Consider the following 72089-nt stretch of genomic DNA (forward strand, 5'->3'; position numbering starts at 1 on the left):
GTCATAACATTCATAGCAACATCCTTAACCAAAACATATCATTCAGTGGTGTATGGGTGTGCATACATATGAACACACACACACACACACACACACACACATATATCATAACACTCAGTATATCATAAGAAACATGGTATATATCATTGCATTCAGTAGCATTCTCCAAAATATTTGCACAAGCAGGGAGTCCCAGGCCAGGGGTCTTCCCTAGCACAACATATCCTTAAGGGGTAGCAGAAAATACAAACACCATCCACTCCTAGGTCATAGCAAAATACAATCCTCTCAGTCAATACAGAGTGTCCAAGTAAAGTCCTCTTTTATCTTGACTCAAGGCTGACTTCCAAACTCCATGTCTTATCCTCTGTGGGCCGATTACTCCAAGATTTTGTCTGTGTTCACACACAGGCAACTCTCTGCTCCTGCTCCTTTTCTCAGCTTACAGGGACTGCTCCACTCCAAGTTCTTCCTGCTCCTGCCTGATAGCAGGCTCCAGGGGCTCCTGCCCATAGCTTGTCTTTCTAGGAAAACGAAGCTTAACAGGGCTAGAACAATATTTACACACATTACCAGTACCTTCATTAACACAGATCAACACATTAACACATTAGCACAGATCAACAGACAGGGCTTCTGTCTGAGAAATTAAACACAGATCAACAGACAGGGTGCCGACATCACAAACAGTCTTTTTCTTAGGCCTCCTCACAAGCAAGTTGCCCTAGCCCGCTCACACTCATTTCTCTCAGATCAGCTTCTCTCTCTACCTACCCTCTCCCTCCAAACAGTATACTGTTTCCAATCAAAGACTCTTGATTCAGTCAAAGACTGTTGATTCAATCAAAGACTTTTGATTCAATTGAAGATAAGACTGAATCAAAGCCATTTGATTAGCTGGTTTAGTGCTGAGAAGAAAGAAAAAACAAACAAACAAAAAAAAAAACAACAAAAAAGAAAAAAAAACAGCAAAAAATCCCACTTTGCTTGCTTTTACAGTTATATATGTGTAGTTATACAAAACTCTTCCATAACAGACATGTTGTGAAAGACTCAACTATATTTCCCTCCATCATATTCTGCCCCCTAATTTATTCTATTTTTTCCTTTGACCCTGTCCCTTTTCAAAAGGGACTGACTAACCCTTTCTGACTATCCCTTCCCCCAATCTGCCTTCCCTTCTATCATCCCCCCTTTTCTTATCCCCTTCCCCCTATTTCCTGGAGGGCAAGATAGATATCTATACCGAATTGAGTGTGTATATTATTCCCACCTTAAGGCAAATCCAATGAGAGTAAGATTCACTCATTCACTCTCACTGCCCCCACCCCTTCCCTCCAATGTAAAAGCTTTTTCTTGCCTTGTTTATGTGAGATAATTTATCTCACTCTACCTCTCCCTTTCTCCTTCTCCCAGTACATTCTTCTCTCACCCATTAATTTTTTTTAGATATCATCATTTCATATTCAACTCACTCTGTGCTGTCTGTCTAAACATATATGCATATATACGTATACATATACGTATATATGCATATATGTATATATAGAGATACTGACACATGTATAGATATCTATATATATACATATTTATGCATATATATACATATTACACACACATATACACACACATATCATATATAGTGTGTGTACATATATACATATATATATATGTATGTGTGTGTGTGTATATATATATGTATGTATATATATATATATGTATATACATATATATGTATATATTCTCTCCAACTACCAGAATACTGAGAAAGGTCTCATGAGTTACAAATGTCATCTTCCCATGTAGGAATGTAAACAGTTCAGATTTAATAATTTCCTTATGATTTCTCTTTCCTATTTACCTTTTCATGCTTCTCTTGATTCTTGTATTTGAAAATCAAATTTTCTATTCAGCTCTGGTCTTTTCATCAAGAATGTTTGAAAGTCCTTTCTTTCATTGAATTTCCATTTTTCCCCCGAAGTATTATATTCACTTTTGCTGGGTAGGTGATTCGTGGTTTTAATCCTAGCTCCTTTGACCTCTGGAATATCATATTCCAAGCCCTTCGATCCCTTAATGTAGAAGCTGCTAGATCTTGTGTTATTTGGATTGTGTTTCTGTGATGCTTTAATTGTTTCTTTCTGGCTGGTTGCAATATATACTCCTTGTCCTTTTTAACTCTTTGTTAAGGTAGGACTCTGCTTCCAGCATGTAGGGTGTCCTGTCCCAAACTTCAGGGTTTCTTTGCATCTGTTTTCAGAGATACTTCTAGGGGCCTGCAAATTTTCAGTTCTTTCAAGTTGGTATGATCAAAGAAGAGGTGTGTACTCTTTTCCTGGCCTGTGTTCTGGTTTGTGAGTAACTACGAGCACTTTTTTTTTCTGCTTTGGAACTGTGAGGAGGATTCGCTTTCCACAGCAGCCACAAGTTCTGCCGCACCAGCGCTCCTCCTCTCCCCAGGACCACCACCCCAGACTGCAACCCAGATCCAAGCAGAGCAAAGCAACAGAATCCTGTCTCAGCTCCAGCAAATAGATTCCTGCAATCCCCCTCTGATCAGCCACTTGATTTCCCCCCCCCCCATCTGTGGGCTAGAAGCTCGGGAAACAGCCACTGCCGCTGCTGTGCCACCTCCTCCACCTTGGAGCTGGGGCCAACCATGTTCCTCTCTCATCCAGGTCCAATAGACCTTTCCCACTGACCTTCTACTTTGTCTTTGGCGTTTGTGGGTTGGGAAGTCAGGAAACCACCATAGCTGCCAGTGATTCAGTCCCCTGAGACTTGTTACAGGTTTGCTAGGGCCCACTCTGTGCCAGTGTGGCCCATGCTGGACTGTGCTCTTCTCTCAGCCTGGTGCAGCAGACCTTTTCTGTCGACCTTCCAGGTTGTCTTAGGCTGGAAATTTGTTTTGCTCTGTCATTTTGTGGGTTCTGCTGCTCTAGGATTTGTTTAGAGTCATTTTTATGGGTATTCAGAAGGGTTGGGGGGAGAGGTCAAAGAAATCCCTGCATTTACTCTGCCATCTTGGCTCTGCCCTGCCTTGATGATTTAAAAAAAATAATGGCACTGTATTAAATAAGTGATTGGAGATATAAAATGATGCAGTTCCTTCCCAGAAAGAGGTCACAGTTTAATGAGCAGACAGCATGTCAAAATTCTGCAAACACAAGATCTATGCTGGGTATATTGATAGTAATCTCAGAGACTAAGCTCTAGGACTTAGAAGGTCTGGAAAACATTTCTTGCAAAAGGTGAGATTTTAATTGGGACTTGAAGGAATTAAAAAAAAAGATATAGAAAACAAAAAAAAATAGAAAAAAAGATGGGAAAGACAAGAGATCTTTTCAGTAAAATTAGATATCAGAGGAATGCTTCATATAAAAATGGGCATGATAAGAGACAAAAATGGTAGGATCTTAACAGAAGAAGAAGAGATTAAGAAGAGATGGTAAAATTCAAACTATTGTGAAAATCAATGCTGAAAACTAAATATGTTAAATAAATAAATTTAAATTAGAAAAAAAAAGAAGAGATGGTAAGAATATACAGAGGAACTATACAAGAAAGTTCTTAACATCACTGATAACCAAGATAGTGTGGTTATTGATCTAGAGCCAGACGTCCTGGAAAATGAAGTCAAGTGGGCATTTGGAAGCATTGCTAACAGTAAGACTAGGGGAAGTGACAGAACTCCCGCTGAGCTATTTAATACCCTCTAAGAGTATGCTGTTAAATTGCTGCAATTAATATGCCAGCAAATTTGGAAAACTCAAAAGTGGCCACTGGATTGGAAAAAATCAGATAGGAAATAGCAGAGTTTGGATTTGCAGTCACATTCTTTCGTCCCAATTAAAAGAAAACACCAAAACTGCTTGAGATTATGATTCCTGAATGAGGAGTTAAAACAAACTCAATGTGAAGTCCATGCTACAACCTAAGAGCTACCAGAGGAAGTGACTCCTTTGCATTTGATTAGCAGATACTTCAGTTGCCATGGATGCTCCCTTTGTAAATAAGGGCACAGACTGAACTTGTTAAACAATAAGCAATGTCAGAGGGCAGTGCTTCCTTACTCAGGCCTCCTGCTATGATGAGGGGAAAGTTAACGTAAGAACTTTGAATATTTTTGTGGCTGCACAACCAAGCTCTCCCAACTCTGTAACTGTTCAGTGCCAGGCTTGCTGAATTGGAATCCCCTACCATCGTGGTCATACCTCTCCCTGGACACTAGTTTCAATGGAAATTTTCTTTCCTGGCAAGGACCTCATGCAGCCCTTTATCTCTGTGTTGCCATAGACTGCTCACACTCATCCCCAACAAGGACTCCATCCCTGCTATGGTGGTCAGGCCACTTGTTATACACAAGGACCCCTGAAGAGCTAATACATTGACTTAAACAGTGTATGTAGGGATAGCACTCAAAAGGGGTATTTGAGAAACTGGGGTCTATAGAACTGTCAAAATTCTGCTGTTGTGGATGAGGTAGAATGCATTAAGAGCTTTGTAGCTCATATCATATTCGTGTCATAACCTTTATAACCAGTGAAACACATAAGGCCATCGATGCTAAGGTAAAAAATCTTTACTGCCTGGCAGAGATGATTTTGGACTATGACACTGCCCTTCAAGGGTTGGGAACCTGTGACCTTCAGGCCACATGTGGCTCTCTAGGTCTTCAAGTGCAGCTCTTTGATTGAATCCAAACTTCACGGGATTCAATCAAAGGACCTCACTAGAGCACCTAGAGGACCAAATGTAGCCCCAATGCCACAAGCTCTCCACCTCTATGGAGAAAATTAGGGAACAGCTTAACTGGTTCTTCATGTTCAAGCAAAAAGAGCCAAGGGATTTGTTCTCCTGGTCCAGGTGAGACTCTTAGGGAGAGGGACTAAGGCCTTCCTCAACCAGGTTCCCAAATCCTCATCTTATTTGTCAGAGTATTAATGTAAGTCCAATGGTCCTGAGATATATCCACTGGAAAGATCTATCCTCAGTTGTTTTATATCCTGTTCGTTGAGGTGAATCTCCTCTGAAGGTAAAACTGATTCTGAGGCAATCTGGGACAGAAGGATCAGGGGGTGTATTGAGTAGCCAGAGCTGCTTATGGCCTAACTCTTCCACACATGGCACTTATTAAGGTCAACCCACACTCAATTCTCTTTCGAACTAGCAAATGAAAAGTGAATTACTGTGTCAAGTTTTGCCCCTGTCCAGTCCGTCATCCACTCAGCACCTAGAGGAATATTCCAAAGGCACTACTCAAAAAACATATGCAATTAACTCCAATGGCCCCTAGCATATCTTGGATCAAATGCAGACTTCTTTGAGGGGCTTCCTGGCTCTATCCTCTTTTTGAAGCCTATTTCTTTTTCTTTCTTTTTTTTGCACTACAGTTTTAAGTTTAATCTGCATTACTAACACTTTCCATCAATTTTTTAAAAATCTAAACATAAAACAATAAATCTCATCCTTATTCATAGGATATGCCTAATTCTAAGTTTTAAATACTTGCACTGATGATTTTAAAATCAGTTTTCTTGAGCTGGTATGAGCTAGCCTTAGCATAGCCCTGCAGAAGTCAAAAATGGACATATGTGAGATAGGATGGAGGGTCAACATGCTAGCTAAGCAAGGCTTAAGAGGCAAGTAATTTTTCCTAGGGTCTGTGACACCAGCTATGTTTTGGATAGCCTATACATTCTAATTTTAAATGGGATCTCTGAAGCAATTTCTCACATGGGTTCTAAAAAATTGGTTTGATTTCTTGGTCAGAGAAAAAACAGAATATAATAACAATAAAAACAGTAGTAGCTAATAGTTATATTTTTTCTTTTTTATTGTTAATAATTTTATTATTACTAATAAAATGATCACAACTCAAATAATTCTATTTAAAACAAAGAACTGTCATTTCCAAGCCAACTAATAAATTGTCCAGCACAAGAAAGAGTCCTGCTTTTTAAGCAAGGGAGTCATGGGACTCTACAGCTGTGACAAAATTATACATCTCCATAGTTTTATTAAATTTTGTGGCTGTGTATAACTAAGCTTTTTAAAAGACTAATTTGTTTAGTTTTAGTTTTCAACATTCATTTCCACAAGATTTTAAGTTATAAATTTTGTCCCCATCTCTCTCCTCCCCGCACCCCAAGATGGTATGTATTCTGATTGCCCCTTTCCCCAGGCTGACCTCCCTTCTATCCCCCCACTCCCCCCCTTATCCCCTTCCGCCTTACTTTCTGGTAGGGCAAGATAGATTTCTATACCCCATTGCCTGTATATCTTATTTCCTAGTTGCATGTGAAAATAATTTTTAACATTTGTTTTTAGAACTTTGAGTTCCAAATTCTCTCCCTTCTTCCCTCCCCACCCATCCTCCTTGAGTTTTTCAGTGGGTTATGACTGCTTGTAGACTAAAGAGTTCTATGTTCCACACTTGGGGGGATGCGCCAGCTCTGCCACACCAGCACTCTTCCTTCCCCAAGAACCCCCAACCTGGACTGGACTTAGATCTTCAGCAGGCTCTGGGGGAAAGTGGGCTCAAGTGTGGAGAACAAATGTGACATACTCACAGGTCCTCATAGTCCTCTTGCTGTAATCCTCCAGAGGCTGCCCTTAGGAAAGATGTTAGTTCCCATGGGTCTAATTGCCATCTTAATGTAGAACATTCTCAATCTGTTTTTCCAGCCCTGTCTTCCTCTCTCACATCGCCAAGTGACTGGACTTCATCAAATGGAGGGGTCCTAGACTTCTCTCCACCATGTCCAAAAGAGCACTCACTAACCCCAAAAACAAAACAAAAACTAAATCTCTGCATGACATGAAATTTTTACAAAATTGTGCCATGTATCAAGGCTGAGAGATAATGAAAACAAATCTAAAAAGGCAAAAATAGTAAACAGTTTTTTACAGACCATAACGATAAAACTAATAATCAGTTCAGGGATTACAAGCAAGAGACAGAGACGCGAATGAAGACAATGGTGAAATCCTAAATAATGAGCATGTCAAAGAACACATCAGAGAAACCATAATGATGTGAGAGAAAATGACAATGATGAAACAACATACCAATATTTCTGGGATGCAGATAGAATAGTCCTCAGGGGAAAAAAATCACATGCCTACCAATATACGTTAACAGGATAAAAAAAGAGAGGATTAATGAACTGAATATCTGTTGGAAAGAAATATGAAACTAACAAATAAACCTAAAAATTTCAAAAAAGACAAGATATTAAAAATACAGTAGAAATGGATAAACTGGAAACCAAAAAGTCCTATAGAAATGACAAATAAAACTAAAAGGTACATCTTGGAAAAGACCGATAGCGGGGCGTAGCCAAGATGGCAACTGGAGAGCAGGTACTTGCTTAAGCTCTCCCCCAAATCCATCCAAACACCTGTAAAAATGGCTCTGAACAAATTCTAGTGCTGTGGAACCCACGAAATAGTGGAGGGAAACAAGTCTCCAGCCCAGGAGAGCCTGGATGGTTGCCGGGAAGGGTCTATCTCACGGTGCTGAGAACGGAGGGCAGCCCAGCATGAGCTGCACTGGGACAGACCAGACCCAGAATCAGCCAGCTGGAACAGGCTTTGGGGCCATGAAATAGTGAGCTGTGGCAGATACCAGACTTCTCAACCCACAAACACCAAAGAGCAGGTTAGGGGGAAACTGCGGGATTGAGTTCAGAGTGGTCCAGTCGCCAGCTCTGGGGGTGGAGGAGGTAGTAGAGCGGTGGCACTAACAGGAGCAAGAAGCTCCTGAGGCTGCTTCCAGAACTCCAGCGTCAGCTGCTTCCTGAGTCCCTGGCTCACACGGTGGGAGGAATCTAGGAGCAGATCAGAGCAAGAGTGCAAGGAGCACTTTGTGGGCACAAAGGCAGATTATCTTGCTGTGCTCTACTAGGAAATGTGCCTCTTTTACAAAGCTCTTAATTTTTTTTTGCATAACTTTGTTGCTTTGATCTCATTTCTTTTTCCAATTTTTCCTCTACCACTCCTATTTGATTTTTTGAAACAGTTGTTGCTCTTTTCTCTCTTCATCTCTTCCAGGAAATATAGTTGAATTTGTAGTTTTTCTTATTTGTAATGTGTTTTCCTTTGAGGCTTTGCTTTTAGCAGTTTTGTGGTCATTTCCTCCTGCAAGGGTGGTTTTAGATGAGCTAGCACCAGGGAGGTGGGGTATACTGTCCTCGGTGAAGCCACCCCCTGCCTTCTAGTGGTCAAAAGGCTAAAAGTTGATAGATTTCTGGGAGTGAAGATGGTGGAGTAAGCAGTAAATTGCTATGGCTCTCCCATATTTATCTCAAAACAACCAAACAATCATAAAATAGGAGCCCAGAACAAATCCTGGAACAACAGAGCCAGTGGAAAGGTGGGGTGGAGAGGTCTTTTAGCCCAGGAGACTTTGAGGATAGGCAAGAAAGGTCCATCTCACTCAAGTAAAAGTGAAGTACATTCCAGGACAGGAAGCATCCCAGCAAGCCAGCAGCAAACCCTACCTCAGCCAAACAATATGAGAGCCTAAGCCCCAGTGTGGTAGAATAGGAAAATGCTGACACCAGGATGTCCCTACCCCCACTTCCCCTCTCCCAGCCTCTGATCCGGCAGGCGTCCTCCAGCGGCTGGCCCTTCATGTGCTTTAGTGTAGCCCCGGGGAAATGCAAAAAACAAAAGCCACCTGGCCTCAGCACAGACCAGACACCACCACTAGGACCCCAGCTCAGCATCTGGTAAACTGGCAGATCCCTATAGCCTCCAGCAGCACCAGCCAACCCCCACTACACCCCCTCAATACATCACCAGACATGAGGGTCCCCTGTGAGCCTCAGAGTAACATTAGGGCATGTAATGGTAATCAGGGCCGGATGTTTTGCTGCTCTTCTCTTAAGTGCCTTTAATGAGTCTGGCCTTTGTTTGAATGGGGCAGGTAAAGTGAGATCTTTTTTGCCTTGGAGTATTTCTCAGCACAGAGACAATCAAGAGTCATTGATTGGAAACAATGTAACTATGTAACCATGGTTGCTGTGGATAGGCTGGTTTGTGTTGTTTGCTCTGCTTAGCATGCTTGTAATGTCTGTTTGTATTTGTCCTGAAGTTCAGGGATCTCATCTTTTCCCCCTGAACTAAGTGAAAGATATATGTATGTTTAATCAAACTGAGATTGTTAACCCATTAAAGTTGCTTTCCTTAGGAAAACAGATCAAGTATCCTGTGTTGGCAGCCTTTCTGTGTACTCTTGTTGTTGGTCTTACACAGTCAGAGTAGCTTCTAGCCACATTGTTGCTACAGTGCAGCACCAGGTAAACAGTCAGGGCTTACAACCCCTGGCACAAGAAGCCTGACACAGAGCCCCTTCCACCTTTGTAATAGAGATCAAATTTAAAGGAAAGGAAAAAGGCCCCCCCAAAAGATGAGCAAAAAACAACAACAAAAGAATCTGACCACATAAACTAATCATGGTGACAGGGAAGAGCAGGACACAAACTCAGAAGAGGACAACAGTGTCAAAACACCTATGGGCAAAACCACGAAGAAAAATAGGAACTCATCTCAAACCCAGAAAAACCCACAGAAGAGCTCCAAAAGGAGCTTAAAAGTCACATAAAAGAAGCAGAAGAAAAATGGGACAAAGAAATGAGAGGGATGCAAGAGAATTATGGATAAAAGACTCAATGGCTTGGAAAATTGCTTAAAAAAGTAGAATTGGCCAAACAGAAAATTTTGGAGATGCAAAAATCCACCGAAGGAAACAACTCCTTAAAGAGTACAGTTGACCAAATGGAAAAGGAAGTACAAAAGTTAAATGAGGAAAACCACTCCTTAAAATTTAGAATGGGGCAAGTGGAAACTAATGATTCTATGAGACATCATGATCAGTGATGGGTTGCATAATCATGGATGTGGTGAGGGCAGGGACCTAGCATGAGGCAGTGTTGTATATGACACCTGTAGGAACTGGCGTTTTTCTGGGACATTGCCTGCCAGATCCTCCTTCCCTGCCAGTTGCACAGAGTGACCCAATTTCCCAGCCGTACCCACTCCCATGTGCACCAGATCCTCCTTCTCACCTGGCCTTGCAGCTGAATCCAGCTCCCCAAAAGCCCACACCCCCAGCCCCTCCCTCAGAAGAAATGCCGCTTCCTGTCTCCCTTCCTCCCAAGCCCCTGATTCCACTACATCTTCAGGGCTTTTCCTCTAAGGGAAGTAGGGGCCTTACCCAGTGGGAAAAAACAGTGGGAGTGATGTCCTATTCTCCATTTCAGACCTCCCTCAGGTTAAAGAGAAACTGGGTAGATACTCTGAAGATCCCACCAAGTTTACTGAAGGCTTTAAGGATGTCTCCCAAATTTCTGGAGAAGCTAGAGTAAAAAGACATTGAGGCTTTTCAATGACTGAAAAACAGAATGGATTGTACACTTGAATAACTCGAGAAACACCAGACTTTTAGAGAGTCAGAGGGTCGCCAAATTTTTATAAGAAAGTGCAGGAAGACTAGAGATTTAATGGTGCCCAGAGGAATTTTAAACATAAAACGTTAACCTTTGAGGAAGAAGCAACGTAGCTACAGAGGCTACATAAGACTCCTCCCCTCATGCTTTCCCAGGAATGACAAATGAGGCTTCTCCATTGGGTGAAGTACTTGGTCCAAGCATCACTTTTACCACAATTTTACATAAACTGGCACCAAACTATGACATTCCAGCTGATGTAAGAAACCCATCTTTGGACCCATTCACTCACACCAACATACAGGATGGCCTGAAGTATAGGAATAGTACAGGTTCTGGACCACAGTTGAGAGAAATCCTCTCTATAAAGAGGCTCAAGAAATGAAAATGTAGAAAGTAATGAACAGAAAGAGAGGAAAGGGAACCCTACTTGACTGGGAAAGGAAAAAAAGAGGGAAGAATTACATAACCAGATAATTGCAGGAAAGAGAAAGGGACTATTAAGCAAAATGCTGAAAAAATAGGGGTAAGAGACAAGGGGGTGGGGAGAGGGATTCGACATAAGGGAAAAAGAAGATGGATTAAGGGAGAAATAGTCTAATGACTATTTGTTAAGACTACATGATTATAACTGTGTCCTAAAGGAGTGGCAGTACGTGTGACATGTTAATCTAAAAGAAGCACGAGAAGCAGCTTCCCTCCAACTGGAGATCCACTTCTCCGTGTATCCTTTTGGAACTTATTGTCAAATACGGCGTAAGCTGTTGGTCTAAGCCTTACTTCTATCTGACTTCTTTCTAGTTAACCCAACAGTTTGTATCCAGAAGAGAGCTGATTCCTAAGGAACTGATATTTTCAAGTTTATCAAGTACAGGGTTATGGAATTTCATCGTTTCTAATTCTCACTTGTCTAGTCTGTTCTGTTCATCTATTTCTCTATTTTAACCAATACTAATTGTTTTTGATGACCACTGTCTTATAATAGAGTTTGAAGTTTGAACATTCAATTCCCTCTTCATTCCAAACATTCGATTTTCCTCGATATTCTATACATCTTCTGTTTTTCCGAAGGAGTTTTCTTAATTATTTTAATGACTTCTGTAAAATATTCCTTTCTGTTATTGCTATAGCATTCAGTCAGCTAATTAGCCCTGGGATTAATGCTATTGTTATTAAATTAGTATGGTCCAGTCGCTGAATAATCCTCCAGGTATTAAAGTTGTTTTTCTGTTTGTTTCTTTAAGGGTAACTTTTTAATTGAATCTAATCAGATATTTTGTGGGTTGTAGCAGACAGATCTCCATATATTTCATGTACCTTTTCATTATTCTGAATGGGATAAGGGCTACAAGCTCTAAACCATGACCTTCTCCACCCCTTCCAGGTCCCATTTACATGCTCTCTTCCCCTATAGATTGTACACTCACTGTGGATGGGGAATGTCTTGCTTGCTTCTATTTTTAGGCTCAGTCTTAAGCTCAGGACCTGGCACTTAGTAAGTGCTTAATGAATGGTCTATTATTTCTCGGTGTCTCTGTCTCTGTCTCTCTCTTCCAGTCTTCTTACTCCTTATATGATGCCCCTCTCCCACAGACTCTTAGATACAATGAAACTGGCCACCCTTATCTTCCTTAGACTAGACACTTCATTTCTAGACCCTGGGCATTTTCACTTCCTGTCCCCATACCTCGAATATTCTCCCTCCTCATCTCTACCTCCTAGTTTTCCTGACTTCCTTCAAGTTGCAGCTAAAATCCTATTTTCTACATGAAGTTTTTGCTGATCTTCCTCAATGCTAGTGCCTTTTCTTTGTTAATTATCTATAATTTTCTTTTATATATCTTGTTTGTAGAGAATTTATACCGTATTTCCCCATGTATGACACACCTTAATTTTGGGGCCTGAAATTTGAAAAAAAATGCATTACGTAGAGTTATTGAACTCAAGTTTTATTTATCTGCTCATAGCTTTCAGGCATCTTTTGGGCAAGTCTGATGTGTGTACGCATGCTTAGTCCATTCTGTTTCATGAACCTGAAACACTAATTGTGTCCTCCTTTTCATCAGCAATTCTTCTTGCCTCATGCTGAGCCATCTTTGTTGACACAGGAATTCCAATTGCCCTTTGCTCTTCAATCCATATCTTCAATTCCCACTCTAAATCAAGCCATTTTGCTGACTTGCCTCTCATGGAATTCTTCTGCCGTGGCGTTTTTAGTAGGGTTTCTTCTTCCCATAGCCAGTCTCAGATTGTTTTCTCCGTTGGAGAAGGACCAAATTTACATTCAGCAGCACAATTTCCATTCACTTTTGCAAAGTGGATCACTTTTAACTTGAATTCAGCACAGTATGAAAATATTTTCTGAGCCATTTCTGGGCAGAATGTGGCAAAACATAACCTAATATACCAGTAACAATGTGAAAAAATGAGTGCAAAGACAACAAGCATGAAAAAGTGGGAAATGCAAGTAAAAAAAAATCTACAACCACTTTATAAGACACACACAGTTTTAAGACCCAAAATTTTTCCCAAAAAAGTGTGCATCTTATACATGGGGAAATACGGTATGTTGTCTCAGATATTAGAGTGCAAGCTTCTTAAATCCCTCCAAATACCTGTAAAAATGACTCTAAACAAATTCCAGAGCACCAGAACCTACAAAATGACAGAGAGGAACAAATTTCCAGACCAATACAACCTGGAAGGTCTACAGAAAAGATCTGTTACACCAGTCTGAGAGAGGAGGGCAGTCTAACATGGGCCATGCTGGCACAGACCTGGCCCCCAGCAAACCTGGAGTATGTCTCAGGGGACTGAATCACTGGCAGTTGTGGCACTTTTGAGACTTTTCAACCCACAAATGCCAAAGACAACTCAGAAGGTCAGTAGGAAAAGTCTGTCAGACCTCGGTGAGAAAGGAGTGTGGGTCCAACCGCAGGTGGCTTTGGCAGCAGTGCAGTACCTGTTTCTGGAGCTCTCAACTCACAGACAGTGGGGGGATCAGGTGGCTGATCACAGGGGGATTGCAGGGATCTCTTTTCTGGCACTGAGGCAGGATTCTCTTGCCTTCCCTGGCTTGGACCTGGGTCGCAGTACTGGGTGGTGGGCCTGGGGTGAGGAGGAGCACTGGTGTGGCAGAGCTTCTGGCTGCAGTGGATAGGGGATCCTTCTTATAGTTCCAAGGCAGAAAAGAGTGCTTGTGGTCACTCACAGACCAGAGCTCAGACAAGGAGAGGAGTAAACATCTCTCCTTTGAACATACCACCTTGGAAGAATTGAAAATTTACAGGTCCCTAAAAATATCTCTGAAAACAGCTACACAAAACTCCTAAAGCTTGGGACAATGCGCTCTCCACTCTGGAAGCAGAGTCTTACCCTAACAAAGAGTTAAAAGTCAAGTAATTGGCCGGGAAAATAAGCAAACAGCATAAAAATCCTCAGATGAAATAATCTTATTTTGGTGACAAGGAAGATCAAAACATACAACCAGAAGAAGGCAACAACATCAAAGATCCTACATCCAAAGTCTCCAAGAAAAATATGAATTGGTTTCAGACCCTGGAAGAGCTCAAAAGGAATTTTGAAAGCCAAGTAAGATATGTAGAGGAAACACTGGGAAGAGAAATGAGAGTGATGCAAGAAAATTAAGAAAAACAGCTTGCTAAAGGAGACCCAAAAACGGCTGAAGAAAATAACCCCTTAAAAACAGACTAACCCAAATGGCAAAAGAGGTTCAAAAAGCCAATGAGGAGAAGAATGCCTTAAAAAGCAGAATTGCGGGGGGCGGAGCCAAGATGGCAGTGGGTAAGCAGGGACTAGAGTGAGCTCTGTACCGAGTCCCTCCAAAAACCTATAAAAAATGGCTCTGAACCAATTCTAGAATGGCAGAACCCACAGAACAGCAGAGGGAAGCAGGGCTCCAGCCCAGGACAGCCTGGATGGTCTCTGGGTGAGGTCTATTCCACACGGAGCTGGGAGCTGGGAGCTGGGAGCTGGGAACGGAGTGGAGCAGAGCCCAGCCTGAGCAGCGTGGAACAACCAAACTTGGAGTCGGGCGGATGGGGCCCCTAGCGCCCTGAATATGTGAGCAGCGGCAATTACCAGACCCCTCGACCCACAAACGCCAAAATCTTTGGAGAAGGTTAGTGGGAAAAGCTGCGGGAGTGGAAGGAGTTCGAGGTTCGGCTTCCAGCCCCGGGGGCAGCGGAGGTGGGGCAGCTACAGTTGCTGCTGCTTCTGGCCCCAGGCCCACCTGGTGGGAGGAATTAAGTGGCGGATCAGAGCAGGGGTGCATAGCCTGCCGAAGATCTAAGCCCAGTTGGGCTAGGGGTTCTTGGGGAAGGAGTAGTGCTGGTGTGACAGAGCTGGCACCTCCCCCCCCAAACGTGGAACATAGAACTCGTTAGTCTGCAAGCAGTCATACCCCACTGAAAAACTCAAGGGTCAAGTTAGTTGGTTGGGAGTATGGCCAGGCAGCGAAAGCACACCCAGATTCAGTCTCAGACTTTGGATTCTTTCTTTGGTGACAAAGAAGACCAAAACATACAGCCTAAAGAAGACAACAAAGTCATAAAGCCTACAACAAAAGCCTCCAAGAAAAACATGAACTGGTCCCAGGCCATGGAAGAGCTCAAAAAGGATTTGGAAAAGGAAGTTAGAGAAGTAGAGGAAAAATTGGGAAGAGAAATGAGAAGGATGCGAGAAAACCATGAAAAACAAGTCAATGACTTGCTAAAGGAGACCCAAAAAAATACTGAAAAATACACTGAAGAAAACAACACCTTAAAAAATAGATTAACTCAAATGGCAAAAGAGCTCCAAAAAGCCAATGAGGAGAAGAATGCCTTGAAAGGCAGAATTAGCCAAATGGAAAAGGAGGTCCAAAAGACCACTGAAGAAAATCCTACTTTAAAAATTAGATTGGAGCAAGTGGAAGCTAGTGACTTTATGAGAAATCAAGATATTATAAAACAGAACCAAAGGAATGAAAAAAATGGAAGGCAATGTGAAATATCTCATTGGAAAACCACTGACCTGGAAAATAGATCCAGGAGAGATAATTTAAATATTATTGGACTACCTGAAAGCCATGATCAAAAAAAGAGCCTAGATATCATCTTTCGAGAAATTATCAAGGAGAACTGCCCTGATATTCTAGAGCCATAGGGCAAAATAGAAATTGAAAGAATCCACCAATTAGGAAGGAACAAAATATAGTTAGTCTTTCACAACATGAGTATTGTGGAAGGTTTATACATAATGATACACATGTGGCCTATTTTGAATTGCTTGCTTTCTTAGGGAGGGTGGGTGGGAAGGCAAGAGGAGAGAGAATTTGGAACTCAAAGTTTTAAAAAAAAGATGTTCAAAAACAACAAAAAAAAAGTTAAAGAAAAGGAAAAGATAGGGTTGGGAGCCAGCTTGGAAGGAGTTAAGAAAAGAGTGAGAAGAGAGAATGTGGAGGAATATATGGTAGATTGCCTTTTCAAGGGGTTTAACGAAAAGAGCAGAAGAGATGTGGAACAATAATTATCAAGAGTAAATTGATAAAGCAAGGATTTTTGAGGATAGGGGAGATATTCGCACAGCCTATAATTTGCAGTTCTAGCAGTAAATGGCCTTTGGGAAAATTGAGATTATATTTGATACCATTTGTAAATATCGATCCCCACATGAGAGAATTTCTTCTAGACTCAGTTTAAGTGAGGTGGGTTCTCCTGTCAGGATAACTGTGATATTTGACCCTTTCTGAGTAAATCAGGCCTTAATGTAAAAATACATTGAATAGTTGACATTAAGGCAAGAACTGTAAAAAGTTAAATTTGATCAAAATTACACTATATTGGTCTTGAATCAATCAGTATAGAATGCCAAAACTAAGAAGATGAATGAAGTGATTTTCTGGGTAAGATAATTTGGAGATTCATTCAGCCTGATAAGTGTCATTTGACTGGTAATACATTTTGTTTCATGTTTTAAATCCATAATTTTGTATATGTTATGATGTTTCTAAATTTTCTAGTACTGGGAATTTTGGGAAACCATTGTGTAAGAAATCTGTTCAGAAAATAATGCAATTGTGTCACTGGGAAATCAAAAGTTTTTGATATGGATGCCATGAAATGATTAATTAAGTTATTAAATCTGTTGTCACAATGTTAACACCTATCAAGGGTTTAATTGGGAATATTTTTAAAAGGAATAATTATAATTAATTACCCTGTAGGGAAAGTTGAAGGGGGTTTTGTTTTATTTTGTTTGTTTGTTTGCTTTACAAAGGACCATGAAAACGGTCTGATTTGTAAACTTGCCATGTTCCTTGGGACCTTCTACTTGGGCAAGGTCATAAAATATCATTAGCCCTGTGAAAGAGAACTTGCTAAATGTGAAATTCTAACATAATGAATTGGCTTGCTGAGAAACTGGGATCCTCTCTTCCATCCATCTGTTTCCACAATCCGGCTAGCAGCTTCTGTGTGCGTGTAAGATCCACCCACAGCCAGCACTTTGGGCCTGGGGCTTAGCACTTAGTAAGACTCAATGAAATACACTGAATTACTCAAAGCAAACAAAAGCCACACTCTTCAAGGGCACTTGTTGAACTAAGTGCTAAGGAGCCCATTTTGCTTACCAACACACAATCACAAACTCCATACCCAAAATGGAATGCTTCCCACCTGGTTGATTCTGAGCCTAACTAGGGTACACTAAGAATAATATGTAACTTTGCTGCAAGACTGGATGTTCCAAAAAGTGAACGACGATTCTTTCTTGCTCAGTTGTGTCCGACTCTTCAGGACCCCACGGACCATAGCAGACCAGACCCTCTTATCCTCTCTTATTTCCCCAAATCTGTCCAAGCTCATGCTTGTTGCTTCCATGATACCATTGATCCACCTCAGCTTCTGCTGCCCCTTTCTCCTTTTGCCTTCAGTCTTTGCCAGCACCAGTGTCTTTTTCCAGTGGGTCTTACCTTCTTGTTATGTGGCCAAAGTATTTAAACTTCAGCTTCAGTATTTGTCCTTCCGATGAATAGTCTGAATGAATGTCATTAAATATTCACTGATTAAATGTCCTCACTGTCCAAAGGACTCTCAAAAGTCTTCTCCAGCACCAAATCTACAAGTGACCTGGAACTTGGAGATGGTCAAAGAAATGCCTCCACAAACCTGCTTTGATCCATCCACAGACATGTAAGACACCATTTAGTTTTTAGCCAGTCCTGTCCATTGGCTGTCCCTGAACAAACCCAGCAGTATGCCATTTACTTAGTGAATCCTCCCCAAGATGTGAACCACACTCATTTGGAAATGACCTGCCTGGCCATAAAGGTGTGTCATCGCTACACATTCTAAGGGCATCTGGATAAGCAAGACCTGACTTCACAGCCCTACTGGACTTGTGCACCTACCCCCAGTTTCTTTCTGCCTAGTCTATAGCCACATCCTGATTCCCTTCTTTGGAAACTCACCTATACCCTCTTCAACATAGGCATTGACCTCACCTTTTATGAATTCATCAAGGCCCTGCAACTTGCCCCTTGATACCCCTGGCACAAAAAGGAAATGGAGGCATCCTGATTAGAGTTGGAGCCCTTGTGGGGACAGTCACCTGGGGAATGGCTGAAGAAGACATGTGTAAGTGCTTGAGAGATGTACGGGAGTACTTGCCAGATACCTGAAGGAGCAGATTACTGTTGCTGCCAAAGGAATTGACACCCTTGATGAAGGATAAAGAACGCTTGCCTGTTGCATGTGGATAAAGTTCTTCCATAATATCCACAAACTAATGATTGAGGACCTAGGGCATCGAGGCTAGTGACCTTGTAACAGATTTATTGCATCTCCCCAGGCCCTTTGAACAACCTGTTCTCCTGGGTTCTCCCTGATAATTGTGCCCACAGGCCTGTTGAGACTCTGATTCATTTTATCTTCTGTGTGATAGGAATTAAGGTAGTGTGGTATATTTGCACCATAGGACATGTCAGGATCTCCATGCCAAGAACACCCCTCTCTTTTTACTATTAGGAGACATCGTTTTCCAGAGCTAAGGCCCAGAGAGGAGGCTGTGTCCTGAGCTCGGTATAACAACAGTCCTTTGTGACCACCCTCTGGATGATCTCAGCCATAGCATAATCCCAGAATTGTTTCATACCATCACCAGGTGGTCTCTGAGCTTGGACAAGCACCTGTAGTACTCAAGTTCCAGTCAGGAAGTCTTACTATGAATCCAACTTTACTGTCTTCTTGTTGTGGGCGCTGCAGCTCCCTGCATATTGAGATTTGTCTCTTATGGGGGGGGGGCGCTGGAATATGTGTCGTTTCCCTCGTCTGAAATAAGAAAGTGTTTTTCCTTTAACCACATTTAGCTTTTTGGTCTTATTTTATTTTGAAAGTTAACTGTGATTTTGATAAGCTGTGTGTGCTCTCTGTTTTGTTTTGTTTTTTTTGGTAGAGTTGACGGCAGTTGGAGAGTTGCTGTGGCTCTTTGGTCATTTCTTATCAGGGGTGACAGAACTTTCAAGGCACAGGACTGGTTGTTAAGTTAGGAAAAGTTAGATTAAGATGCTCCCCTTTCCCGACCCAGATGCTGCTCCCTCTGTAAGGCCTACTTGCTCCTGATTAATTTTGTCATGGGGGGGGCGGTGTGTCTCAAAGACCGTGGGGTGAAATGTTATAAGCTCAGGCCTGGTGGTATTGAGACCATCATGACAGTTTTTCATCAAGGAAGGCTATAGTTTATAGACTCTATGTGTGGAAACCCTTATTATCAGATTAGGCCATATGGTTTTGAGATCATCATGATAGTTTCCCCTTAAGGAAGACTGTAAGCTTATAGAACCTACTCATGGAAAAATCCTAACAATAACATTTTTTGAAGGTCAGTATTGCTGTGTCCCCCAAATGATATTTTGTCTACCGCCAGCTTAGGGTTTTTTTTTTTTATCCCTGATAATAAACACACCCAAAATAATATTTTGTCCTGACCCTTGCTAGGCAACTGGGCCAGCTTGAGGGAGACTATCCAAAATCATAGTAGAAGAACCTCACTCTTAGAAGAGCCCTTTAGGGGCAGAGCCAAGATGGCAGAGTAAAATTGACTACTTGCTTGAGCTCTCCCCCCAAACCCTTCAAATACCTGTAAAAACACAGCTCTAAACAAATTCTAGAGCAGCAGAAACCACAAAAAGTGTGAAATGAATTTCAAGCCCAAGAAAACCTGGAAAGTCAACAGGAAAAGTCTATTGCACCATGCTGGGAGGGGAGCACAGTCCAGTGTTGGCCGTGCCAGCACAGATGGGCTTGTACCAAGCTTCAGGGAACTGAATCACTGGAAGCTATGATGCTTTCTTGATTTCTCAACCCACAAATGCCAAGGACAACATACAAGGTCAGTGGGAAAGGTCTGTCGAACCTGAGTGAGAGAGGGTGGTCCAGCCCCAGCCCCTGGGCGGTGGAGGTGGCAGTGGCAGCAGTAGCAGCAGTGGCTGCTTCCAGAGCTCCTGCACTGCTGATGGTGAAGGTATCAAGGGCCTGATCAGAGGGGGATTGCAGGGCTCTCTTTGCTGGCTCTGAGGAAGGATTCTCTTGCTTTTCCCTGGTTGGATCTGGGTTGCAGTCCGGGGTGGTGGTCCTGGGGAGAAGAAGAGCGCTGGTGTGGCAGAGCATATGGCTGCGCTGGAGAGGGAATCCTCCTCACAGTTCTGAGGCAGAAAAGAGTGCTTGTGGTCACTCAGACCAGAACACAGGCCAGGCCTTTGATAATACCACCTTGGAAGAACTGAAAAGAAGCTGAACAAAACCCCTGAAGTTTGGGACAGGACACCCTACAGAGTGGAAGCTGAGTATTACCTTAAGAAAGAGTTACAAAGTCAAGCAATTGGCTGGGAAATGAGCAAATAGTATAAAAATAAACACACACTATAGAACCTTACTTTGGCGACAAAGAAGATCAAAACATACAACCAGAAGACAACAAAGTCAAAGCTCCTACATCAAAAGCCTCCAAGAAAATATGAATTGTTCACAGGCCATGAAAGAGCTCAAAAAGGATTCTGAAAATCAAGTAAGAAAAGTAAAGGAAAAATTGGGAAGAGAAATGAGAGTGATGTACAAAAATCATGAAAAATGAGTCAACAGCTTACTAAAGGAAACTCAGAAAAATATTGAAGAAAATAATTCCTTAAAACATAGACTGACCCAAATGACAAAAGAGGTCCAAAAAGCTAATGAGGAGAAGAATGCTTTAAAAAGCAGAATTGGCCAAATGGAAAAGGAGGCCCAAAAGCTCATTGAAGAAAATAATTCCTTAAAAATTAGAATGAAGCAAATGGAACCTAAGGACTTTATGAGAAATCAAAAAATTATAAAACAGAACCAAAAGAATGAAAAAATAGAAGACAATGTGAAGTATCTCATTGGAAAAACTACTGACCTAGAAAAGAGATCCAGGAGAGATAATTTAAAAATTATTGGACTACCTGAAAGCCATGATCAAAAAAAGAGCCTAGACATCATCTTTCAAGAAATTATCAAGGAAAACTGCTCTGGTATTCTAGAATCAGAGGGTAAAATAGAAATTGAAAGAACCCACTGATCACCTCCTGAAAGAGATCCCAGAAGGAAAACTCCTAGGAATATTGTAGCTAAATTCCATAGTTCCCGGGGTCAAGGAGAACATATTGCAAGCAGCCAGAAAGAAACAATTTGAGTGTTGTGGAAACACAATCAGGATAACACAAGATCTAGAAGTTTCTACATTAAGGGATCGAAGGGCTCAGAACATGTTATTTCAGAGGCCAAAGGAGCTAGGATTAAAACAAAGAATCACTTACACAGCAAAACTGAGTATAGCACTTCAGGGGAAAAAATGGACATTCAGTGAAATAGAGCACAGAAGCATTCTTGATGAAAAGACCAGAGCTGAATAGAAATTTTGATTTTCAAATACAGGAATCAAGAGAAGCATGAAATGGTAAACAGGAAGGAGAAGTTATAAAGGACTTCTGAAAGTTGATCTGTTTACATTCCTACGTGGAAAGATGACATTTCTAACTCATGAGACCTTCCTCAGTATTATGCATATATGTGTGTGTGCATGTAGATAGAGATATAGGAATAGATATAGATATATAGATTTGGATTTAGATATAGATTTAGATAGATATGTGTACACAGAGGGCACAGAGCGAGTTGAATATGAAGGGATGAGATCTAAGAAATAAAATTAAGGGGTGAGAGAGGAATACATTGGGAGAAGGAGAAAGGGAGAGATAGATTGAGGTAAATTATCTCACACAAAAGAGTCAAGAAAAAGCTTTTATAGTAGAGGGGAAGAGGGGGGAGGTGAGAGGGAATGAGTAAACCTTGTTCTCATTGCATTTGGTTTAAGGAGGGAATAGCATACATACTCCATTGGGTATCTTACCCTACAGGAAAGAGGTGGGAAGAGGATAAGAGAAGGGGTGACGGGGTGATAGAAGGGAGGGCAGATTGACAGAGGGGGATAGTAAGAAAGAAACACTTTTGAAAAGGGGCAGGGTCAAAGAAGAGAACAGAATAAATGTGGGATATGATAGGATGGAGGGAAGTATAGTCAGCCTTTCATACTGTGACTCTTCAGGAAGTGTTTTGCATAACTACACATGTATAATCTATATTGAATGGCTTGCATTCTCAATAAGAATGTGTGGGTAGGGAAGAAGGGAGAGAATGTGAAACTCAAAGTGTTAAAAACAAATGTTAAAAATTGTTTTTACATGAAACTGGGAAATAAGATATACAGGCAATGGGGTATAGAAATCTATCTTGCCATATAAGAAAGTAAGGAGGAAAGGGATGGCAGAGGCGATAGAAAAGAGGGCAGACTGAGGGAAGGGCTAATCAGAATGTACGCTATCTTGGGGTGGGTGGGGAGGGGAGAGATGGGGAGAAAATTTAGAACTCAAAATCTTGTGGAAATGAATGTGGAAAACTAAAAATAAATGGATTAATTTAAAAAAAGAAAAAAAAAGAATAGCCCCTTGGAGCACATATCCCCCTATAGTGGGAGCACCCCCTCTCCTATACTTTGAGTGCCCCCTCCCCTCCCCTCCAGGGGGGTCCAGACAGAACCATTTGTATTTTCTCTCAGAGGCAAGTGTGGCCAGTAAAGTTGCTTGGGCAGTAAAGTGAGGAGCTCAGAGCTGTGCTTAAGAAAGAAGTAACCATTTGGAAGGTGTAAGAGTCACAGGTTGTTATTTTTGTCCTTCATTTTCGAGGAGGACCATGACATCAGGGAAATGATAACATGGTTTGCGGTTGACTTTGATTTGAGTGAGGGAGGGCTGTGCAAGGTCACCAGCCTCACTTTCTCCTCCAGCGCCATCTGGATCCAGTGACCAGATATTCACCAGGATGACTGGAGATGGCCCGGGATGCAGTGGGAGACCCTGGCCCTTTTAGGCAAAGGCTTTTTCATGTACTCAGTTAGAGGGAGGTAATGGCCATTCACTGAATAAGCCTCTGTAAGAAGTGAGTGCAAGGGTGGCCCATTTAATTAGAAAAAAATTAATGGTTGGGACTGGGGGCTCAGGGCCATTCCTTCTGCAGCTTTGGGTTGACTGATACAAGAAATGTTATAATAAACTTCCCTGACCAAAGCCTGTCCGTGGTAAGTGAAAATGTGCTTCAGGCCTCAGCCAGAGGAAGCATCTCAACTATCCCTGGCTCCTTGGTTGAAGGGATGATGGGGGAAGCCATGGGAGTTGAAGTCACTGGGGACACACGAGGGACACAGAGAACATCTGGGGCACAGGACAGGCGGATGGAAAGAGAGAGGAGGGACGTGCCATGTGCTCCTCGCCCGCTGCAAAACTTGGCGGGTGAAAAAAAAAAAAACTTGGCGGGTGGAGGGGGGAGCAAGGTACGGGACTCAGCACGGGCTGCAGTGGTGCAGCCCCACCCCCACTCCCCGAGCTGCAGGCTCCTGCGCGCAGGCGCCGTAGCAATCTCTGCCATTGCGGCTGCCCGAGACCTGTGGGAGCCTGTGTACCACAGACTTGGGGTCTGGGGCTGGTCGCCTCGGGGCAGTCTCTGGCTGAAGGGTGAGGAAGACCAGACCGCGGAGATCTTTAGGAAGCAGTTCGTGGACTCCCGTATTGGTGAGGAGGGGCTCCGGCATCCGGCCGGGGAACGAGCATCGGGCCTTGGCGGCCGGGCCTCTGCTGGAGGCACCGAGGAGGTCCCGCCTTGTCTGTCTATCTGCTGTGCTGGAGCAGGAAGGTAGGCCTGGGCAGCGGGCTGAGGGTCTAAAAGGAGACCCCCAGGGCTGCAGAGTCCCCTGGGACTGAGCCTCCTTGGGGAGGAAGGGGAGGGGGAGGGGGAGGAAGGGGAAGGGGAGGGGGAGGAGGAGGAGGAGGAGGAGGGGGAGGAGGAGGAAGGTTAAGGGAGGAGAAGGAGGAGGAGGAAGGGAGGAGAGGGAGGAGGAAGGGAGGAGAGGGAGGAGGAGGAAGGGAGGAGAGGGAGGAGGAGGAAGGGAGGAGAGGGAGGGGGAGGCAGAGGAAGGGAGGAGGGGGAAGGGAGAAGAGGGAGGAGGAGGAAGGGAGGAGGGGGAAAGGAGGAGAGGGAGGAGGGGGAAGGGAGGAGAAGAGGGAGGACGGGGGAGGAACAGGTAGAAGGCTCTTCTCATCCAGCAGGCCAATGGCTCAGAGAGAAGGGGGCGCCATCCCCGTGGTTGCGGAGGAGCCGCAAAGGGCCAGGCCAGGGCCAGAGGGTGATTCCAATGAGGACAAGGAGGCGGTCCTCCTCCAGAGTGTTTCTCATGGAGGGGCTGCTTCTCCTTTGGCCTCAGGGTCAGCTGGCATCATTGAGAGTGTCCAGCTGGAGAATTTCATGTGCCATGCCAAGCTCGGACCAGTGAAATTTGGGTCCAATGTCAACTTTGTGGTGGGACGCAGGGGCAAGAGTGCGTTGCTGACGGCTCTAGCCATTGGTCTTGGTGGAGAATCGCTAGGATCATCTTTGAGCGAGTTTGTGAAGGATGGAGAGCTTTCAGCCAACATCTCCATCACCTTGCGCAACACAGGGGAAGATGCTTTCAAATCTGACCTGTATGGGGATTCGATTACCGTACAGCAATGCATCAGTGTGAACGGTACTACAAGTTACAAACTAAAGGACCAAGCAGGAAACCTGGTTTGTTCGCAGAAAGCAGAGCTTATGGCCATTCTCGATCATTTTAAAATACAGGTGGATAACCCAGCGTCTATTTTACCACAAGAAATGGGCAGGCAGTTGTTGCGGACCCAACATGATAGTGACAGATACAAATTCTTTCTCAAAGTGACTGGACTTCAACAGAGGCGAGAAGAGTACTCAGAAGCTTTGGAGAGAAAAGCCAGAAGCCAGCTTGAGATAGACCAAAAAAAAGAAGAGCTTGAGAATCTCAAATGTCAGGGCATAGCTGTAGAGGAGCATGTTCAGAAGATGGTTGCCTTGAGGGAGAAATTAGAAGACTTAAAACATGAAATGGCTTGGGCACTGGTGACTGAAACTGAAAGAGAAGTTGATGGTATGGTTCATAATATAAACCTTGGAGACCATCACACTACGTTATTAAATCAGAAACTAGAGGCCTCAAAGGCTAAACTAAATGCATCAGAAAAGAAGTATACAACCATTCTTGAGAACCTGCAAATGTTAAATAAAGAAGCCGCTGAATTAGAGCCCAAATGCATTGAGGCAAAAGAAGATGCCAAGAGAACAGACAAGGCCTATTATCAAGCGGAGGCTTTCCATACTGCTTCTCAAAACGAACTGAATCAATTAGATAAATTTGCAGAACATTTTTATAACAAAATGGAAGTCCTGAAAAAGAGTCTAGAGCTAGCAGAGTTGGAAAAACAGGAAAACATTTCCACGTTGAAGGAAACATTAAAGAATTTTAAGGACCAACAAGATTCACTTGTTCAAGACATAAAACATCTCCATCAAGCTATAGAAAAAGATGGTGAAGAATGTTCTGAAATTAGAAAAGAAGAGTCTTATGTGCAACAGATACTGCATGAAGAACAACAACAGCTAAACCAATGGAAAGAGTGTAAAACCGAGCCACTGAAGCGATTTGGATCCCAGATTCCCACCCTTCTTGAAGCAGTAGATGATGCCCATAGACGAGGGCACTTTATTTTTAAACCGATAGGCCCACTAGGCGCTTGTATTCGTTTCCAAGACCCTGAATTTGCTTTGGCCATTGAGTCCTGCTTAAATGGCCTTCTTCTTGCCTTTTTTTGTGACAACCACAAAGATGAGCAAATCCTTCAAGAGCTGATGAAAAGGTTTTATCCGTTAGGCTCTCCACAACCACAGATAATTGTGTCAGCCTTTGAGTGTCAGTTATATGATGTCACAGACAGAATGGCCTATCACCCAGAATTTCCAACGGTTCTCACAGCTTTAGAAATAGACCATCCAGTGGTGGTCAATACTCTGATTGACATGAGGGGCATAGAGTCAGTGCTGCTTGTTAAAAGTAACCCTTTGGCCCGCAGAGTGATGCAAGCTCAGGAACCCCCCAAGAACTGTAGCAAAGTTTTAACTGCCTGTGGTGATGAAGTATTTGAGAACCGCTATTACTCATGTGAAGAATCACGACCTACTTACTTGGGTGATCTGGAAATAGAAATAGGCAATTTGGAGAAAGAAATAGAAAATAAAACTGCACAGCTGTTAACATTTCAGCAACATGAGTCTTCACTTGAAAAGGCTGTCAGGAAGAATCAAGAAACTATTAATAGTCATTATCAGGATTTAAAAGAAATAAAGACCAGAATAATAAATATCACTTCAGAAATAAAAGACCTTGAGGATGAAGATAAAAGTCAGTCAATAGGTCTCTCAGTTCTCCAAGAGGAGGTCCAAGCTATTAAAGAAGAGATGAAGGATATTGAGGAAGGGATGAAGGCTCAAAAAGAAGAAATGGAGAATTTAAAGCAATTGAAAATAGATGCTGAAGGGAGACATGAAGAGCTTAAGTTGAGATGTAATGAGGTTTTAGAATTCATAGAATCCTTTATGGAAGAACAAAACCAGGCTGCGTTAGAAGTGAACGTCCAACACCAGTCTGTGCTGTATTATGAAAATAAGCTCAAGCAACACTTGAATTCTCTCCAAGTGGAAAAGGAAGAGCTGGCCATGAAAGAAAGAGTACTTGAGAGAGAGACTGCTCTGGCCAAAAGCACCTGCGCTGAGCGTAAAGAAGTTACTACAACTGCCTCTGCTCTTGATGAAAAAATTACTGTGTTAAGAAAGACTATACAATCAGAAAACTACATTTATGGAAGCCAAGATGAAACAAGAAGGTATTACCAAGAAATAAAAGAAAGTTGTCTTGATCTAGCTGATAAAGTGAAGAGTCTGAAAAAGTTTATTGAAGCACTGGACGTAGTAACAAACCAGAGCTATTCAATATACCAGAATCACAGAAAGAGTCTTTCTTTACGATGCAAATTGTACTTCCACAGCTTACTATCTCAGTGGTCCTTCTCTGGGGAGATGCACTTGGATCATGAGAATGAGACCCTTTCTATAACAGTCCAGCCTGGAGAAGGGAACACTACTGCTTTCAGTGACACGCAAGCTTTCTCAGGAGGTAGACATTCTTTTTCCAACTTTTTACTCATTTTGACTTTATGGTCCGTCACAGAATCACCTTTCAGATGTCTAGATGCATTGGATGGCTACATGGACGTGAACCATCGAAAAACTGCCATGGACATGATCCTCAGCATAGCACATTTGCAGCAACACTGCCAGTTCATCCTGCTCACTCCACAGTACATGAGCTCTCTTCCTCCAAGTTCATTAATTGAAATACTCAAAATGCCAGACCCTGATGAAACAATCCTGCCTTTTCAAGCAGTCGATTCAGAAGAAGGAGGAGGAGGAGAAGAAGAAGAAGATGCAGATGATGAAGATGGAGTAGAGGAAGACAGAGAAGAGGAAGAAGAAGAAGGAGAAGTGGATGAAGACAAAGAGGATGAAGGAGGAGGAGGAGGAGGGGGAGAAGAAGAAGAAGATGCAGATGATGAAGATGGAGTAGAGGAAGACAGAGAAGAGGAAGAAGAAGAAGGAGAAGTGGATGAAGACAAAGAGGATGAAGAAGGAGGAGGAGAAGGAGAAGAAGGGTAAAAGAAGAAGAAAAAAAGGAGAAATAGGAGAAAAACAAGGAGATGGAGAAGGAGGAGGAGAAGGAGAATTAGAAGAGGGTGGACAAAAAAAAGCACAGCAGGGGCAGCTAGGTGGCGCAGTGAGTAGAGTACTGGCCCTGGAGTCAGGAGGAACTGAGTTCAAATCCATCCTCAGACACTTGACACATACCAGCTGTGTGACCTTGGGCAAGTCACTTAACCCCAATTGCCCTGCCAAAAAGCAAAAAAAAAAAAAGAAGAAGAAGGAGGAGGAGGAGAAGAAGAAAAAGAAGATTGAATTTTTACATAATTGTGATCAAACTGGCTGCTTGTTGTGGTGTTTTTGTTTTGTTTTTTTCTCTTTTTATTAGGCCACTGTTTTGTATTAAAGTATTTCAATGTTTGTTTTTCATAACTTAGTTTTTCAATAGTAAGAGAAGACTACTTGTAATATAGGTTGGTAAACAACAGATAGAGATACAAGATGCCCATGAATGAGACAGCCCACCAGTGGGAAAATTTATTAAGAAACTTCCCCATTAGCCTATGTGAGAAATAATTCATTTGGACCCCTACTCTATCCCAAATAGTATTAATCAGTTTGATATTTTATATGAATTGTATAGGGATAGATAGGTTCCTATAGTGGGCCTCAACCTTTAAAGTAATGTAAATGTAATGTAAAGTAATGTAATGTTGACTACTTGTTTACAAAGTGATGTGTGGACCTCAACCTCTTTTGGGCAGTCCCTGCAAAGGACCCAAAAAGGATGTGCACACCAGATGAATTTTCAATGATGGCTTCTGCAGGGACACTGGCCCTAGGAGGTTGGACTCGCCTAGCTGTCTGTACCCAAATTCTCTGAGCCTGAGGTAAATCTCTTTAAGCTGGAGATTGGTGAGTCTGCCTTGATTTACCCTAAATTAATTTTTAAGAAGGATCCCCAATTGGGCTAAGAGGGACTGTTTAAATTTGTGACTAATCTGTCTAAATACATAAGCAATGGAGCACTCAGATTCTATTTTTGTAAGTTATATGGCCATTATTTAAACTTTTCAAACATAGGCTACTTTTTTTTCCCTTTTTCCTTCATTTTCATTACTTTGCTTTTGTCAGTGATTCAGCAGTAGAATTGCTAGTTCCTCATTTTAAGCCAGCTAGCTGCCTAACTAATTTTAAAGCTTCCTGTTAGCAGGGTTAAAATAGATATTTTTGCTTTTAATTTTTTTTTTTGTCGAGAAGTAATTAAATCATTTTTGTTATCAGTAGAGAAATCTCTCCAACTAATTGAGGCAGAGCTCATTTCAGTGGCTCACAGAGGGGTGAGGAACCCAGGTAGAGGACCCTATGACCAGCTTCTTGATGTATAGGGCTTAGGGCAGTGAGTGATTCACTCAACGGTGCAATGATTCAGGCCAGACCCGATAGCCTTAGGAGAGAGATTCCCACCTCAGTAGTAGCTGTCAAGGCATGTGACCACCCTAGAAACAATCCTAACTTCTTCTGACTTGAGAAGGAGGCTCATTGTAAGTTGACAGAGGATCAGGAAAAGAGAAGGCTCCCTTTCATTTAGTGAGTATGGTTATTATCGCATATTCTTAGGATTAAGTCAGTCACGGACAATCAGCTAAAGTTTTAGGAAGTTTTAAAGGAAAGCTGGTATAAATGTTGCTGAATATTCACTTATAGAGGACCTTTTGGCCCTAATTGACCAGACTTAGGACCCTAGAGGTTAAGCCCAGAAATTAAGAACTGGAAGTTTTGGAGAATTTGTCAAAGTGAATCCCTGAATATTACAGTGCCTTCCCCCCTCCAAAAAAAGAGAGAATACAAAGAGTTTAGGGGATTGTTTTGGCCAAAGCGTGGAACTTTTGATCACTTAGAAAGGGAATTTTATTGAACAATCTTCAAAATCGGCTTAGAATAAAGAAACTATTGATATTACTAAAATTCTTCATCATTCTTAGTTTTTCTTCCTGTGATTATACTTTGGCAAAAAGTCTAGAAGAATGGAACTTTAACCAGCTCTTTTATCTATTAGGGACTTATTCTCAACAAAAAGTGCACTTTAAATGGGTGAACCCATTTGGCAAATTACGCCAAAACAATTTGGTATTCTCACTAAAATACATTTTCTGGTGAGATTCTAAAAGCATTAACATAATTAAGAAGCAGAAGAATTGTCTTTGCCTGACAGCAGGACCCCAGCTACAAGATGGTCATAAGTTCCGTGTTTAATAGAGGAGACAGGTAAGATCTTGACTTCAAAATCTCTTAGAGAAAAACAGAAGTTCCAGCCTGATTGAATGTTGTGTCTTGTTATATGTTCTCTGTGTGTGTGTTCATTTTGTAAATGATGACACTAACTTAGGAATAGTGGGTTCTTTACTTCACATAGAAAGGAGCCTTCTACAACTAGGAAAATCCTTCAGAGAATGGGAAATCAGTGTCTGTTTGGTCTGTGCTGTACCGTTTGTGCTTTGTGCTAACCTATGTGTTTTACGTATACCTTTTCTTTTGACATGATCAACCAAAAGAAACAGGCTGTAAAAAAAAAAAAAAAAACTTTCCCAAAAAAATCTTGAAAAGAGGACAGATCTCTTTTTCCTCTCTTTCCACCCTGGCCACGTTAGAGATTGCTGAGATGAAAGACAAATGCAGAAATTAATTGAAAACTAAGGTACAAAAACTGATTGGAAACCAAATTTGTGAAAAGAAAATGATTAATTTCTTTCATTTCTAAATTATAATTTGGATTTCTTTATAAACTATTTTGATGAACTTATGGGATACTAACAAATTCTGTAGAGTTTACTGAAATAAAAATTTCATGCATCAATTATTCATTAATGGGACCTTTAAAATAACTAGGGATTGATTTAAAGCTGTAGTTTGGATTTTAAAAACGGGCTTATTAGTCATGAGATAAGTTCAGGAGGGATTCAGTGAAATAGGAATTCAGGGAAGTGTTAAAATAAGGAAAGCTTTGGAAATAGTATGGGAATAGAAGTTAGATTAAAACTCTTGTATGCTTAAATAATTTCACAGTTTTGGAATGTAAAAAGAAACATATTTGCTAATAAGCCAGAAGAAGTTTCAGTGAGCCGAGCTCTAAGTCTGAAGTTTTGGGGAATCAGTCTGTGAAATACGTTTTAATTTTAGTGTAGAATAAAGGTCTACTTAAAAGCTGTACTTAAAGCTGGGTTAGTTTATTGCAAGAAGGGATTTTTATCATTAGAAGGCAGAATAAGGAAATTTTAGACCATCTTCAGAAAGAATAAAAGTGAGTAGGAGTGGAGATCATTTATCCTTCTGTTGTTCACTGCTTTTAAACAACCAACCTGATGGCACCAAGCAAGTCCTGATTAGGGCCCCCAGATTGAAGGGGAATCCCAGAGTCCCTCACCTCTCCACCACCACCCCCCAAAAAAAAACTGAAAGTAAGTGAAATCTAATGATACTACTGCAGTTTAAATTAGTTGTTTAGGTACATTATAACATGGAAAAAACTCATGTTGAAATCAGTTGTTTAGTTCCAAATTGTCTAAATAAGGCTATAGTCAGTTAAGGAAAGAATTGTTGAAGATAGAATTAAATTCAGGGTTTGAAAGCAAAAGGTTTGGGAGTTTTGAAAAGGAAATTCCAGAGAGGGTCTTAATCCCACTGAAATAGAAAAGGTTTAGGAATTTTTAAAGCAATGTCCCTTTTACAATTGCTACATGTCTCCTTTCCACAATCAATATAACATCGCAAAACAAGTCGAAATTTAACAAAAACTTTTAAAAATATTAACTTATTGATAGGGAAAGGATTGTTTCCTGCTCTGGTTTCAATAGCTATGCTAAAGGATTGGTAATTTAGAAAACTAAAAAGAATTGGCTCTTTGGGTAATTCAAAGAAAGAAAAAAAAACAGTAATGGGAAGTTGGGAGTGTCACCATGAATTTTGAAGGGCTAACTAAAAACAATGGATGCTTGTAAAAAACTGAGATTTAAGTGTTGTCAATAGTCACTATAAATCAGTAATTGATTGAGTTGAAAATTTCAAAGTAGGAAATTAGAAGAATTTAATCAGTCTTAGTATGTACAAGGGGATAATAAATATTTATACTTATCTCCCAGGGTTGTTGGGAGAAACACATAGTTGTGAAGTACTTAACACAATGCCTGGTTTGTGTAAAGGATGAGCACTGTAGTGTTCAGACCTTGTAGGAATACAGTCGAACACAATGCTATCCCATTTGTAGGTACTTTTTCTAATCGGCATGGAATGTTAACAAAATGGAGAAACTGTAAACTAAACATTTTAAGTATTTCTAAAAACAGACTTAAGCAACTTTCAAGACATAGAAAAAACCTGGCATGTGTTAAGCACTACATAAACTACTATGACTAGCATGAAAATGCCAGATAAAATACTTTTTGAATTGATAAGTTTGAAAGGCATTTAACTACATTATTATCACCTGATTTGTGATGTGTTAACTACAAGAAGGCCAAGAGAAGCTGTTAAAACAAGTTTATTCTTGTTTTCAATCTGAATAGTTACATTATAAATATATTTATTTGTTAGATGATTACTAGAGTATATTTTGTTTATTTACAAAACCAGAAAATAATGATAATAATAGTAAATGACTTACTGTTGTGAGAAAAGCATGGTAAAATCCTCTTAGGAGATCTTTGCCTGTAAGGTTCCTTGGGAAGAGCCCTGCTGACAGAGTACTGTGAAACTGTGCAGCACTGTCTTGTGAGGAACTAGGGCCTCTCCCATGCAAAGTGGAGAAATGAACCTTTTACAAAATAAGTGGGTGTCATTTGGGATCATTTGGAAACTCATGCAATTGTATCTTTTGATGCTATTATTTTGAACCAACTATTCACTGTGTATGAACTTGTGGTGAAGAAGTGGAAACAGCAATACAAGGTTAAACAGGTCTCTTGGGTCTGGGTGACTGCTCTGATATCATAGAGCTTTCACCAAGGAAATTGATATGACCCACTTGTCTACATGGACTCTGATGGGGGTTTCTTCTCATTGTATTCTAGAAATGGTCTGATGTTCTCCCTTTGGCTTTGTCTGCAGACCAAGGGGAGAATGATAGCGATGAATTGATGAACAGATGAAATTTGTCAATGATAGTTGTAAACAGATGGAATTTATGAATGAATGAAAATTTCTAGATGAGATGTTAAGGCTAATATATGAGAAAAAAAATAACAATTATCTAGCCCTGAGTTGTAATTAGTGAAATTTTGCTGCTTGAGGAAGAGTCTCTTGGGACTTTAACTTGCTGTTATTCTAAGTCTTGAGTCCAGGTATAAGTGTCTGAGCCCTCATAAGGCTGTTGGTTCATCATTCAAGAGAATTGCCGGGGGCCCTGAAGTCTCCCACAGGTGGATGTCTGTCCTTGGGAAAGTTGAGAGAACGACCTTGCGAAGGTGAAGGTAGGATTCTCTTGACCTATCTCCATCTTGGTAAATAAGACATTTCCCCACCTGGTTAATTCTGAGCCTGGCTATGCATCCTGTCATACAATTGACTGCCTATGACATATACCTGAAATCAAACAGAACTAATGCTGCTATGTCCCTGCCTTTCTCCTCACATAGCAAATTCCACTGATAAGGGCAAATGTAAAAGAAGATGAATCCTTTTGGTGATTTTTGATTAAGCAATATAGGCTAGTATAGTAAGATCATTTTGTATTGTCATTCAAATCACAAAAATAGAGACCATGAAGCCTCAAAATTGGTGGGTCATTTAATTTATGAGATCACCCTGTAGCATTCTTTCATTGTGATAATATGATTAAAGGGAGATGTCACTGAGTGAAAAAAGTGACACAAATTTCAAAATTGGATTGAGAATTTTACACGTAAATAGTGTTTGAAACATCTCTGTAATAATATTGAAACAAAGACTCATTTTCCAATTCAAGTCCTCATGATGCAACAATTAAAATTCTCTGAAGTTTCAGGTGAATTGTGCGTTCTTAATGTAATGATTCTTTTCATAGGTCTCTGTTAAACTAGGTTAGTAGTGGAGTACATCTGAGCTTTTATAATAGGATGCAGGTATAAGATTTGAGCTCGTTTGCCTAAAGTTTTGCTTCCTAAAATTAACGTGAGAATAATTGGGTATTGATGGAACAGTTTATGGGACCAGACTGTTGTTCTATTAATTATTAAGCCTAAAACAAACATTGTCACGTTTGATTTGAAGAAAAGAATGTTAGAATATCTAGTGTTACCAAAATGTGAAAAGCCAATTTTACTTGGGTTTATTATTACCACCTTGATGTTGAGCATGACTTGAAAGGCAAACATGTTTTATTGGAAGTGACTTATCTGACCTGCACTGTCTTGAAATCAGCTACTTGATGTAGTTACACATCCCATCCCAAAATGTTTTGTTACAACTGAAATTACTTTAGCAACTTTCAAATGAATTCATTTGTGTATCAGGAGTCATCATCTTATAAAAAAAGGTGTCCTGTTTGTAGTTCCCTAGCAGAATCTCATCGTCTTAAGGGAGGATAAGCAGCTAAAAGAAACTAACTAGAAAAGAAAGCACCTAGAGTGAAAATTTTTCAGTTGGTTTTAATAAATAGTTGTAATAAGATTAGGTAATTATATGTGTATCATAGGTATAGTATAGGTAATCTTAGGTAATAGACCATAGGTAATATTAGGCCATTATGCCAAATACAGAATTTGGGTTCGGAATTTTTTTAATTTTTCAGTTCTTATTTGAATTTGCCAAACTCAAAATGTAAATTCTCTGGTCTAGTGATGTTCACATTAGTGCTATTAAGGTTTGTGCTAGCTCCTACAATGTGACCTGGTTACTGTCATAGCAAACTAGAATTGTATTAAGATCTATCTTGTCAGAGATTTTGAGCAGAGAAGATGCTCTACATGTGCCCTGAACTGGAGAAGCAAATTGGCTGGGGCTGTGCTCTGCAGTCCCACTCATTCCAGTCTTCCTGAGAGAAGAGATCTCCACAGGACCACAGGACCACGGGACGACATCAGAGCATATTTCAGAGACTAGCAAGCTGTATGAGATGGCATGGTGGATTTGCTAGGAGGTACTTGTGCCTCATGGTTCTTGGTTAATGAGTCACCTCAGACATTTATTTTATATTTGGTATATTATTAGTTAATGTATAATCAAGTGGAACATCGTCAGCATGTTATAAGTTGTGCCCCTTTCCCTCTTCTCTAATGTCACCTTTATGCCTCAGTAAGGGGATTGCCCCCTTCTGGTTTTGCATCACCTATGGAACACTGCCTTCCATGCATTTAGATTGTAATGAGCTTTGGACCCAAGGGGCGTGGGGGGGGTGGTGGAAAGAATGTGAGAAATAATACATTTGGACCCCTAATCTATTCCCATGAGTATGAATCAGTTTGGTATTTTACACGAATCATATGGAGATAGCTAGGTTCTTGTAGTGTGCCTCAAACGTTAATGTAATGTACCCTACTTGTTTCCCAAAATGTGAGGCTTACTTGTGCCACTGCAAGAATGCTGACAAAGCTATTTTCACACTGTTTTGCACAAATTCAATGTCAAAACTCAGCATGGGTGGGAGGCCTTGATGCTTTGTAAAGTCCCTCAACTTATTTTAGTACCTTGAGACCATTCTCTCATCCAACATGAGCAGGTGACCATCTTTATGATCACTTAATGAAGATGTCTGATGTTTCACCCAACCCGTGACCTCCCCCTGCTGATATGTCATTTTTGGCCCTCAGGAGCAAAGTCTATCAACCAATGCTCATTTGCATATTTGTGTATCAAATGTTATAAAAACAAGGTCCTAGAAGAAGGGAGCATCTCAGATTGTGAGAAAGTCTGGGATCCACTTCATTAGAGCTGTCCACAAACTCTTTAATAAAGTACCATTGGTTCAGAACTCTGCCTCTGTGGTTTTTCTTATAGGTTGGGCAGTCATAACCCTCACACCTACATCTTCAGTTATCAATGAAATTAATTGGTAAACATCCTAGTGTGCCATCGATCAATCTGAATTTGTGTGTAACCAGCTAATGCCCATGTAAGTGCCCCTATGGGGCACCCACTGGTAGCCCTAGTTTTCAGCCTGCTCTTTGGTTGAGACTTAACCTGGCTCTTGTGTTCCTCACACTTGAGACTCAAGCACCCACATCATGTTTGCTTGAAGACAGTGTTGATCGACTGACAGGGATTTGCAGACTTGCCAGCCAACCACCTTGTCTGGAGACAGACCAGTTCTAGCTAGGCAGAGAGAAGGAACCTTGTCAATGAGTATGAGTTCAGGACATGGCTTACTAGGAAGCTATAGGAAATGAGGTTGGTGGTTTGTTCCTAGTGGGGTCAATATTTGCATTGCCTAAATGATAATCTAAACCAAAGGTTAGTATACTATGGCCCCACAGACACAATCTGGCCTACTGCCTCTTTTGTATGGCCTGTGAGCTAAGAATTGTCAGAATGTAAAAACCACTATTCTTCTGTATTCTTTGCAGAGAAGACATTGATAAAATGGACTCAGGCACCGTCTTTGGACAGCAATTTATAAAGAACATATTAGGGGATTTGATAAGTAAAAGGTATTAGGAGTCATAGAAAGGATTAACTAATAGAGCCCAACTGGTATAAGACATTCGGTAACTGTAAAACACCTCACACATTGCCTGGCACATAGCGCTATACAAACATTATTATGATGGTGATTACCATCATCATCACCGTCATCATTTTCAATAGCAAAGTATGTTAGGGAAGAAGGAGTGTCTATTTCTCAACCAGAAGTAGAACAAAATAACTTTAAAACCCCAAAGGAGAGAAGGGAAGCACAGGAAAAAGAAAGCTGGATTGTTTGTTTTCTGGAGAAAACATTCCTCATTTAGGTAAAATGCTGGCACCAACTGTGAAGTTAGAAGCAAATGGAGATATTCTCAATGGGGACCAAAACAAGAGCATCCATTAGAGTAAGTGAAGGAGGCAGTGCAGCGTACAAGCCCCTTCTCCACTTTGTTTTCACTCCTTTTTGAAAGACTAGTGAAGTCAGCTACGAAGAAGATTTCATGACTTGGTGTTTCTGGGTCAAGCCAAAGGGAGTATGAAAAAGCTTCCATGCCAGGAGGATTTGCGACCAAGGAGATGACTACTGGTCCTCGAGATATACTACTGTGGGGAAAAGTGTCCTTGTTATTATAGTACACTGTCATGGGGACCCAGGGCCTGACCCAAGGTATGCCACTAACAGTAGAAACATTAATTCCTGTATTAGCATGGGCCAAAACCAACCCCAACAAACATACTAGGTCTTCCCCTGATCAGTCGGTGCTGAAGTGCAAAGGGCTCAACACCGTCAACCAGTGCTGAGGAAACAGAGAAGCCATCTTTGTGAGAAGGTAGCAGCCCATTCTGTTAACATGCCCTCTAAGCTATCCCAGAAAGTAAACTGCTTGTTGAGGGCTCTCTTCTTGCATTGACAAGAAACTGGGGCTAAAGATAAGAAAAGTAGTTTTTCAATGCATAGCCCATTTGCTAGAAGTCTACACCTTTATTGAAACTGTTGTCTGGACCCACCGTCAACAACTAGGTGCCTGAGACAATATGGCAAATAGATTATTTTAGCCTACCCACTAGTAAACTTAACATAAAAATATATTTCAGGCTGCACATGCGCAGGGCTAGGTTTTGTTCTCCTGTGCACGTGAGCAAACACAGACTCCTCTCTTGAAGGGATAGCACTGTTAATTGGTTATGGACAGATACTAATGATGGAGAGCAATCACAGATCACAGTTTGTAGCCCATATGGTCAAGGAGTGTTAGTGGGGTAGGGAGAGGGAAGGAGAGGTTATCTCCCAGGGCCCCTGATCTGGGCTCCCAGGAAACCACTCCTGTCACTGTTACTTGCCTGTTCTCCTTCAGGCCTCTGTTGCTCCTGGGGCTTCATAAAACCATAGCCACCACAAGCACAAAGAGCATCCCAGTGACTGGGACACAACCAACCACTATCTGAGTAGCCCCAAAATTCCATACTTGCCTTTTAATCTGCAGATCCTGCCAACTATGCCATTTTGTAACAACAATTTGGCTAGCAGCTACCGTGGCTGTGTAAAACCCAACAAGACCAGCAACAAGAGCTGCCAGCACAGGTTCTTTTGATCTGCTTTACTAAGGAAAGTAACTTTAAGGGGTTAACAATCTCACTTTAATTCAACATACAAATATCATTCACTTAGTACAGGAGGAAAAGCCAGCACCCTGAAATTCAGGGCAAATACAAACAGAAATTACAAACACTAGGAGAGAGACCTTTTCTGACTCAAATCACAATTTACAGTTACCAAAGAACCAGTGTGTCTGGCTTAGCAAAGCCAGTGGGCAGTCACAAGGACTTGCCCTTGCTCCTTCCATGAGTGAGGGCCAAAAGTCAAACACCAAGCTAGGATCTTATATACCCATATCAGGGCCCTGGGGCACTTGATTACCTCAGTGCTGAGAAGCCCTCTAACAAAGAACAGGGAAAAATCCCATTTTGTTGGCCATTACATTTGAAAGGCAAGACTCATCAAAGGTACTTAATTACCTCAGCATTCCAAAGGAGAAGACAACAAAAAGTCCTGCCCTGATTACCATTACATTGTCTTGGGGCTGAGAAACACTCCAAGTCAAAAAGATCCCATTTTACCTGCCCCATTCAAACAAAGGCCAGAATCATTAAAGTCACTTAAGGGAGGAACAGCAAAAAGCTCAGCTCTGATTATCATTAAATCCATTAAACATCAGAGTTAAAATCTTGAAAATCAAAAGAGAGGTTAATAAAATTGAAAGTAAGAAAACCATTAAACTAATAGATAAAACAAGAAACTGGTTTTACAACAACAAAATAGGTAAACCAGTGGGTAATTTGATTAATGAAAATGAAAGAAAACCAAATCAGTAGTATCAAAAATGAAAAGAGTGAATATAGCACCAATGAAGATGAAATTAAAGCCATTATTAGGCATTACTTTGCCCAATTATATGCCAGTAAAACTGACAATATATGTGAAATGGGTGAATATTTACAAAAATATAAATTGCCCAGATTAACAGAAGAGGAACTAGAATACTTAAGTAACCCAATATTAGAAAAAGAAATTAAACAAGCTATCAATGTGCTCTCCCCCCCCCCAAAAAAAAAACAAGACAAAAATAAGTGAATTTTGTGGAACTATTAGGAACAATTAGTCGCAATACTATATAAACTATTTGAAAAAATGGATAAAGAAGGAGTTCTACCAAATTCCTTTTATGATAAAGATATGATGCTGATACCTAAACCAGGAAAAGCAAAAGCAAAGAAAGAAAATTGTAGACCAATTTCCTTAATGAATATTGATGCAAAAAAATGAATAAAATCCTAGCAGGGAGATTATAGCAATATATCACAAAGGTCATACACTATATCCAGATGGGATTTATGCCAGGAATTGAGGGGTAGTTCAATATTAAGAAAACTATGAGAATACTTTATCATATCAGTAACAAAAACAACAAAAATCATATAATTATATTAGTAGATCTAGAAAAGTCTTTGACAAAACACAATCATTCCTATTAAAAACACTAGAAAGCATAGAAATCAATAGAGCCTTTCTTAAAATGATAAGTAGTATCTGTCTTAAACCAAAAGGAAGAATTGTCTATGATGGGGATAAATTTTAAGCCTAATCAACTAAGATCAGGAGTGAAGAAAGGATGTCCATTACTACCATTATTATTCAATACTGTACCCAAAATGCTAGCTAGCTAGGCAAGAAAAAGAAATTGAAGGAATAAAAATAAACAATGAGGGAACTAAACTATCACTCTGAAGATGATATGATTATATGATGGTATACTTAGATCAACTAAAAACTACTTGAAACTCCTAACGACTTCAGCAAAGGCTCAGGATATAAATAAAATATACCCATACAAATGGGTATCAGCATTTCTATAAATTTCCAACAAAAACTAGCAACAAGAGATAGAAAGAGAAATTCCATTTAAAATAGTTGCAGATGATATAAAATACTTGGGAGTCTACCTGCCAAAAGAAACCCAGGGATTATATGAACATAATTACAAAACACTTTACACACAATTAAAAACAGATCTGGGGGGTGGTGCCACGATGGGGGGCTGGAAAGCAGGTATTTGCTTAAGCTCTCCCCCAGGTCCCACCAAACACCTGTAAAAAATGGCTCTGAACAAATTCTAGAGCTGCAGAACCCATGAAATAGCAGAGGGAAGCAGGGGATCAGCCCAAGACAGGCTGGATGGTCACTGGGAAGGGTCTATGCCACGGACCTGGGAGCATGATGGAGCACAACCCAGTGTGGGCCACTCCAGGACCAACCAAAGGTGTTGGGAGGAGGGGTTTAGGGATGGTCTTGAGGAGGAGTTTGATGGGACTGGGATGAGGTCATACTACAGGAACCAAGAGGATGGAATTAAGGGTGGGAAGTAGCTGAAGGCTACCTGGAGATAACGGACAATGTAGGGCTAGGCTAGTTTAAGGGTAACACATTTGGGCTTAGACTTTTTGATAGGATCAAGAGTGGAAACTAGCCAGGCAATGGGGGGCTAGGCTAGGTTAAGAGTAACCTAGCCTAGAGATTTGGGCCTAGCAACAATGAAAGGCTTATGGCCTCAGGCAAACGCCTCATCTAGTGGGAAGATTCAAGGAGAGTTCAAGGGGGCTCCCACAGTCTAAACCCCATCAGAAGCTTACAATCTAATGGGGGAGTTTACAGCTTAATATTTGAGACAAATCAAGGAAACTAGAAACCTAACTCAAATGAGAATGAGTGATAGATTGGAGAAGAAAACAAAATTCTACAATCTGTTGCTTACAAGAAACACTTTTAAAATTTGAAGACATACACTAAATCAAACTGAGAAGATGGGAAAAAAAACTTAGTATTCATCAAAAGATTCCAAAAAAGGTAGAAACTGCAAATATGGTATCTGACAGTTCAAAAGAAAATGTTCAAAAAATAAGCAAGGAAACTACATTCAGTTGAAAGGAACCATAAACAGCAAACCAATATCAGTAATAACAAAGTTTTACACCCCATAGGCTTAGCATCTCACTTCATGCAGGAAGCATTAACTGATCTACCAGAAGGCATAGTACCCTCTAGAGCCCTGGGCCTGGAGATAGGAAGATCTGGGTTCAAATGTGGCCTCAGGTACTTACTAGCTATGTGACCCTGAACAAGTGACTTCACCTCTGAATGCCAGCTGTGAAGTGGGAAGCATATCACCTACCTGGCAGGGTTGTTGTGAGGATCAAGTGTGATAATATTTGTAAAAGAGGTTACACAGTGCCTGGCACATAGTAGGGGCTTAATAATAGTTGATTGATTGGTGAATAGAGTCTGGAAGATTACACTTCCTTTTAGTGTAAGAGTGTGCCCAGTTTAGACTTCAACCCATCGACACTGGAGAGTACAAGGGGGCAAAACCAGAAAGAGTCAAATGCAAAAGAGGAGGCTTTTCACATCTGGAGAAACATTCCACACTCACAAAGGGTATTAGTGCCTGAACTGCATATCCTTGGCTTTAGGGCAAATGATTTGTAACTAGTGTCCTTGCAATACAATTCAGGGAATTCAACATCTGGAATGTACTTTCTCCACATCTGGGCTTCTCAGAATCTACTTTCCATGAAGGCTCCCAGCTCAGAAAGTCATGTTATCTGGACCCCCTCAGATGCCTATGCTCTCTACTGCCTCAGTATTCCTTTTAGTTATTGATCTGTAGACAGTTTGCTAAGTGGTGCAGTGGATAGAGCATTGCACCTGCGGTCAGGAAGACTCATCTTCCTGAGTTCAAATCCAGCTTTAGACACTTCCTTGCTTTGGCAGCCTGGGCAATTCACTGTTTACTTTAGTTTAGCCTCATTTGTAAAATGAGGTGGAGAAAGAAATGGCAAACTGCTCCAATATCTTTGCCAACAAAACCCAAATTGGGTCACAAAGAGTCAGGTATGCCTGAACCTTTGATGGAATGGAATGGAATATTTTTGAGGGCAAGAACCCTATCTCCAGCACCAGGAACAATGGCACATGAGCCCTTCACATTCACAGAAATGAATTAAATTGAGACTTTACCTATGCCTAACACATTACTGGCCTTGGTAAAGGTCAATGCAGACGCGCTTAATATGCAGTGCTCAGCTTTTAATAAATGTTTTCCAGTACTAAGTAATCTCTCATTTGTGATTTCTTGTCAGGAACTCCTTTTAAGCAAGGTGCCCAGACAAGCCAATCTTCATTCCCCTCCCAGTGCTGTTTGTGGTTTCCAGACCTCAATACCATGCCTCAGCTCCAGTCTCACCCCAGAACATTCAGCTGCATCTGGGCCCTCTTCATACTGGAACATCTATGGAACCTTGTTGCCTGTTCACTCTGGGATATCCCTGCCATTTGCTGCTGGACCCTATATTCACTTGCTAGTTCATCCAGGGGACTCCATTTCATTGAGAAGTAGAGGCTGGCCAAGCTTCACTTCCCTCTAGGATGTGCTTCTGAATTTATAAATAGACACATCATAGCTCAGCCGGAGTCTCACCCTGGACCTTCCCTCAATAAACTGGCCCTGTTCACTTGGATCATACATGTACTGCTGAGAACTTCTCACCCTGGAACATCCCTCCATTAAGACAGCTCCTTGCCCCACTGATGAGTTCTGCTAAGGCCTTCCATTTTGGTGAGGGGCACAGAATAGTCCTTTTTGTGGCCCCTTGCACCCTATACTTTTCACCCCTCTTCCTTCAAAATCATACCTCTGGTATAGCTCCTAACTGAGATGTCCCTCAGCACCAGGGCCTCCTCATCCTAGAATATCCATGCTGCCCACCAGACTTCTTAAGCTAGAACATCACTTTGCCATGTTAACATACTCCTCCCTCCCATTGGGGAATTCCACCATTTTGGAAGTGATCCAAAGCAGCCAACTTTCATTCACTTCCCAATTGAGCTTCTGAATATTGTGCTTCAGCTATAGTCTGACCTTGCCACTTCATTCTGCACCTGGGGCACAGACTGGCCACCCCTCATTCTCCATACACTTGGGCTTTTAATTTTCCAGTTATAAACACTATGGCTCAGCTGCATTCTCACCCTGGTTGTTCCTCCACTTCTCTTGGCCACTTCACTCTTTGTACCTTGGAAGGTCACTTCACCCTACCTGCTCTTTTGAATGGTGAAAATGTCCCAGGACCTCCATTTTGGACAGGAGTTCAATCCACTAAAACTTCTTAACCAGTATTTCTGTGTATCTAACTTTTTAAATGCCAATACCATGACTCAGCTGCAATCTCATTCTGAGACCTCCTCAACTTGGAATATCCATGTATGCCAGCAGTCCTCTCCAACTATAAGATCTGCCCAACATCATAGCCATCTTCTCCAATGGGAGAAATTTCCTTATGGTCCTCCATTTTGGTGAAGCCATTATGGCTAGCTTTCTTTCTCCCACTGGGCACTTTTGACTTCTTCCACACTTCTGCACCCCTGCTGTCTTACTCTAGACATTCCCTCTAAGCCTGGAGACAATTCACTGTGGAATATCCATAAAGCCCTGATGCTTCGCACCCTGGAAACTCTCTCCACCATACCAATCCCCTCTCCAATTGCTGAGATTTTCGGAGGACCTCCATTTGGGGGATGGGTCTAATTTACCCAATCTCCTTTACCCGACAGCTTGTGCATCTAACTTTATAGCACAATGCCTCAGCTGGAGTCTCATTGAAGAATTTCTCCCAGTTCTTGTGAGTTTTTAACTTGGCATACCCTTAGAGTGTTGCATTATTCTTTACCTGTATCAGTCCATCATTGCAGATGCCTTCAACCATTGGTGAGCTTATTTATGGTTTGTCACTTCAATGAGGAGCCCAGACAATCTATGAAGTATTCCACAGCAGGAACTGCATCTGACTCTCAAGACATCAACACCGACTCAGGTACACTCAACCTGGAACTTGCCTGAGAATCTAGGTCCTCCTCTGCATGAAAAAAAAAATCATGCTCCTCGGTAGACCTCTTGTCCTGGAACATTCCTGCAACATGCTGACTTCCTTCTGCACCCCCCCCCTCACCCCTCCCTGCACAAGGCTTCCATTTTTTTTGAGATACCCAAGCTTGCCAACTTTTTTATTCCCTCCAGGCACTGCTCCAAAATTTGCAGACTTCAACACTATCAGATACTTGTAGCCTCAGCCTGAAAATTGCCCCTGCACTTGTGTTTTCTTCCTCCTGCATTATCAGTCTTCTCCTGAGACCTCTTTCCCTGAAATATACCTCTTAAGTTCTGGAGTGAATTCCTCCTGCATTTGCTATTTTGTCTTTGGGCCCAGGCCAGCCCAACTCCAGTCTCCTTCCAGCTGTCCTTCTGACTTTCTGGACTTTGATTCCATGCTTCAGCTGCAGTTTCAACTTAGAAGTACCTTTAGCCTTCTTTATTCTGGACTATAAATGCTTCCATACTAACAAGTGAATTTGCCAAAATTAGGAAGTCAAAATAAGAGGCTTAATATGAAGAAGTTAAATTGTACAGTTTAGGGGATGAAAATTAAAAGACAAATTATCAAAATAACAAAGTCCAAATTAGGGAGTCCAATTGTTCAAATTGTTTAAATCCCTCCAAAGAAACCACGTAGATTAGCTGGGGTGGAAGATGATCGATCCCAATTCAGAAGTGGGTGGTATCGATGGGGGTATTTGGGTGCTTGTGCTTGGACCTTAATTCTAACATCACATTTCTCCCTAGCCTCTGCCTGGGTGCCTTGCCTGGACCCCAATTCCAAAACCACATCCAGTTTTAAAATCACATCTCTCCCTAGCCTCAAAATACTGCCTCAGGCAATTCCTCTCCAGTTCAAGGGCAACATGCCCTAGAAAAACACTTATCTCTCCCCTGATACTGTGGCCAGCTATACCTATAGAATTTATTAATGTCTACTCCCTGTGTACATGCTGAACTGGCCATGTACTGGGTCATAAAGATATTCATTACTCACTGGCCTATCATGTGCATGCTAGATCCAGACATATGTATACTCCATTACCTTCATCTTGTGTAACAAGACATTGATGGGAGCAGCCTGGGTATTTCCAAGTCAGCCCTGATTGTTAGTTGACTTAGTGATATTTCAGGCCTAAAACCACACCTCCATGTAGCCTCCCCACCTTGGGCTATTTCCCAGTAAACTCTAAGTAAGATACCTGTACAGTAGATACAAAAAGTGCATGTTCCTTTAAGAACTGACCACCCCTTAACCACTCTCTAATCCCACCCCAAAACACCTAACTGGCATGTTTCACCCCAAAATATCCTATAAAAAACTTTACTTGCACCCCTGTAAGGTCGCAGGTTCCCTAAGAACTCTTGCCTGCTGAAAAACATAATAAATCTTTGGCACCTTGACTTGAAGAATGTTTGGGTATATGAATTCATTCCAGATGGCCTTGGCCTTCTCCAGTACTCTGGTCCTCTCCAATACTCTGGTACTTCCCCTCAACTACCCAGCCTGGGAACTCCGGTTTGGGGTTCCTGGACTTCATCTCCCCAACCCTCAACAGTATTTTCTCTTAGAATTAAAGGTACGAAAACAATAAACATCTCCAGTAAAAACAGAAAATTTCATACATCAGCCTTTGGTTTTCACAGCTGGGTTCACAGTTCCACGCTCCTTTTTCTCTGGGAACCCAGTTCATTAGTAGAAGTGGAAAAATCAGAAAGTCCAAATTAGAGAGTAGAGTTGTTAAAATTGTTTAAATTGCTCCAACAGAGCCCTATATGGATTGGAGACTATCGACTTATCCCAATTGAAATTTAGGTGGTATGTCCTCTTAGAATTAAAGGTACTGGACACACTTTTCAGTAAAAATGGAGCATTTCAACCATTTAGAAACAGCTAAGAAGAGTAACTATTTTATACAAGAGAGGTGCAAGAAGAAGAAAGGATACAGAGGATTTAGACAGGGGAGGAGGCCTGGTAGTTCTGGTAACCTACTTTCATTGGGAATGGGTTTGAGAGAGAACAATACATATATATTTTGAAGAGTATAAAAGTATTCTAAATTTAGAAGAAATAAAATGGTAGGGGTTTAGTGAGGGGGGAGAGGACAAGGGAGGGATTTTTAGAGGGGAGAATGAGGGAATAGATAAAGGGAGTTTAGATTAATGGGAATGGGGGGATAGGAGGGGGATCCTTAGCGGGGGGGGGGGGGAGGCAAGTAATAGGAGGGCAGGGTGGTTGGTGGAGGACGGGGGTAGGCAAGTAATAAGAAGGCGATGTAGCAGGTAGAAGTAAAGTAGAGGAGGCAGGAAGGATAGGAAACAAAAGATATGTATAAAAATAAAAAACAAAGATCAGGAGTAGATTATGATTGGAAAAGTATATGTCTATATACACATGTATATATGTATAAGTGTATGTATATATCTGTATGTCTACGTATATATCAAGAAATATCTAAATTATATTGTAGCCTTCTGGGGGGTGGGGGGAGGAGAAAAAAAAGAACAAAGTTAAAAAGTGCACAGCAGAGAACAAAAGAAAACACAAGGAAGCAAAGAAAAGATGGACAATTCTCAACCCAAGGTGTATTATTTATCATACAGGCTTTCTTGAAATGAAAATTTATTGTTACATATTTTGAATCCTCTCCTATGTTCTGCTATGCACATGACATGCTTTTTTCTTTCTTACTTTATATTTAAGTTTCAATATTTAAGTTTATGATATGTTTTTGTTGTTTCTAAACAAAAACATATAAATAATATAATAAAAATTAAAGAAAGAAAAAAATTAGACAAAAAAAGAAAAAATTAAGAACCACATTAGAGAAGAAGGCATAAATGGATGGCAATCTGAACCAGTGTAATGAATACTCAAATTGATGAGATCCATTGAAGTATCAAAATAGATCTAGTCTCAGGGATTGAAAACAAATTGAATTGCCAGTCAATAAGCTGTTACTAAACACTGTGTGCCAGGCACTGCGCTAATAAATGAGTAAAAGAATAAATTACTTTATACTTCCTTTTACCTTTCTTTTGATGGCTGCTGAGGAATATTTTCCCCATTAATGAGACCAGAATGCTTTCTAAGAGAGATTAATTGACATAACTAAGGTTATTCAATATTTCAAGAACCTGCAATTTCATTGATGTAAGCCTTTGTTCCACTCACACAAATCACAACCTCTCAAAAGAACAAGGTTAAAAAGTGCACAGGAGAAAGCAAAAGAAAACACAAGGAAGCAAAGAAAAGATGGACAATTCTCAACACAACTTGTATTATTTACCATACAGGCTTTCTTGAAATGAAAATTTATTGTTACATATTTTGAATCCTCTCTTATGTTCTGCTATGCATATGATATGCTTTTTCTTTCTTACTTTGTATTTAAGTTTCAATATTTAAGTTTATGATATGTTTTTGTTTATTTCCTCTATTCTGTATTTGTGTTCTGGTAAAATATAATAAAATTTAAAAATAAAAAAATAAAAAATAAGGGGCAGCTAGATGGTGCACTAAGTAGAGTCCTGGAGTCAGGAGGACCTGAGTTCAAATCCAGCCTGAGACACTTGACACACTTACTAGTTGTGTGACCTTGGGCACATCACTTAACCCCAATTGCCCTGCCTTCAATTCCGCCCTGCAAAAAAAAAGGCAAAAACAATGAGCCTCATCAGTCTTGGTTTAAACAGCTGGGTTCACAGTGCCGTGCTTCCTCAATGCAGGTTTTCTTCTCTTTTCCGGGGACCCCAGTTCATTAGCAGAATTAGAAAAATAAAGATGTCAAAATTAGAGTCAAATTGCCAAAATTCAGGACCTACAATTAGGGCATCAAGTTGTCTAAATGAAAAAGTCATAGGTTTAAAATTAGGGAATCAAAATTAAAGAGACAAGTTGTCAAAATTACAAAGTCCAAATTAGGGAGATGAATTATTCAATTTATTTAAATCCCTTCAGAGGGGTCACTTAGTGGAGGTGGGAGACTACTACTTTGTAAGGGGCTCTTGAGAACCTGATAAGCTTGGGAGTTGAGGCTCACGGACAGTCCCATGGGAAAAAGGAATTATCTGGGGCTACACAGTCTGGCTCAGGTCCTCCTCCTCTGATAAGGCAGGCTGTGAACAGCACATGCCCCCTTCCAAATAAGGACTGGACACGAGTTGTCCACGAGCTGTGATGCATGGCTCTGGGGCTCCTGATAGGCTTAGAGGATCGTGCAAGAGCTTGCTTGCACCCAGTAACAAAGGCTAGTACTGTATAAAAATCCTGCTTGCTGAAACAATAAACGGAGTTCCTTCCATCTTATCTTGACTCCCGCCTCAATCATTGCAGACCGAGACAGGTCCTTGCTGGTCAAGGACTACCAAGGATGAGAGGCCCCCAACAAATGGCGCCCAAACATGGGGCTCGAAGAGAGGACCCCGCACCCCGTGAGGCCCCTCTGACGCACAGAGGGAAGGACCGAGTCGGCTAGCGCGCAGCTGAGCAGCTCACGGAGGACAACAATACTCAACTCTCCCCGGAGAGACAGACGGACCAGACTCCCGGACGCAACCCGAAGCAAGGTCAGAGAGCTGGATAAGACTTCAGAGGAGGTAAGGTTAAAAGAAAGCCTTACCAATGGGGCAGTCTGCATCCTTCACAGACTCTAAGGACTTAGAGACATTCTGTAAAATACTTCACAAGCTTAGCAAGAAGCAAGGATGCACAATTCATTTGAGAAAAGTTAGGGGCACCACACCACAACAGCAGCTACAGCAAACACTCACAGCACAACAGCAGCTACATCAAACACTATATACACTGAAGTTCCTCAAAACAAAAGTTTTACAGACAGATGTGGCTACCAGAACAAAGCAAGAGGAGGAACTTGCACACTTGGCAGACTCCAAGGAAAAGATACCAGAAAAAGGCAATTTAGAATATGATCCGGAGGAAAGAATGAAGTCTCCTTCAGCCCCTCCCCCAACTCCTCAATATAAATCCAATCCATGCATATGGGAACATAAAATACATTATATGAAAGTTCTGAAGAAGCTCATAAGAGAAAGATGTCTCTTAAACAACTGGAAGAGACCAACCAGGGATCTGCCCCAGATCATCTTAAAAGCAGGGTCTCCACGACCCCAATAAAGCATGGCACTTGGCCTCTGTTACATCAGAGGGCCAAGCACTTTGTGTATAGAATTTACAAAATCCTCTCTGTGTTTTTTGTCTCTGTGTCTGTGTTCTGTATCTGCGTTTCTGTGTGGAGTATGTAATCTGACACCCTGTAATGTCCATCATCTCTTGAGAGAAAAATGTCTTCTTGTTTAATGGTTTTTTTCTTTTTACAATGTGATTAGAGGTGTTGAAAAAACTTTTGGAAAATTGTTGGAAATAATGCTCTTTCTTTCTCCCTTTATTCCAAACCTGGCCAATTTGGAATGTGAAGAGAGATAAGAAAGGAGGTGGGGAACTTTTCCCTTGAATTTAAGTGAAATGTGTTCTAGTAAATCTTCAGATAAGTCAGAATTTATTATATTATTTGGCACTAAGACAAATTGGGAAATTGCATAGAGCTCCCCAGTATGAGGAGAAAGGGACATGTTACTACTGGATTTTTTCCAGAGTCCCACTCACCTTTGACTGGCAAATTCAAAGTTCTCACTTCCAAAAAAGTTTTTAAGGAGTGAACACAGAAGTAAAATTTACTAAGTTAAAGTAAAATTTGGGAAAGAGAGAGAAACTTGTTTAAAGGAATTTAGGTGTGGGGGTAGAAACTGCAGCTGAGTCCACGTGGCTCTGGGTCCATGTGCTCTTGGCCACCCCCTCCACCACACTCTACCTTAGAAGACTGGGTGTGTCAATTAGGAGCTGAAGCTAAAGAAACTTGTAACCTCACTGGAAAATAGGGCTGATTAGTTAGTACTTAGAAAGGTAGGCTCCTTTGCTCTCAAGGGGCTGCCAGGCCCCACCTTGGGAGGAGCCCTTAGAAAATTGAAAGGGATTTTTCCCTTTATCAGAGGCAGCAGGCTGAAGGGGAAACTGAGAAATATTTTAGCTTGGTATAAAGAATGAGTGGGGGAGTTGCAAACCCATGTGCTCTTAAGGACCACTCCCTCTTACTTGGATGGTATGCCCTATTAGAATTAAAGGTACAAAACACATAATGAATGTGTGCTTTAAAAACAGAAAAACTCTTTTATCATAACCTTGGTTTTAACAGCAAATGTTCACAACACCATTCTTAAATTTTTTCAGAGGGGACATGTGGCTTAACTTGGGTGGGAGACACATAATTAATATTACTTGAGACATAGGTCATATGCCCTCTTAGAATTAAAGATACAAGATACACAATAAACCTTTTTGGTAAAAGCAAAGAATTTCCCTCATCAGCTTTCACTTTCTAGAGCTGGATTCACAGTGCTGTTTGCTTAACAGAGGTTCCCTTCTCTTTTCCAGGGGTTCCAGATGGTGAACCAAACTGTGAGATTTTTCAAATTGTTTAAATCCTTCCAGAGGGGTCACTTTGCTGAGCATGGGTGGGAGACCAGTCCCAGCTGAGCCGTCAAACCCTGAAAATAAATGCCCAAATAGCCACACAGGTAATGCAACAACTGTTAACTCTGAATATGCCAAAGAGCTGTAAAAGGTTGTGATGGGTGCTGGGGCCTCAGCCCTAAGATCATGTCTCTGGAAACCTCCCAATTTCTTAGTAGGCCTCTGTCCTGTGAGAACATTTTCTCTCGTTGAAGAACACATTCATTCTATCAACAGACAGGGGTTGCCTGGCCCAAGGATTTTTGTCCCTGGATGGCCCATCCTCCTCCTGCCAGATCCCCAAGATCCATGCCCCCGATAACTGCCTCAGTGCCTGGTACGCTCCCTCCACTTTCCCATCCAGAGCTTGCAAAGGCACCTGGCCCCTTAGATCACCCTATCAGTCTCCCTGGCATCCCTTTCTCATGTCCCTTTTCTATATATGCCCCAGCATCATGCTAATTCTCTTGCAGGGTTCCATAAGGACCTTTGCCTGCTTTAATGCATTACAATAAACCTTTTTTCCACTTGACCAAGAGAAGGTTTAAGTGTGTGAATTCATACCAGGCAACTCTGCCGTGGCATTCTCAGGGTTCCAGCACCCCAAAACCTCATCAGTTGCACACCAAAAAAATAAAAACCAAAGAGCAACAGAGGTTGTTACACCAATTGTCAACTCTGACCAAAGAGGCACAGAAGTTATAGATAATGCTTTATACCAACTGTAAAACTCTGAAAAAAAAAAGAAAAGAAAACCAAATAGCTCACAAAGGTTGTAGGTGAAAAGCTTTTTTTATTCTATTGGAGGAGAGAAACTAGATATAAGGGTCAGAGTCTCCTCTGGGAGGATAAGCCTTGATACGTATACTTGTGGCTAGACAAAGAACTGAACAATGTGGTATAGCCATAGCAGTGCAGCAATGAGGGCTTCATGACTAGAACATGCTTCCTCCAGGTGCTTGTCCAAGCTCAGGACCCACCTGGGGCTGGTTTGAGCCAATTTTGTGATTTAGTTGCAGCAGAGTTCATCCAGAGGATGAGTGCAAAGGATTGTTGTTATGCCAAGTTCAGGGAACAGCTTGCTTGCAGGGCCTTAGCTCTGGAAAACAGGGTGTCTCCTAATAGTAAAAAGAAGACTGGTCTTGGAGTGAGGACCCTGACAAAATTCTCTGGTTTTGCTGAAAAGGTTTATTATGTGCCATGAGCCTTTCATTCTAAGAAGAAATACTAAGCATGTCTCACTTGGGACTAATTAATAGTCTCCCATGAATGATAAGCCACATGGCCCCTTTGGAGGGATTTAAACCATTTTAACAATTCCACTGCCTAATTTTTACTTCCTTATTTTGACAGTTTGGCTCATTAACTGGGTTCCCTGAAAAAGAGAGGGGAACCTATTTTGGGAAAGCCTGGACCTTGGAACCCAGCTGTACAACCCAAGTGCTGATGAGAAAAATTCTCTGTTTTTACTGGAAAGTTTTATTATGTGTACTGTACCTTTAAGTCTAAGAGAGCATACCCCTAATTTCTCAATTGAGATTGACTGCTAGTCTCCCAACCAGACTAAGCAAGGTCTAGAAGGATTTAAACAATCTGAACAATCCCACTCCCTTGTATTCACTTCTTTTAATAAATTGGCTCTCTATTTGGATCCCCAGGAAAGAGTGGGGGAAACTTGCATTCAGAGACCATGGTGCTATGAAATTAGATGTGAAAACCAAGGGCTGATGAGAGATATTTTCTGTTATTATAAGAGATGTTTATTATGTCTTTTGTACCTTTAACTCTAAAGGGGCATAGCACCCAGATATCAATTGGTATTAATTGACAGTTCCCCAATCCTGCTGATTCTTGTGCCCCTTCCAGAGGGATTTAAATAATTTGAACAATTCAGCTCCCTAAGTTTCACTTCTTTAGTTTGACAATTTGGCTCATGAACTGGGGTCCCTGGGAAGGAGAGGGCAGTTTATTTTGGGAGAGAATGACAATTTGAACTCAGCGTTAAAAACCAAGAGTTGATGGATGAAATTTTCTACTTTTACAGGATATATTTATTATGTGTCCTGTACCTTTAATTCTAAGAGGGCATACCACCCACATTTCAGTTGGGATACATTGATATTCTCCCATGCTAAGCCATAATATTGAGGGTGAGAGGAAGTCCAGGAACCCAAAGACTGGAGTTCCCAGACAGGGTAGTAGAGGGGGAATACCCCCAAGTCCTTGAGGGGGTCAGGGCCGTCTGGAACAAATTTGCAGACTCAAGCATTCTTTAAGTCAAGGTGGCAAAGATTCATTATGCTTTTCAGCAGGCAAGAATTCTTAGGGAACCTGCAACCTTACAGGGGTGCAGGTAGTTTATATAGGATATTTTAGGGTAAAACACCTGCCAAATATGCTAATTAGGTGTTTTGGGGTGGGATTAGGGAGTGGTTAAGGGGTGGTCAGTTCTTAAAGGAGCATGCACTTTCTGTATCTATTGTGCAGGTATCTTACCCAGAGATCACTGGGAAATAGCCCAAGGAGGGGCTACATGGAGGTATGGTTTTAGTCCAGAAATGTCACTAAGTCGACTAACAGTCAGGGCTGACTTGGAAATACCCAGGCTGCTCCTATCAATGTCTTGTTAGACCAGATAAATATAAGGGAGTATACGTATGTGTATGTCTAGCATACATATGATAGGCCAGTGAGTACTAAATATCTCTATGATCCAGTACACAGCCAGTTCAGCACGTATACAGTTGGTCAAACCAATAAATTCTATAGGTACAGCTGGCCACTGTATCACCAAGAGAGATAAATGTTTTGCTAGAGCATGCTGTCCTGTTTTGCTAGAGAGAAACTGCTAGGGACAGTGTGTCGAGGCTAGGGACAGATGTGATTTTCGACCTGGGGTCCAAGCACAGGAACCCGAGAACCCCATCAATGTGAAACTTTTGGAGGGATTTAAATACTTTTAACCAATCGAAATTTAATTTTGACTTCCTTATTTTGACAATTTTCTCTTTAATTTTGATCCCCTAATTTTAAAGTTTTGTGTTTTTTTATTTATACAATTTAACTCCCTAATCATAGTCCTCTTATTTTGACTTCCTAATTTTGACAATTGGATTCACTAGTCGTCTTCCCCAATGACTTAACATTTTATTTTCTTCTAATTACATGTAAAAAGAATTTCTAACATTCCTTTTTCTAAAATTTTGAGCTTTAAATTCTCTTTCCCTCCCCTCCCCTCTCCATAGAGAAAGCAAGCAATTTGATACAGCTTATACATGTGCAGTCCTGCAAAACATATTTCTGTATTGGTTATGTTGTAAAAGAAAACAAAACCCAAAAACATAAAAAAAAACAAGAGGGGAGAGTATTCTGGGAAGATGGCAGAGTAATTCAGAAAATTTCAAACTCTTAAGATTTTACTCCACAAAAGAGATAAAATAGTGCCTCTGGGTGAACATATTAGGTCACTGGACCCAGATGGCTCTGGAGGAGAAAGAGAGGCTCGTGACCTTGCACAGCCCTCCCTCACTCAAGTCAAAGGCAACTGCAAGTCATGTCATCATCTCCCTGATGCCATGGTCCTAGCCGAAAATGAAGGACAAACACAAGAAGAGCTGTGATAACAAATAAGAGTAGGGGCAGAACAGGTGTCCTCTCGGGACAATCCAAAAAGACCTGAAGAAATATCCCAGGGCTAGATTTCCTCCCTGTGAAAAGTAAACACCTCCAGGCTAGGATCTGCTTTAACAAACAGCTGCAAGTTGCCTAAAGAATAAGCAGCAAGCCCTGGGGTTACCTGGGTTGTGAGGCTGCCTCCAACCCAACCACAGGAACTTTTACCCCCTGGATAGTGAGGGGAGTTGGACCTCGGACCTGGGGAAGAGCCAGAAAACTTTTGCTGACAAGGAACACCAGATCCAGCTGTGCTGCGAAAATTTGCAGAGGTGAGAAGGAACCAGCACATGCCTGGTGAGTGCAGAAGCAGTGGGGCAGGGCACACCACCGGCTGTGGGCACTTACAGGAGGCTGGAGGTCCTGGTTTGAGTTCAAGGTCAGAGGGGAGAATTGAAGAGAATCAGAGACCAGAGGCACCATCTCCCATACTCCAGTACTAGAGGTGATTATAAAAACTAAATTATTACCCAAAAAGTGCACAGGCCAAGGCTAAAGAATCCAATCATAGAGAGTTACTATGGGGATAGAGAAGACTAAATTTAGATTTCTGAGGAGGATACTGAAGCAAAGAAAACTTTTTCTACATCGAAGAGTAATGTCAAATGTTCACCTGCCCAAAAAGAATTGATTGAAGAACTTAAAAAAGACTTTAAAAATCAAAGGAGAGAGATTGAGGAAAAATTAAAAAGGAAAAAATAAGAATAATACAAGAAGAACAAGAAGATTATGACAAGAAAGTCAACCAATTAGAAAAGGCGATCCAGAATATTAAGGAAGAAAATGACTCCTTGAAAATCAGAATTGGGCAAGAGGAACCTAGTGAAGTTATGAGATGAAGGAATTTTATATATATGTATATATATATATATACATACATACATACATATATATATATGAGATGAAGAAATTATATATATACATATATATATAATAGAAGAGAATGTGAAACATCTCATAATAAAAACAACAGATCTAGAGAACAGAAGAAGAGAAAGAACAAGAAAAATTGGATTACCTGAAAGTTCTGGTAAAACAAAAAAAAGAATCTTGATACAATAATGCAAGAAATAATTAAAGAAAATTGTCCTGAAGAATTAGAACAAGAGGGGAAAGTAGAAATAGAAAAAGATACACCAATCACCACCTGAAAGAGATCCTACAGGGAAAACTCACAGGAACATTATAGTTAAATTCTGAAATCCCTAGATCAAGGAAAAAATATTATGAGTAACAAAAAATAAACAATTTACATATGATGGTACCATAATTAGAATTACACAAGACCTGGTGTTGGTGACACTAAAAGATCACAAGTCTTGGACCACTATATATCAAAGAGCAAAAGAACTGGGCCTCCAGCCAGAAATATCATACCCAGGAAAGCTAAGCATAATTAGGAATGGAAAAAAATGGATATTTGATCAACTGACTTTTAGGACTCTGTTAAAAGAATCCTCAACTCCAGAGAATATTTGACATACAAGAGCCAAGAGAAATATAAGGTCCATGCCACTGACCAATAACAAGGGACTAAATAAGGATAGAATTAATTAGGTAGCCTATAAGAAAGATTGGGGTAGACCTGAATATGATATAACTTTAAAAAGTAAAACCATTCAAGAACAGCTAAAAGAGTAATTATACAAATGAGGGGCAAGAGGAAGAGCCAACACAAAGGAAATAGATGAGGGAAGGGGGCTGTTAGTTCTGGAAACCTACTTTTGTCAGGAATGGATTTAAGAGGGGAAAATACATCTAGAAGAGGATAAAAGTCTTCTCAATTTAAAAAAAGAAATAAAATTCTAAGGGGATAGGGAGGGGGGAGAGGACGAAGGAGGCATCCTTAGAGGGGAAGGTAAGGGAATAGATTAAAAGGGGGGTATGGAAAGGTGTTTAGATTTAGAGGAATGGAAGGATAAGGAAAGGAACTTAAGTGGGGTGGGGTACAAAATAGGTCAAAGGGGTGTACAAAGGATAGTTTAGATTTAGTGGAATGGGAAGATAAGGGAGGGATTGCTGGAGGGGGGGAGGTTAAGTAATAGGAGGGCAAGGTAGCAGGAAAAGTAATGCAGAGAAGTTAGGAAGGAGGAAAAAAGAGCTATGCACGAACATAAAAACAAGATTAGAAGTAGAATCTCTTACAGAAAGTATATGTTTATATATGTATGTATGTCTATATATGTATAGGCGTATGTATGTATTAATACCTACATATAAATATATCCATGTGCAATTGTAGCTAGCCTTGGGGTGGTGGGCTGTTGTTTGTCCTTCGTTTTCAAAGAGGACCATGACATCAGGGAAATGATGACATGACTTGCAGTTGACCTTGATTTGACTGAAGGAGGGCTGTGCAAGGACAGCAGCCTCGGTTTCTCCTCCAGAGGTATCTGGTCCAGTGGCAAGATATTCACCAGGAAGACTGGAGATGACCCAGAATGCAATGGGAGACCCTGGCCCTTTTAGCCTAAGAGCTTTTCATGTACTCACTTAGAGTGAGGTAATGCTCATTCAGTGAATAGGCCTGTATAAGAAGATGGAGAAAAAGACACAGATAGTAATCATAACTGTGAATGTGAATGAGATGAACTCTCCCACAAAACGGAAGCAGATAGCAGAATGGATTAAAAAGAATACTCCTAGCATATGTTGTTTACAAGAAACACATTTGGAATGAGGGGATACACACAGGGTAAAGGTAAAAGGCTGGAGTAGAATATATTATGCTTCAGCTGAAGTAAAAAAAAAAAGCAGGGGGAGCAACCCTAATCTCAGACAAAGCAAAAGCAAAGATACATCTAATTAAAAGAGATAACTAAGGACACTATATCCCGCTAAAAGGCACCATAAACAATGAAGCAATATATGCTTAACATGTATGCAACAAGTGGTACAGCATCCAAATTCTTAGAGGAGAAGTTAAGGGAGTTACAGGAAGAAATAGACAGCAAAACTATACTAGTGGGGGACCTCAACCTCCCCCTCTCTGAACTTGATAAATCTAACCTCAAAATGAAAAAGAAAGAAGTTAAGGAGGTGAATAGAATTTTAGAAAAAGTAGATATGATAGACTTCTGGCGAAAACTGAATGGGGATAAAAAGGAGTGTACGTTTTTCTCAGTGGGACAAGGCACATACTTAAAAATTGACCACGTACTAGGGCATAAAAGTGACACAATCCAGTGTAGAAAGACAGAAATATTGAATCCATCCTTTTCAGGTCATGAGGTAATAAAAATTATTTGTAATAAAAGACCATGGAAAGATCAACTAAAAATTAATTGGAAACTAAATATTCTAATGCTAAAGAATGAGTGGGTCAAATAACAAAACATAGAAACAATTAGTAACTTCATTCAAGAGAATGACAATAATGAGACAACATACCAAAAACTATAGGATGCAGCAAAAGCAGTTCTTACGGGAAGGTTTATATGTCTAAATGATTACATGAATAAAATAGAGAAAAAGGAGATCAATGAATTGAGCATGCAACTGAGAAAGCTAGAAAAAGAACAAATTGAAAATCCCCAATTAAATACCAAACTAGAAATACTGAAAATCAAAGGACAGATTAATAAAATTGATATCAAGAAAACTATTGAACTGATAAGCAAATCTAAGAGCTGGTTTTATGATAAAACCAATAAAATTGATAAACTTTGGGTCAATTTGATTGAAAAAAAGAAGAAAACCAAATTACCATTATCAAAAATGAAAAGGGGGAATTCACCTTCAATGAAGAGGAAATTAAAACAATAATTAGGAATTATTTTGACCAATTGTATGCCCATAAATCTGACAACCTTAGAGAAGTGGATGAATATTTACAAAAACATAAATTGCCCAGGTTAACAGAAGAGGAAGTAAAATACCCAAATAACCCATCTCAGAAAAAGAACTCGAGCAAGCCATCAATGCACTCTCTAGGAAAAAATCTCCAGGGCCAGATGGCTTTACATGTGAATTCTATCAGACATTTAAAGAACAATTAATTCCCATACTTTGTAGACTATTTGGGAAAATAGGTGAATAAGGCGTCCTACCAAATTCTTTTTAATGACACAAATATGGTAACAACACCTAAACCAGGAAGAGTCAAAACAGAGAAAGAAAATTATAGACCAATTTCTCTAATGAATATTGATGCAAAAATTTTAAATAAAATATTAGCAAAAACACTGCAACAACTTATCATGAGAATAATACACTATGACTAGGATAGGATTTATTCCAGGAATGCAAGGCTGGTTCAATATTAGGAAAACTATCAGCATAATTAATCATATCAACAACAAAACTAGCAGAAACCATATGATTATCTCAATAGATGGAGAGAAAGCTTTTGACAAATCACAACACCCATTCCTTTTAAAAACGCTAGAAAGCATAGGAATAAATGGAGTCTTCGTCAAAATCATAAGTAGCATCTATCTAAAACCATCAGCAAGTGTCATATGTAATGGGGATAAGCTAGATGCATTCCCAATAAGATCAGGGGTGAAACAAGGTTGTACATTATCACCTCTATTATTCAGTTTGGTGCTAGAAATGTTAGCTTTAGCAATAAGGGAAGAAAAAGAAATTGAAGGAATTAGAATAGGCAAAGAAGAAACTAAGTTATCACTGCCTGTAGATGATATGATGACTCACTTAGAGAATCCTAGATAATCAAGTAAAAAATTGCTTGAAATGATAAACAACTTTAGCAAAGTTGCAGGATATAAAATAAACCCACCTGAATCCTTGGCATTCCTACATACAACTAACAAAACTCAACAGAAAGAGATAGAGAAATTCCAATGAAAGTTACTGTAGACACTATAAAATATTTGGGAGTCTACCTGCCAAGACAAAGCCAGGACCTATATGCACACAATTACAAAACACTTTTCACACAAATAAGGTCAGATCTAAATAAATGAAAAAAAAGACCATCAGTTGCTCATGGTTAGGGCAAGCTAATACAATAAAAATGAAAATTTTACCTAAATTAAATTACTTATCCTGTGCCATACCAATCAAACTACCAAAAAGTTATTTTACAGAGCTGGAAAAAATAATAACAAAATATATCTGGAAGAATAAAGGGTCCAAAATATCAAGGGAACTAATGAAAAGAAGTACTAGGGAAGGTGGCCTAGCCATGCCAGATATTAAAATGTATTATGAAGCAGCAGTTATCAAAACTACTTGGTACTGCTGAAGAAACAGAGTGGTGGATCAATGGAATAGGTTAGGTACACAAGACACAGTAGTCAACGACTATAGCAATCTACTCTTTGATAAAGCCAAAGAATCCAGCTTCTGGGTTAAGAATTCACTATTCCACAAAAACTGCTGGGAAAACTGGAAAACAGTATGGCAGAAACTAGGCATAGACCAGTATCTTACACAGTATACCAAAATAAAGTCAAAATGGGTTCATGATTTAGGAATAAAGACTGATTATTACAAGCAATTTGGGAGAGCAAGGAATAATTCACCTAACAGATTTATGGGAAAGGGAAGAATTCATGACCCAACAAAAGACAGAGAGCATTACAAAATGCAAAATGGATAGTTTTGGTTACGTTAAATTGAAAAGTTTTTGTACAAACAAATCCAAAGCAACAAAGATTAGGTGGGAAGCAGAAAACTGGGAAAGAATGTTTATAACTAGAGTCGCTGATGAAGGCCTCATATCTAAAATATACACGGAACTGAGCCAAATTTATAGGAATACAAGTCTTTCCCCAATTGAGAAATGGTCCAAGGATATGAACAGACAGTTTTCATAAGAAGAAATTAAAGATATCTATAGTCATAAAAGAAAATGCTCTAAATCACCATTGATTAGTGAAATGCAAATCAAAACTCTTATGTACCACATCTCTCTGGTCAGACTGGCTAACATGACAAGACAGGAAAATGATAAATGCTAGAGAGGAAGTGGGAAAGCAAGAGAGGGAAAGAGAGAGGGATTGGGCTTTAGTGGAAGACGTAGGGAGTATAAGAGACTGAGAAAGAGAGATACCAGGGTTAGGGAGAGAAAGAGCGCCATAGAGGGAAGGGAATATAGAAAGCCAGAGAGACAGAGGGAGGGAGGGAGAGAGAGAGAGAGAGAGAGAGAGAGAGAGAGAGAGAGAGAGAGAGAGAGACAGAGTGACAGAGAGAGAGACAGAGAGAAAGACAGAGAGAGGAAGCGACAGAGAGACAGAGACAGAGACAGAGACAGAGAGAGAGAGAGAGAGAGAGAGAGAGTGACAGAGAGAGAGGGGTGGGAGGGAGAGAGGGATAGAGAGAGAGAAAATGAGACAGAGATATTCAGCGGGAAGGAGGGAAGGGGAGGGAGAAAACGAGAAGAGGGAGGGGGGTAGGGAAGGCGTTATTGGGAGAGAAAGAACGAGAGAAAAAGAGAGAGGAAGAGGGAAAATGGAGAGAGTGGGAGCGAGTGGGAGAGAAAGAGAGAGAGACAGAGGGATAAAGAGAGACAGAGATATACAGAGAGAGATAGAGAGATAGAGTGAGAGAAAGACAGAAACAGAGGGAGACAGAGAGAGACAGATTGAGAGAGAATACAGAAATAGAGAGATTGGGTGTTAGTGAAAGAGATCAGGAGAGTAAATGACTGAGAAAGAGAGATACGGGGGTTATGGAGAGAAAGAGAGCCATAGAGGGAGGCGAAGATAGAAAGCCAGAGAGATGGAGGGATAGAGAGATAGAGTGAGAGAAAGAGAGACACAGAGTGACATAGAGGCAGAGAGAAAGACAATGAGACAAAGAGAGGGAGCATCAGAGGGAGGAGAGAGAAAGAGAGGGGGGGCGGAGAGTGTCTTAAACGAGAGGGGAAATTAATGAAAAAGTATATTGCTATATATATTCCCAGATTGGAAGACAAGACTCAGGATTCGTAGGTTTTTGTTTTGTTTTGTTTTCAGCTCCAAAATCTCCCCCTCCCTGCGTCCACGTGGTAAACTCTCTTCTCATTCGATGCTCTCCAGAGATCACTTATACATAAGTTGAGTAAAACTGTAAAATTCTCTTTTTCATCTCTTCCTATTTTTCTTTGTTGATTATCCGGTGATATGGCTCAGGGTTGGAACGGGCTGAGATGTACTCCCCTCTAGCATCGACTTTGTTTTTACTCTTTTCTCCTCTAGCCCATGTACCTTTCCTTTAAGCATTTGAATGTTACGCCATTTATGCGTGGATGCTATAGGGGCCATTTTTGATTGCAGGAGATGCAGAAGTTCTGCTCCAGCCTCTTTTTTGACCCCTCTTTGTCTTTCAGGCTCAAGCACGTCTCTTGGAAATGACATATTCTTGCATTCTGCATTCTGTTTTGTTTAGGGGGAATTGTTTGTCATTCACTGTTAGGATTGCTATGTATTTCATCGCATCCTATTCTTGTCTGTTTTTTTTAAACCAGTCCTCTCTTCCAATGCTTTTGAAGACAGCCTTCCATCAGTCTATGTTCCCTCTTAGGCCAACCATGCCCCCTTTCTCATTTGCTATCATATTAGCCAATCTGGTAGATTCTTTATTTTCCATTTCTATAATCTATAGTGATTTAGAGCATTTCTTCGTAAGACTATAGAGACCTTTGATTTCATCATCTGGAGACTGCCTGTTCATATCTTTTGACCATTTCTCAACTGGGCAATGACTTCTATTTTTGTAAATTAGACTTAGTTCACTATGTATGTGAAAAATGAGGCCTCTATCAGAAACATTTGCTGTAAAAATTGTTTCCCAGCTTTCTGCTTTCCTTCTAATCTAATCTTGGTTGCATTGGTTTTGTTTCCACAAAAGCTTTTTAATTAAATATAATCAAAATTATCCATTTCACATCTTGTAATACTCTCTATCTCTAGCTTGGTCATAATTTCTTCTCTCTCCATAAATCTGACAAGTAAACTATTTTCTGCTCTCCTAATTTGCTTATGATATCAGCTTTCATGTTTAAATCATGTACCCATTTTGATTTTTTTTTCAGTATATGGCGTAAGATGGTGGTTTATAGTTAGCTTCTGCCATACAGTTTTGCAGTTTTCCCAGCAGATTTTGTCAAATACTGAGTTATTGTCCCAGAATCTGGTGTCTTTGGGTTTACCAAAAACTAGTATACTATTGTCATTTACTACTGTGTCTTGTGTACCTAATCTATTCCACTGAACCAAAACTCTATTTCTTAGCCAGTACCAGATAGTTTTGATGATAACCACTTTATGATACAGTTGAGATTTGGTATGGCTAAGCCACTTTCCTACACATTTTAGAAAATTAATTCCCTTGACATTCTTAGGTACTTGGGAGCTCTGGGTGCTGGCATCTGCCCATTTGCCTGGGGCTGCTTGTGGGGGGTCCTTGCACTGGAGTGTCTCTATCATTTTGGTTATGCTGAGGCATATGGGAGGTATCTGTGTTAGCATTTGCCTGCTCACAGTGCACTGGGGCTCAGGACTTTCTGCTGGCTTGCTGAGGGGGGGCCTGATGTTAACTTGTGGGGATGCTTCCGGTCCTGGACTCTGCTCCCTTTTACCAGGTGAGACAGGTCTTTGCCTGCCAACATTCCAAGTTTCTTGGGTTAGAAGATTGTTTTACCACATCTTTTTATTGGTTCAGCAATTGCAGAATTTGTTTTGGTGTGCTATTGTATAGTTGTTTGGAGGTGAATATGGGAGAGTTTAGGTGTTATCCTGCTGTTTCAACAATCCGGCTAGCAGCTGTTGTGGGGGTGAAAGCCCAACAACAAGAACGCTACCAGCACGCTGCAAAAGCACAGGGGTTGACAAGCTTACTTTAATTCAGCATACAAATATCATTCACTTAGTTCAGGGGAAAAAGCCAGCACCCTGAACTTCAGAACAAATACAAACAAATTACAAACATCCACAGACAGACCTTGTCTGATTCAAATCCCAATACATAGTTACCAGAGTTTAACAAAGTCTCAGCATCCAGGTTACAAGCTGGAGGGCTCCTAGCTACAGGTGGCTGGAGTCTCTGCCTCAGCACCACCACAAGTGAGAGTCCTGCACAAATGGCCCTGTCCTCTCTTCTTATAGGGCTTCAGACATCATCAAACGTCATCTGAATGACCAGAACTTAGGCTGCTATCATTGGATCTTGAGTTAGCCCCTCCCCTTAGGACCCTGGGAGGTTCACATCCACATAGGTTAGGTTAACACTTAATAGGGGTTAGAGCCTGGGGCTTAGCACTTAGTAAGACTCAATGAAATGCACTCAATTACTCAAAGCAAACAAAGCCAAAATCTTCAAGGGCACTTGCAGAACTAAGTGCTAAGAGCCCATTTTGCTTACCATCACACCTTCTCACAATGCCATCTTGGCTTTCTAACTCTATTAAATAATTTTTGGTGGTTTGATTGGTATGGCACAGAATAAGTAAATTTATTTAGGTTGAGCTGTCATTTTTATTATATTGGCTTGGCCAACACATGAACAATTAGTACTGAGTTGTTTCAGATCTGACTTTGTCTTGGTAGGTAGACTCCCAAATTTTTATATTGTCTACAGGCACTATAAATGGAATTTCTCTTTCTATCTCTTGCTGCTGGGCTTTGTGGATTATATATAAAAATGCTAGTGATCTATGTGGGTTTATTCTATATCCTGCAACTTTTCTAAAGTTGTTAATTGTGTGAATTAGTTTTTTTACTTGATTCTCTAAGTATACCATCTTATTATCTGCAAAGAGGGAGGGTTTTATTTCCTCATTGCTTATTCTAATTCCTTCAATTTCTTTTTCTTCTCTTACTGCTATAGCTAATATATCTAGTACAATATTGAATAACAATGGTGAATAGGATCCATCAATGGAGGGACAGCTCTACACCCCTTGCTTGCAGGAAGCAGTTTCAGAAGCTGAGACCTTTGCTCCTTAACTCAAAGGAATTTGGGTCCCATTCATTTGAGGGGGAAATGATGAGGTGTAGGTTATAGATACTGATGGGATATAAACTGTTGGAACCCCTTTGAGATCTCCCTGAATCTTCCCACTTCATCTGGCTTTTCATGCCCTTATCTGCTACCTCCATTTTCTGCTTTACCTCTGGATTGCCTTCCAGCCATTTCCCACCCTTGACCCTATCAAAATCAAATTGGTTACTCTAGCTCTCTCTTGTCTGTCATCTCCAGGTAGCCTTCAACTATTTCCCACCCTGGAGTTTGACCTCACCCCAGTCCCCCAGTCATCCCTAAATCCCCTCCTCCCATCAGCCCAGACTACTTGACCACCCCAGATCCTTCCCACAACCTTTCTATATATATAAGATCTATCTTGCCTCCATGAAGGTGCTCAGATTCAATCTAGTTCAGACTCATTCTAGGTCAAATTGATCTGGCTGGCCTGCTGGCACAGATATCACAAGTGCTTAGGCTTCTTCAGAGTCTACCTAATACGGCAAATCTTTAATAAACTTTGTTTTACTTTGGCTGTAAAAAAAAGTCATTATTAGGGAATCAAATTGTCCAATTCAGGAATCCAAAATTAGGGTGTGAAATTGTAAAAATTAGGGATTCAAAATGAGAAAATCAAAATGTAAAAATTTAGGAATCAAAATTAGGAAGTCAATTTGTCAACATTAAAGAGTCAAAAGGGAGTCTTAAGTACTAAATTAAAAAGTCAATTTTTCAGAATTAAAAAGTCAATATTAGGGAGTCAAATTGTAGAAATTAGGTATTCAAAATTTTAAAGTCAAAATGAAGGAGTCCAATTATCAGGGAAATCAAGATGAGTAAATTTTCAAAATTACACAGAGGTAAAATTAGGAAGTCAAATCATACAGATAAGGAAGGAAAAATTTTAAAATAAAGGATTCCATATTAAAAAGTCAAATAGTCAAAACTAAAAAGTCAAAATTATAGCATTAATGCCAAATTAATGTCAAAATTAGGTAGTCAATGTTATAGAATAAAAATTTCAAATTTAGGAAGTCAAAATTAGGATATGTAATTGTAAAAGGTAATAATTAAAATTAGGGAATAAAAAGCTGAAAACTAAGTAAACCATTAAGCAGTCAAATTGTAAAATTTAGGCAACCAAATTTAAGGAGACAAATGGTCAAAATTAGAAATCAAAACTGGAGAGTCAATTTGTTAAAATTCGAGTGTCAATATTAGGGAGTTAAAACTTCTACAAAAAGTCAAATGTTCAGAATTAAGGAGTCAGTATTAGGGAGTCCTATTATATAAAAATAAAGATTCAGATTAGAAAATGAAATTGTAAAAGTAGGAAGACAAAATGACAGTGTCAAAATTTAAAAATTAGAACTTCAAAATTCAGAAATCAAATCGTTAAAATTTAAAACATAAAGGAGTAAATATATCAAAACCAGAGTCAAGATTAGTGAGTCAAATGGTCAAAATTAAGAAGTCAAAATAAGGGAGTCCGCGACTTCCACTTTCCCTTAGTAAACATGGCGCTGGCCAGTGTGTTGGAGAGCCCGCTGCCTGTGAACGGGGTCGGGTTTTTCGGGCTCGGGGGTCGCTTGGACCTGCTGGACCTGGGTCCGGGGGGGGTGGGGCCTGGAGATGAGCTGTGCCTGGCGGCTCCCGGCTGGGGTGCCCCGGAGGAGCCGGGGATCGAGCTTCTTCACGGAACCACCACTCTGGCCTTCAAGTTTCGGCATGGTATCACTGTTGCTGTGGACTCCCGGGCCACAGCTGGTTCTTACATCGCTTCCCAGACAGTGAAGAAGGTGATTAGGTGATTGAGATCAACCCTTACCTGCTAGGCACCATGGCTGGGGGAGCTTCTGGGAGCGCCTGCTGGCCCGACAGTGCCGCATCTACGAGCTCCGAAACAAGGAGCGCATCTCTGTGGCCTCCGCCTCCAAGCTGCTGGCCGACATGGTCTATCAGTACAAAGGCATGGAGCTGTCCATGGGTAGCATGATTTGTGGCTGGGATAAGCGACGGCCTGGCCTGTGTGGACAGTGAGGGAAACCACGTCTCTGGAGTCACATTTTCTGTGGGTTCCGGTTCTGTCTATGCTTATGGACCAGGGCTACTCATTTGATCTTTCTGTGGAAGAGGCCTATGACCTGGCCCGGAGAGCCATCTACCAGGCCACCTATCGGGACGCCTACTCCGGAGGTGTGGTCAACCTCTACCACGTCCGAGAAGATGGCTGGATCCGCATCTCCAGTGACAACGTAGCTGAGCTGAATGACAAGTATCAGGGAGCCACCCTCTGAAGGAGGTTGGGGGTGTTGCTTTCTGGGTTTTTGGGGGTGACTGATATTTGATACCAGGGAAACAGTTCACCATCCAGAACTGGAAAGGGACCTGGCTCTTTTTCCTGTCTAGGACGTGATTGGTTAAGAAACAGGGGTGTGGATCAGTGGAATAGGATAGGTACACAAGTAGGAGAAATCAACAAGTTTAGCAATCTACTCTTTGATAAACCCAAAGAGGCCAGCTTCTGGGCTAATAATTCACTATTTCACAAAAACTGTTGGGAAAAGTGGAAAATGGTAGGGCAGAAACTGGGCATAGACCAATATCTTACACCCTATACCAAAATAAAGTCAAAATGGGTTCATGATTTAGGAGTAAAAGTTGATATTGGATACAATTTAATATTGTTTTAAGCTCTGATTACAGGTATAGGTGTCATAAAGCCAATAGTAGAATGGCATCCACTACAGGCTGAGAACTTCTAAAGGTGGATGGCTGTGCCTGGGAAAAGTTTTGAAGACAACCTTGGACATGGCCTAGGTAGGATCTTCCTGACTCTATTTCCCAATTTCACTATTTCCTTTCTGAAAAGGAAAATTCCCCACCTGATTACCCCTAAGCCCTGCTTTCAGTATCTAGTGACTATATATTTGGCTCTCAGATATGACTCATGTCTGGAATCAAACAGAGCTAAGGAAGTTCTTTCCTTCTGTTAAGATATATGACATTGTCCCTCTTTTACAGCAAATTTATATTATCAAGAAGTTTTGTAAGCACAGTGCTAAATATATTAGGTAATAGATTGATATTGGAACATCTCTGAGTTACTGTAATGGGATGGAAGAATGAATGGCTTACAATTTTGACCTATATTCCCCAAATAAATATAATATAGAGATAACATCCTCCAAGAGGAGGAAATGATTAGACAAATTAATAATACAAAGATGTAATATGATAGATGTATAATTCAATAGGAAAGCAAAAATTTGAGAAAAGTAACAGGTTCAGACTGATTCCTCTAAGAATTATATACAGATGTATATGATTGGTTTCCAGAATTTATTATGTTTTGGTAAATAGATCTTAAATTTGGACTTTTGCACAAAATTGTGTAAGATAGTGGTAAAAGTAAAATTATTTCTCCTTTATTAAGGTATCTGTCTGATGATTTTATAAAAGTGGATGGGCTCGCTTTATGGTTTGGACATTCACATTTTAAAAGATTTTTTTTTTAATTTATTTAATATTTTATTTTTCAGCATTGATTTTCACAAGAGTTTGAATTACAAATTTTCTCCCCATTTCTATCCTCCCCCCCCACTCCAAGATGGCATATATTCTGATTGCCCCGATCCTCAGTCAGCCCTCCCTTCTGTCATCCTACTTCCCCCTTTCTGTGTCAGCAACTTCAAAGACCACATAAGATTGACAAGGGGTATCTTTCCTGTTGGTGACATGATGTTTGCAACCAGCAAAGCAGAATTTCTCTTATCTTGATGGTCTAAGGATATATCCATCTTGGGATCATAAACTCTAAGTGACACTACCTTGTCGATTGTCTTGTTCAACTAAGAACTTCCTTTCTTATGATATAGAGACCATAAGATTGAGTAACACAGACATGCTGAGTTGGAACTAAAAATGTATTTAAACCTTCTCATTCCTTTATTCAGGCAGTCAGAACTTATGCTCTGGCTCCTTGTATGTACAAGTAAGCTAGCTCCACAGCTTGTTTGCCTCCTTTAACTAAACTTTCAGGTCAACAGCAGTTTCGCTCACTAGTTTTGACTTTTCAGTTTTGACAGTTTGACTCCCTAATGTTAAAATTCATTTAAACAGTTGGCCTCTCTAATGCTGATTTTCTTGATCTCTTATAATTTCACTTGCTTCACCTTGCCCAATTCTAATTCTTAAGGTGTCATTTTCTTCCTTAAGATGCTGGCTCTCCTTTTCTAATTGGTTGACTCCTTTCATAATCTTTTTGTTTTTCTTGGATTATTCTTTTTTTTTTCCTCCATCTCTGTCACTTGATTTTTAAAGTCTTTTTAAAGATATTCTATAAATTCTTTTTGGGTGCCTCTTCAGGTGACCATTTGATATTACTTTTTTGGTGATTTCTTTACTTCAATATCCTCCTCTGAAGATGAACCCCGATCTCCGCTATTCCCATAATAGCTTTCTGTGGTTGGATTCTTTCTCCTTTGGCTGTGCATTTTTTGTGGTGATAGTTTAATTTTTGTACTCACCTCCAGCCCCAGGGTATGGGAAATGGTGCCTCTTGCCCCAGATCTTCAATTCTCCCCTCTAGCCTGGAACCAAAGCCAAACCTCCAATCTCCTGTAAGTGCCCACACCCAGGGCCTTTCTGCCCCACTGCTTCTGCACTCACCAGGTGTGTGCTGGTTCCTCATCACCTCCCACTGATCTTCTGCAACACAGCTGGGTCTGTCGTTCTTTGTCAGCAGAGGTTCCCTAGATCTTCTAAGGCTCACACAGCCAACTTCCCTCACTATTCCAGGGTAAAAGTTCCTTTGGCTGGGACCCAGGCAACCTCTCAAACCGACTAACCCCAGGGCTTGCCCCTTGTTTTTTAAGAGGTTGCTGCTTGCTATTAAAGTCAACCCTAGCCTCAAGGTGTTTACTCTTCACTGGGACCAAACCTAGTCCAGGGATTTTTCTTGTGATCTTCTCAAATTGTCCCAGGAAGACTCCTGTTGTGCCCTTATTCTTATTTATTTTTACCTGCATTTTGTTTGCCCTAAGGTGATATTTTATCTCTTTTGTGAGGGAAAATCTTGAGAGTGTGGAATTTTCTGACCTACTCCACCAGCCACCTAACCAGAATCCTCTGCCTGATTTTTATTTTTTTACAATTTAACACTCTAGTTTTGACATCCTAATTCTGACAATTTGACTTCCTCGTTTTGGCTTTCTAATTTTGAAGCCTGATTTTTATGATTTCACTCTGTAATGACTCCTTAATTTTGAAAATGTGACGTGTTAATTTAGAAATTTTGAGTCCCTAATATTGAATTTTGAATTTTGGCATTTAGACTCATTATTTTTTACTTAGTTTTAACATTTTGGTTCTCTAATTTTGAATTTTTACAATTTGAAACCATAATTTTTACTTCCTAATTTTGATAACTTGACCCCCTTCTTTTCACATTCTAATCTCGAACATCTCATTTTGAATCCTTAATTTTTACAGTTTGCCTAACTTTGATTTTTTTTTGCTTTTCTTTTTCATTTATTTTTAGTTTACCACACACGGTTCTACATAATTTTGAGTTCCAGATTTTCTCCCCTCCCTCCCCAAGACGGCATGGAACCTCATATAACTACCATGTATAACTTCGCATTGAAATAATTTATACACTAGTGAAGTTGTAGAGAAGAATTATGACCAATGGAATGAATCATGAGAAAGAAGAGACAGAACCAAAAAAAAGCCCAAAAAACCCAAAAACAAGAACAAAAGAGAAGAAAAAAGGCGAGCATGTGGTGCGCCTCAATCTGTATTCAAACTTCACAATTCTTTATCTGGATGAAGATAGCATTCTCCATCGTGAGTCCCCTGGAGTTGTCCTTGCACCTTACGTTGCTGAGAAGAGCAAAGTATGTCAGGGTTAGTCATCACGGAATCCATATATCTGTGGTTGTGTACAATGTTCTCCTGGCTCTGCTCCGCTCACTCAGCATTATGTCGTGTAGGTTTTTCCAGATTGTTACGAAGTCCGTATCATCCGCATTTCTTATGGCACAATAGTATTCCATTACCTTTCATATACCACAGCTTGTTCAGCCATTCCCCAATTGATGGGCATCCCTTTGATTTCCAATTCTTGGCTACCACAAAGAGAGCTGCTATAAATATTTTTGTACATATGGGTCCTTTTCCCGCTTGTGTGATTTCTTTGGGATACAACCCTGGAAGTGGTATTGCTGGGTCAAAGGGTATGAACATTTTTATAGCCCTTTGGGCATAGTTCCAAATCGCTCTTCAGAATGGCTGGATCAGCTCACAACTCCACCAGCAATGTAACAATGTTCCAATTTCCCCACATCCTTTCTAGCACTTATCATTTTCCTGTTTTGTTATTTTAGCCAATCTGAGAGGAGAGATGTGGTATCTAAGAGTTGTTTTGATTTGCATTTCTCTAATCAGTAGTGATCCAGAGCATTTTTTCTTATGCCTATAGATAGCTTTAACTTCTTCCTCTGAAAACTGCCTGTTCATATCCTTTGACCATTTCTCAATTGGGGAATGGCTTGTATTCCTATATATTTGGCTCAGTTCCCTGTATATTTTAGAAATGAGGCCTTTATCAGAGATACTAGTTGTAAAGATTTTCTCCCAATTTTCTGCTTCCCTCCTAATTTTTGTTGCATTGGCTTTTTTTGTACAAAAACATTTCAATTTGACATAATCAAAATTATCCATTTTGCATTTTGCAATGCTCTCTATCTCTCGTTGGGTCATGAATTCTTTTCTTTTCCATAAATCTGATAAGTAAACTATTCCTTGCTTTCCCAAATTACTTGTAGTATCAGCTTTTACTCCTAAATCATGAACCCATTTTGACTTTATTTTGGTATATGGTGTAAGATATTGGTCTATGCCCAGTTTCTGCCCTACCATTTTCCACTTTTTGTGAAATAGTGAATTATTAGCCCAGAAACTGGCTTCTTTGGGTTTATCAAAGAGTAGATTGCTAAACTTGTTGATTTCACCTACTTGTGTACCTATCCTATACCACTGATCCACACCCCTGTTTCTTAACCAGTACCAGGGAGTTTTGATGACTGCTGCTGTGTAGTACAGTTTAATATCTGGTGTGGCTAAACCACCATCCCTAGCATGTCTTTTCATTAATATCCTAGATACTCTAGACCTCTTGTTCATGATTTAGGAGTAAAAGCTGATACTACAAGTAATTTGGGAAAGCAAGGAATAGTTTACTTATCAGATTTGTGGAAAAGTAAAGAATTCATGACCCAACAAGAGATAGAGAGCATTACAAAATGCAAAGTGGATAATTTTGATTATGTCAAATTGAAATGTTTTTGTACAAAAAAAGCCAATGCAACAAGAATTAGGAGGGAAGCAGAAAATTGGGAGAAAATCTTTGCAACTAGTATCTCTGATAAAGGCCTCATTTCTAAAATATACAGGGAGCTAAGCCAAATATATAGGAATACAAGCCATTCCCCAATTGAGAAATGGTCAAAGGATATGAACAGGCAGTTTTCAGAGGAAGAAATTAAAGCTATCTACAGGCATATGGAAAAATGCTCTGGATCGCTGCTGATTAGAGAAATGCAAATCAAAACAACTCTTAGATACCACATCTCTCCTGTCAGATTGGCTAAAATAACAAATCAGGAGAATGATAAATGCTGGAAAGGATGTGGGGAAATTGGAACATTGTTGCATTGCTGGTGGAGTTGTGAGCTGATCCAGCCATTTTGGAGGGCGGTGTGGAACTATGCCCAAAGGGCTATAGAAATGTTCATACCCTTTGACCCAGTAATACCACTTCTAGGGTTGTATCCCAAAGAAATCAGGCAAGCGGGAAAAGGACCCATATGTACAAGAATATTTATAGCAGCTCTCTTTGTGGTAGCCAAGAATTGGAAAGCAAAGGGATGCCCATCAATTGGGGAATGGCTGAACAAGCTGTGGTATATGAAGGTGATGGAATACTATTGTGCCATAAGAAATGGGGATGATGCAGACTTCATAACAACATGGAAAAACCTACACGACATAATGCTGAGTGAGCGGAGCAGAGCCAGGAGAACGTTGTGCACAGCCACAGATATGTGGATTCCTTGAGGACCAATCCTGACATACTGCGCTTCTCTCAGCAACCTAAAGGGGCAAGGACAACTCCAGGGGACTCACGATGGAGAATGCTATCTTCATTCAGAGAAAGAACTGCGAAGTTTGAATACAGACTGAGGCACAATACTACATGCTCGCCTTTTCTGCTTCTCTTTTGTTTTTGGTT

At 40.6% G+C, this 72089-nt stretch overlaps 1 protein-coding gene and 1 pseudogene across 1 annotated transcript; both read left to right on the top strand.

Annotated features, from left to right (window-relative positions):
- The first annotated feature begins 24133 nt into the window (after positions 1-24133).
- Positions 24134-32748, top strand: LOC118833197 (structural maintenance of chromosomes protein 6-like). The gene is made up of 2 exons (XM_036740578.1): positions 24134-27451; positions 32671-32748. The coding sequence occupies exons 1-2, from the start codon at positions 24134-24136 to the stop codon at positions 32746-32748; spliced, it is 3396 nt and encodes a 1131-aa protein (XP_036596473.1).
- A 32552-nt stretch (positions 32749-65300) lies between these two features.
- On the top strand, positions 65301-66090 carry LOC118833208 (annotated as a pseudogene).
- Positions 66091-72089: the final 5999 nt, after the last annotated feature.

Source organism: Trichosurus vulpecula, assembly GCF_011100635.1.
Source record: "Trichosurus vulpecula isolate mTriVul1 chromosome X unlocalized genomic scaffold, mTriVul1.pri SUPER_X_unloc_3, whole genome shotgun sequence".
Lineage (NCBI taxonomy): Eukaryota > Metazoa > Chordata > Mammalia > Diprotodontia > Phalangeridae > Trichosurus > Trichosurus vulpecula.

Bases quoted from the DNA above. Each gene is read 5' to 3' on its own strand.
- LOC118833197 (XM_036740578.1), top strand. From the start codon at position 24,134: ATGGCTCAGAGAGAAGGGGGCGCCATCCCCGTGGTTGCGGAGGAGCCG. The intron at 27,452-32,670 runs GTGGATGAAGAC...ATTGTATTCTAG, and splicing joins AGGAAGAAGAAGAAGGAGAA to AAATGGTCTGATGTTCTCCC.